This window comes from Acyrthosiphon pisum, chromosome A1 (assembly GCF_005508785.2).
Source record: "Acyrthosiphon pisum isolate AL4f chromosome A1, pea_aphid_22Mar2018_4r6ur, whole genome shotgun sequence".
In the NCBI taxonomy this organism is placed as follows: domain Eukaryota; kingdom Metazoa; phylum Arthropoda; class Insecta; order Hemiptera; family Aphididae; genus Acyrthosiphon; species Acyrthosiphon pisum.
In genome coordinates this window covers 139567900-139635791 of record NC_042494.1, presented here as the reverse complement: position 1 = coordinate 139635791, position 67892 = coordinate 139567900, and the positions used below count along the sequence as shown (strand labels likewise).

The window sequence follows — 67892 nt, the reverse complement described above, 5'->3', positions numbered from 1 at the left end:
TGGTTAGTAACGTCGAGTAACGTTGTAATCGCTAGTAGACACGTCACCTCGCCATCTACCGGGAGTAAATATTTCGTGACACCGAAAAACCGGCCAGTGAGCAATCTATAGTAACTATAATCAATGATATTATTAAAGAAAATATAATAATAACTTCGAAAGATTCGAAAGAAGAACCAACGAAAACCTACGACAACTGTACAATAAAATATAAACTGTAGAGATATCCCCCGTTTAACTAAGCTGCACAATCCTGCTCCCTGTTGTATAGCAAGCTTCCCTCGCACCCTACTATTCGGAGCGTTTCTCCTTTCTAATCCTCGTTGTCTATCTCGGTCACACCAATGCTACTCGCCTTCTCATCAATGGAGTGTGTGTTGAGTTGCCTATCGATTGGAAGTAAGTGCTGTTATACGGTCGTTGTCTAAACTTTAGACTCTAAAGTGTCAGACGTTCATGAAAATCTGGTGGCCTAACACAACGCCTTCAATTTTTTCGGTAGACGCACTTACTACAAGACGTTCACCCTATCGAATGGTCTTTTGAAATTTTCGGTCATCTACTATTACAGTTATTCCTTCTTATTACCGAATTAATTTCTCGGTAAGTATGTTGTATCCAAATAGAGTATTTTAATTACTTTCTACACGTGTAATCTTTTAAAATATTTTATAAGTTTCAAATAAATGTAATTGCATTATTTATTACATTTTGGTTTTCAAATATTTTATGACTTTTGATGAAATATTTTGCAATTGTAATGAAATATATTTTATTAACTTATAATAAATAATAATAATGAAATGTTAAAATACAATATTTATACAACTTTGGTTTAAGTAGGTATATTCAATAAATGTGTAGTTTGTTATTTAAAAAAAAAATGTATGATTTACAATATTATATAAGTATTTTAAATTATGTACAAAATTAATAATAAATGATTATTAAATATTGTCACTATAATTTATTGGAATATTTAATAAATATTTGAAATACATTTGTTTGCTCTGATGGATGTATAAATGTATAATATATTATATGTTTGTTGTAAAACATAAAAGACTTTATAAATTATAAAACCACATGTCTCCCAGAATTTACTAAATTTTACGCCACTGCGAGTTGTACACATATATTTAAAAAAAATTTTATGACGGTCAATTTATTTGATATTATAATATAATATATAGTTAGTTACATTATAATGAGTAAGTATATGATTAATGGTAAGACTCTTAATGTATATTTTAATTTTTTTTATGACAACCTTTTTAAATGCTAAGTAAGTAGGTACCTTGTTAAGTGTGTTTCATAAACTGTCATGAATGTAAAATATTTTTTCAACGTCTATGATGTATATACGTCTTCAATGTTCAATAATATAATAATACACGGCCGAACATATTTTTGTTATACACACGATATGTAATATTATAAGCTAAATTTAAATTGTAATTTTCATCAAAATATTTCATATTACGTAGAAATAATACTTAGCTAAAATGTAATTCAATTATATTATAATAAAATTATTTATTTATAAGAAAAATCGTGTTCCTTATTTTGAAGACAAAAGTGTACATATAAATATTATATATTATATATGTATGTATAATATATAACTAGTTGTGTATAATGTTTCTTTCTACAATCTGCGGGTAATTGTTTTGGTTTTAAATAATTTTATACTTCTTCACAATTTATTATTTTTAATTTCATATTCTACAGGATTATTTAATATCCAAAAACTAACTATTAACTGCAAATATTAGTGTATAAAATGCTTTATATGATTTTTTGAATGTATGTATTTCATAAATACAAAAATAGTAGGTAGGTATACGCTTTTAGCCATTTAGGTTGATAGGTACCTACTAATATTATTGTGTTTACCTAGTTCTTATAAACTAAAAAATAATAATCCATAGAGGTTAATCGTCAATAGTGAGATATTTATTTTTTCTCTGTTAAACTGGGTACTTATGTTATTTTAATTCTAATATAACATTAATTTTTTTAATATTGTTTATATTTTGCATTAAACCTTGGTAAAATCTACACAATTTAGTATAATAAGCGTAAATGATGTTTAATTTTTTTTGTAGATGATGACTTGAGTGGAAATGCCTACCACTGAATAATAGGATACTCTTATAATTTAATAAAATTATTATGTTTAAAATGTTGATTTTTTATTACTTTCATTTAATTAAAATAATATATGCCTATAAATATAAGTGATTCGATGGCAATAATTAGGTATTTTTTAATGTTAGCAGGAACATAAATTATACTTTTTATATATTATACACATTATGATTAAAAGGAATTTAACCTAATCTAGTAAACATGCTTTTAGAAAGTTATTCGATTTATTCTATAATGACATATAGATGTGTTTAATACCTACTCGGTGGCGTGTAAATCTTAGGTACTCAGCCAACAACAATACTCTACGCATATTTAAATATTTATAATTTATAATAGGTAGGTATCTACACTTATTGTATTTTAATTTATTGATATTACCTATTATAAATTATAAGTTATTAAATGTGAATATACTGTAAATATCCATATATTACAATAATATATTGTAAGGTTCAATACAATGCATAATATAATTAAAAATATTGTAATGAGCTATTTATAATTATAGGCTTAAATCTTTTGAGTTATGAGCTATTGTTCATCAAAATCTCTACTGTGTATAATGCACTCTAATTGTCCTATGAAGTCCATAGTACAAATATATGATTACCTATAGGTAGGTATATTAATATTAAGTAGGTACTATAGTATAGTATTATATTCAAAAATAAATAGGTGACTTTATCAGACTCCTTTCATATCCGCTTAAATAATGTGATTGTTTTAAAATCTTTTGATTTTTTATGTAATTTGCAGTTTTAAATTTTAAATTTTAAATTCTAATAAAATCAGATAATTGTGAATATCTATATATACCTATAGCAATAATAGATAATCGTTCTTTTTCTATCTATATTTAAAACAATTCTGATTCAACAATCTTTTTATATGACCGTTTGATGTCTAAATGCGTTTTCTATCTGTGATCGTTTTTTCCAATGATGATTTATCATTACTTGAAAATATTTTATAATAGGTAATACAACAGTGGTTAGCCCCGAACTGAGCGAAGCGAGACGAGTGTCCAACACCCAGTCATTGCATCCGGTCCGTAAATTTTTTCTTATTATTTATAAATTATGATTTATCATCACAATCCGCTGCATGATTATTAGTCGTATACTCGTATATTCACGGTTTTTTTATTTTCAAAAAAAACAACAATGCATCTTTCAGTTTAAAATTTAGTTAAATATACCTATACCTTCAGGTACATTAACATTCCAACTTTATATTTCAATAGCACGGATAATAATACAATATCATAGCTACAACATTAACATTTAATATACGAAATAATAATATCATAAACCTATAGAGTCGCAAATTAAATAAATAAAATATAAACATGGTTACTCATTACAGCAGTCGCACTATAAATTATCATAGCAGGAATACCTGATTATCTGAAGTTCAGCTGCAAGACACACGTTTGTAACTATTTAAGTTAATTATGTGTGTTTATTTACCGCTTGCAGGACCAGTGGAAGTCATTTTTGTGCACGAAATTATAATATAATAGTTATAATAACAGTTATGATTATTATTCCACATTTTTGACATACTTTATTTCTTATATAGTGTACAATAATTCAGTCGTAGCAATTATAATATTGTCATAATAGCGTACTCAGTACTGATTGTAGAAGTCGTCGTGTTTACGCACTATTCAGCGGTATACTTCTGCCTACACTTAAATATCCCAAAACCATGAAGTAACTGGTTTGAAGTTAGGTTCCCGAGAGTCAATAATATAATATTATTTCACTAATTTTTTTAATCTTCGAGACGACTATAACATGATAACATAGGTTGTTAATCGTAATTAGATAGAATTCAAAATAACAAATTTGATACCATTAAAGCGAAGTAGGTACTTATTGAAACTACCCAAAATTAAAAACAATAATAATTAATAAACATAGAAATCTTTTATTAAAAAAAAACAAACCCAGGACGTCAAAACATTAAAATAATAATATAATACTGGTCTGAAGTCCCGATCATCGCGGCCAACACTTGTATGATGCAAGCCTAGGAATAACGAGTCAAAAAGTTAATTTCAACATTTTAACTTAGCTTTTAAAAATTTAATTTTTAACTTAACTAATTTTTATTGATGTAAACTTAATAAATAACGAGTTACTTTTAATAAAATCCAAGTTACGATACTTTATAAATAATTAAATAATAAATACAACTATTATAGATGATACATGTTGCATAAACATTCACTTTTTATTATTTGAAACTATATTACTGACTATTTATATTATAGTTAAAAAAAAAAACTTAACTTAAATTATTAAATTAATTGTAAGTTTCAATATAACTATTGACATAACTAAGTTAAAAAAAAATTCAGATAACTTACTATTAACTATAAACTTTTAAAAATATTTTTTATCAACTTAACTGAACTCAATTAAAAATTATTATTAACTTGCCCAGGCTTGGTATGATGTCATTCACACTCCTACCGCGACACCGTGACAGAAAAGATATTCATCGTAACGGATGAGTTTTATTGCAATATGGTCGAATAAGAATTTATGTTGTGTATGTTATATCAGCACATTTGCTTCATTGGGCTGGCCTACATTAATAAATTATTTAATATTTTGATAAAGTGTATAATTCTTACTAAACTATACATACCTACTATTTGTTTTATGAAATAGTATCGTGTGTATAAATTACTGTCCATATAGCAAGAAGTGAATGCAGGAGTTTGTGGTCTGCACTGTGTAGTATAATACAAAATATCATAATATAATATATTATTATGATTGTGGTTTTCGAGACGGTAAAAAAAAAAAATTCCCATCGACTAGATAGTTTTATAAAAAATATTTAATCGAAACAGCCGTATTGTTAATAATATACCTATAGTATTATATACTTTGCGTATTATCCATCAACCAAATTTGTGTGAAAACGTTTATATTATTGACAATTTACAATTAATAAAACAGTGCATGAAAATATCATTACAGCTAGACGTGGTATCCTGATATACCAATTGCGATGTATAGCTTACAGCGTATGATGACACCAATGACACATCGATCGATGATATACATAATAATATTATACAAGTTGTATAGGTATTACACTATGCATATTATTATAGTGTATATAAAATTGGATGTATGTAGGTACATATATTAACATATGTATGTATAAAATATAATAAAAGCGTCGCACACGTTCCGTTCTAGTGGTTCAAGAAAAATGCCTGTACGATATACCTAATGTAATAATCAGCTATTATAATATTATAGGTAGGTATAGTATGTTATTATTTTGGTCCAAAAAACGCTATATATACGTTATATGTATAGGTACCTACGTCCTACACATATTATAATATGGTATACTGTATTATGGTCAAAGCTGCGATTTCTTATTTTTTCAATACGGTTATTGTTTATCCTCTATACTGACATCTTTTAAACTAACGACCGTTATTGTTTATCATAACACAATACGTGCGTGTAATAGATACATGATATTATCTAACGACACAGCCTACACCAGCTATAATAATAGTTAAATAATGTATTCGTGTTGCAGAGCTAATTCAAAATAGTAGAGCGCACGGTATGTACAGAGTGTGACAGAAAGACCTGGGAAATGAAAACATTTTTGAAGTTTAGAACCAATCAATATTTAATCATTTCATTTTTTTAATAAGTCTTAAAATGTTGATCTACAACAAATAGAGTGTACAATGTTTTTCCAATACTATAAATAAAAAACTAAACTTTATTAATTTATTTTTTGGAAAAATTTAAAATTACTAATTTGTAAATCTAATTTTTGAACAAATTTTTATGGTAAAAACGTATATTAATGTCAAGTAGTTATTTTTTTTTAAATATATGTATCGATATTCTTTTGGAGTAAATTAATTTGAAACGTAATAACTTTATTCGAAATGTTTTTTTTAGGAATTTTCTGACATAAGAATATAATATACTATTCATATAATTTTCGTCATACGTTTAACTAGTATACATCTTTCTTCTTTATTTGTCAGGTCTTTCTGTTACACCTTGTATACACGAACCAGAATGCACCAATTACAATTTTTAACATCGTAAATTTACAATTTTCGTAAAGTTTAGTGACTTATAATAATGGATAGATTCATTCGTGTCTGCTTTACGTTTAGGCGCATAGTGCCTATAAGGTAATAATGTAACAGATTTTTTAATATCTGAATAGAGACTGGTTATATGTGACGTAGATGATGTATGCAAAAATATATTGTTGAAATTCATAATATCCTAATAAAACGTGATTGGGCCGTTTTCACTCTGCTGTCGTCTTGGCAGCTCAAAGAGGCTGCAGTGACGGCGCGAGGCAAGTGATAAAAGTTGACTTAAATTCGGAGGGATTTACCAGCAAAAGGAGACAAAATTCGTGCGAGATATTATGTAGACTTGTGGTAATTATGTCTAATAAAACATGTTTTATATAATTTGTACGTAAAAAATCATACCATTCCTCGTCAGTCAACCATCATCGGCTGTTTCATTCACTATTTTTTCGTAACTAAAGAATATCCCTCACACAATACAGTAAGCACTCTACGACACTTTTTCTCAACCTGTGGTATGCGTACTACTAGTGCTACTCGGAAAGCACGTGGGTAGTACGCTAAGAAAATCTCGTTTTTTAGGTAAAAACTAGCTACGAAATTATCAGTTAGCGTCAATAGTTAGTGTTAATATAGTAACAACAATGTATTGTCGTGGGGGAACAAGATAACAACGAATACATTCATCAATAATAATTGTCGTCACAAAGCCAGGAAAGTAATTTCAAAATAGATTTCGTCAATCAATCAAATAATTATTATCTTGATTGTTTTATTATTTATAAAAACAGTATTGTTTTTCAAATATAAGTGTTGAGTTGGACTCAATACAATAGCTTACATAAATTATTGAAGTTTGATTCAGGAACAAGAATTATTGGCGATCTCGAAATAGGTACTTTATCGGGACACTATATTCAAAACCGGGATGTATGGCAACCATATTTGATAGTGTGTTTACTATAAATTGTTTATTTGTCAGTTATTCGAATAGGTTAGGTTAGGTTACATCGATGAGTGAATTAGTGGACACATTGAATAACACGATGAACTATTATATCAGTCAATAACGAATTATTAGTCAATAACTAAAAAGTGATATATTTAGTTGATATATTATATTATGTTGTGCCTGGAGAAAAACACTTCACTGCAGCTCAGTGCATAGAATGCGATAAGTAAAATCAAAAACGTAATCATAAAATATAATATGTGGATATCAAGTACTACAGTTCCATTTCCAATATAATTGTCAGTAACAATAATTAAAACAATAGTTATTAATCTACGACAACCAATCATAAAATCAGTAAAAAATGTAATCAATAATGAGTTATTTAGCCAAAAGTGTAAATACTATTAAAATAATAATCTATGCCAGAAGTAGGAAAAAAAATGCTTGTGAGTTCTAAACTAATTAATTCTTAAATGTTAAATCACATCTTATTAACTACGGGTATTTTCAATTTTACTCTGCACCCTTTACACTCATTATCTGGGGTGAAGTGTATTTGTCGAGACACGATATTACAACAATAGCGAATATGACACTCGGCGTGAACAAAATAAGTGGGTCAAAAGTCTTCGGTGGCTGTCCAAGATTTCATCCTTCCACACCTTTGTTTTTTTTTAAACGTATGCTTATATACTTATAATTATTATATATATATATATATTATATATCCATTATACATAATATGCGCATACAGTGGTTTTTTTTCCTTTCAATTTATATCGTTACGTGTGGTACCTAGCTATTATATAGCTTCATTTTTTTCTCTCTTCGAAACGTTTAGTTTTTAATTAAAATTTTTTAAAGGGAACGGACGTGGACGGAAAGAATAAAAACGAAAAAAAACTGCGGCCTACGTCTAAAAGGCATATTCGAGCTCGTCCGCCGCCGCTTTCTATGTGACCGGCCAATCGGACACGTACGAAATCGGATACGGCCGATGACAATCGGAAATCTTCATCTCCCGCGCACAACGACTGCTGCAGCACATTCTATTGCACGCGCGGCGGCGGCGGCGGCGGCAAACAAAACGCGTAAAAACACGTCCCCGGACCAGGCGCAGTGTGCGTATCGTACCTCGTCCTGCGCGGTCGTGTGTTCGTGTACAATAATATTCGTTTATATTATTACTATTATTTGTTATTATAGTGTGTCGCCGACGGTGGTCCGGTGAAAAACGGAGCATCTTCGTATTTTAATTTTTTTACCTTAACTCAACTCGACCTATAATATGTGAGGTATTTCGATCACCAGTGTATGTGTGTGTGTGTGTGTGTGTGTGTGTGCGTGTATGTGTGAAACTGTCGTACGCGGACGTATAAAATAATTATATATATATAATATATTATTACATCGAAACATTATAATGGACGACGATACAGCGTTGGTTTTGGGCGTGCAACTATTGGCCCTGTGTTGCATAGCGTGCTCTCTGGTGGGTACCTATACCTATATGTCTATAATATAATGTATAATATTGTATAAAAATACACACAGGCACGTGGAATCATATACCTCACAAGTATAATATTTCGAAATTTGTTGACGATCTAATACATAATAATATTATAAGTGTCACTGCTGTGTCGGGGGGTGGACTTGCTATACTATAGAGTCTACGTCACTTAACGGTCAAAGTACTTAAGTGAATTTATAGTTTCACCCCTATATTATTATTACGTACCAACCTATTTCAGATATCATCTTATAACGCAACGATATTATAATCACAGCTAAACCACCCTTTGGCTTTAAGCAGACACACTTTTTGTTTTGTTTTATTTTATTTCGCTCACAGAAAGTTGGACTATTTTATGAGTACGTTTTGAAATGAAATCGTTTTGAATATTTTCTATTTCAAATGTGGTTTTTAAAAATGTCATAAATGTCTGCTTAGTCAACCATATATAGTCCTGTGCCGCAGTCATCCAGTGGCATAACCAGGATTTTGCTTTCGGAAGGGGTTGTTAATTTGTTATATAGGTGATAATTTGTTGTATAGGGAACTAGAATCCCACCTATACCTACGTTTGATGTGCCGTTTCCATGGCTATATAACATTTTAGACCTTACCAGTAACCATCGAACAAATAACAATTTGCTTGATAAATACGATCACAGTACACTGGAAGCATTTTTAAATTTGCATGATGCCTAGGTAGGGCTGCAGCCCCGACAACACCTTTGGATACACCACTGTTATTGCTCTATAATCCAAAAGTATCTCGCTGACCCCTATTAACTGCAGACTCGGAAGAGCTGAGTAGCAGACAAGATGCATTAATAGTTTTGATCACTGCAACTGTAATATTCGTTGTAATTAATTTTTTTATCCAGTTTCTATGCGAGAAAACGTGATAAATTTAAAACGCTTCATTATAATAATAGTTGCAGGATAATACTACGCAAATTACAAAGATACTGAAAGTAAAGTACCTAAATCCGTTTCGTGTGGGTTGATGCATTGGATTACATTTTGTACGGATGGAAATACGAAATAAACTGATTGGTTTTGTGGTCAACGGAAATAAAATATTTGACGACGCTCGTGGAGTAAACCATGAGAAATGAATTTAAGGAAGATTTCTCATGCGTATTATCGATGATTTTTAGGAAACGGCTATAAGAAAATAAAAATGACTTTATAAAATAATAACGACTTCCATTATATTCCTAGAACTTGGAAGTAAAATAACATAAAAACAATTGTATTTTAAAGTTATATAAATAATCAATAACGTTGTTAAATAATTAAGCTTGTACTTGCATCTCAAAATTAAAAGTCGTGAATCGTGATTTATATGATTACCTATACGATTTTTTAATATCTAATTAAAATGTCACTAACAGCACTATAATAATATAATGATAAAGTATATAAAGGAATAAAGTAATAATATATTATAATATACAAAGTATATTATAAAGAATAATAGACAAATGAAAAATATGTGATGAAAAAAAATGTTCTACTAATATTATACCAACGGTAAAATGTATAAAATATAATATAAATGTATGTGTGTAGTAATAGTTAGTATAGTAACATTACCTAGTAACAACAATTTTTTTCGTATTATTCGTGTACACACGTAAGTACATAACTATACGTGTCTATTAGACTAGGTATATTAAATGGCTAAAATGTAACACACTACACACGTAGGTGTATTGACAAATTCAATTTCAACCCATGAAGTGTATGCATTTCCAATTATGTAATTTGATATCGTCATTCACCAATAGGTACTTCAAAAATAAGTATATTATACTTTTAAGTATAAAGCGTCGTAAATGTCAACAAGTGGTTTTGTGAAATTTTACAAAAAAAATTATAACCCTTTTAAACTTAAAAATTTGAAAGTGATTCATGTTTTAATCGGTTCATTGCATTAGTGCGTAAATATAATAAAATATGTAAAAAGATTTGAATCTACTTTTAAGACGGGACAAAGCTAGAAATGCATCAAAATCATTTTTAAATTGTTGTGTTTTTTTTTAATTAACAACATTACCTATATAATATTAAACCTATAGGTAGTATAATATATTGTTATGACTACAATTTTAAGTAAAACTCATGCTTCATTTATTACACGACATTGTAACATATTATTATTATATTTAATATAATTTATTCAATCTAATTCAGTTTAAGAAATTATTCAGATTATTATTTATTACAACTATATATTATACTTTTAACTTTATACAATATTCTACTATTGTTGGTGGTATTGATTAAATATATATTATAATTACTCACATTACTACAACATAACATAATTGGATTTAATTACTTTATTTTTTAAGGCGTTCAAATATATATTATATATAAATATATATATATATTCAAATGCGTACAATTGTAATTTCAAGTTTTTTTTTTTTTTTTAACATTTATTTGAATATATACAATCTGTAATAATGGTTACAATAGGCATATGGGCTGAATTTACAATGGTTGTGATTACGTGAGGTGAGTAGCAACCCAGCGGTAACACTCGACATGAAATTTAATAATTTCAAGTTAATTGTATAATAATTCAATACCGTTTAAACTTCTAATCACTGATTTGAAAAATCTGTTGTTTCTTAAATGTCTCATCTATTAATTTCATTTAAATATACATAATTGTGTACATAATTAATAATTAAATATAACATATTTCAATTATTATTATCATACGTCTGATATCTTTTATTATTACTATATGTGTGATGTCTTTTTTTGAGGACGAAAACAATTTTTTTAATAACACTTTCAGCCAATCTATAATTTTACATTATATATAACAAACAACAATTAGATTAGGTAATAATATAATAAAAGGTATAATATAGTTTTGTACCACAATGACACAGTAGATAATTGGAACATTTAAATATATGTAAAATGAGTATAGTATTATAATATGTTTTTCCGCTTCGTTTTACTTAAAGAAAAGAGAATAAATACGCATGCGATAAATGTATTGTATTAAATATATAATATAATGATCCACCAAGCGTGCTTACTTTAGTTTTTTTCATTTATGAAGAATTCATTAAAATTCTTAAGGTTTTTTCTACTTACTACTTAAGGAGTGACTTGTGGTGTTACAAACTTATGTTTTTCTAATGAAATACTCCCTTATTTACTGTAAATTATTAGTGGATATATATTTTTTTAAATTATGATTACAATTATATTTATAATTCAAAATATAAGCTACCTAGTAGTTTTTCAGCTATCTGTTAAAATGTTTATTAAAGATTATGATAGTAATAGGTCCTCAAAAACGGTTTTACAAAAATATAAAATTAATGTACTTACCTACTTAATATTTTATCTAGTGTTTATTATACTTGGACGATTTTTACAAATTATAAATGTTGATGAATTAATATTAATTACTAAAATTTTCAATTTACCATATTAATGTCCCCATATCGTTGCCCCCCCACACGAATATGTTCAGTAAGGCCCATTATCTTCCTGAAAAACAAATAAAAATAAAAATAAAATATCTCCCAAACCCATTATCATGGATCCTGCATTATCCTTGGTACACAAAGTTAAATAACTCGAAATCTATACTCGTTTGAATTTTGATTTTGATATGTCAGCATTTAACATTTTCAGAAAAATGATACACTAGTTAATGATTTACAGAAGAAAAATGGGATTTCAATTTGAAATAAAAACATAAGTTTGTATCTCCACGGGACACTCCTTAAGTAGTACAAAAAATTCTGAGTATATGAAAATATGTTCTTGAAGTGGGTATATTTAAAAATTTCAAAAATCAGATTTAGAATACCGGCTTAGCCGATAAAAAAAACTGGGTGAGCAGCTCGGTGAATCAAATTGGTTTCATACGTAGAAAAAATCTACTCCGGATGTTAAAATGGACAAACATTATTATGGCGTGCGTGTAACAATATGTAAAAATTGGTACATAACACATTCGATAATAATCATTAAATAATCGGACTCGATAATATACTTTAATAATTATTTGCACTTGTGCAGTAGTACACTAGTACGCAATGTATAAGTAACAGTAGGTCCAGTCGTATAGATATAATATATGTTAAGAACCACTATATTACATGATATTATATAGGTACGTTTAAATACTATTCTACGTACCAATATTCTTATACACCTATAATACCTACCTATAATATGTATAGATATATACATATTAATATTATGATATTATGTGTGTGTGTTTTGCACATTTCATTCAAGTCGTGACGGACCACTCGGCGTGGAACACGATAGTTGGGATAGGTATCGATAATATATTATATTATATTTATACGAAAACATGCTACCAGCAAATAATAAACGGGTTCTACGAGCTTACGATTTATTTTTTCTTTAATTTTATTCTCGTATGGGTATAATACGTATTATAAACTACTTACAAAGTATAAAATTATAATCAACGTATTCAGTGATAAAAAGTCGACGCGCGGTTCGCCTCTGCGAGTGTATTATTGTAATAATATCGGTAGGTAGGTACTTACCCAACCTATCTAATATATAACGCCATGATGTATTATATAATATACCTGTAAACGCGTGTATACGAGAACGTTTCAAACGCTTTCTATAAGATTCGTCCACAAATTAGGTACCTAACCTATCATCAGCACTGCAGAAGGCCTTTTTAGAATATTATTGTAACGTTGCTTTCGGCCAATGTCGTATTATCGTGTTGATACCGCGAACCGTATTCGAAATATTCAAATACAAACAATAATTACACGCGATTCAGATCGGTGTAAAGATAATATTATATGCGACTGGAAGTTTGGTATTACTATAGTATAAGTTTTTTTTTACGTTTGAACTATCTGAAACCTTTTCTTTATTCGTTTGAACGATTTCGACTACAACCTGATCTCAAATCTACAATATAATTTATATTATTTACCTATTATAGGTAAATAATAACCTATAGGTAACCTATACATACAGTTTGTAACAGAAGGACCTGACAAATAATAAAATAAATTAATATACTAGTTTAACTAAAGTTATGAAATAGTAAAATATAATTTAAGAAATATGTACTGGCTTATGTATTACACCTTGTATATAATAAGATATGCATTACACAATATACTGTACATTGTACCTACATTATATTCTAAGTTTATGGTGTCTTAAATGATTTTTAATCGATTGTTCGAGTTTTGTCAACGTCATCACCAACATCATTTCAATATTGTATTTTATTAATAACCAAATTGTATTAAATAATGCAACACTTTCTAATAAATAGCACATCTTAATCACGAAAAATAGAAAATATCATAAAATGACAGCTTAATAGTTTATTTTTTTTCTACCTGTGTGTGACTAAATAGATACAAATTATATCTAATCGGTTGACATGATTTCAATGATGTAGCGAGTATAATATCTTCTATGACAAAGAATTTAAAAACCTTGGAAAAACACTATTTTTATCATTAATAAAATTAAAAACACGTAATCTCTAATGAATATATTATTATTATGATGATGAGGATTCCATAAACAAGTTTCCTAGTAGATATATTTAATATTTTGATGTTTGATTTCACTATAGTTGACTTTCCAATGACTTAAAGACAACATGGAATGCTAATTGGTATTTGATAGTAAACGTTATTACTATTGTAGTATTGTCACATGAGTACAATTATTATCGTGGCACTATAAAACTATTATTTATTAGTTTATGAGGTAGGTACACGTTGCTAATGATTAATATCTGTTATTGAATTGATGTAACCAATAACATTTATTGTTAATGAGCACGCAAAAAAAATCTATTTTTACTTCTTAAATAAAATAGCTGTTTAAAAGTATTTGAATAATTTATGTTTATTTTAAAGTAAGTGAATAAAATACATCGACATTTTATGACGACATTTTAAAATGAATACTTGATTATTTAAAACATGATTTTTGTTTTAATTTACCATAGATTTATACACTATTATTTATAACTACTACCTATATTAGTATACTAATATTACCAAATCATATGTATAGAATTTCAATGATATATATTTTAAATTACCTAATGAATACTGAAATACATTGATTAGAATTTTAATTTCACAAGTGTTTATATTTACCTATGTTTTAAACGATTTATGTAAAAATGTTATTTTTATTAGCAAATCAATGATTTTATAAATATTTTGCCACCTTGGAACTTGTATTTTTAAATGTTAAACAGAATCTTAATACTATATGTACTTACATTACTTGATAAAATTAAGGTTAAATGTATAGCTATATATAAAAAAATATGTAATGACTGCAGTATTCTTAATTATAAAAAAAAAGTCTTGATAGACAGTGTTAAACAGCAACAAATTAAATATTTATCAGAAATAATATATAATTATTTAATTATTTAATGTTTGATAAAATATTGGTTAATGTAAGTGATTGGCGTTTGCAACATATTTTAATTATTTTAGATACCTACATATTATCTACATGTTAGAATTATAAATTTATTTTGTTCATGCAATATCTTATAAATTCAGAGTTCAGACGCAAGCTTATCTATACACTCTATAGCCTAAACAATATAAATTATCATCATTAATTTCATTATTTATTCTAGAAATATTTGAATAATTTTTGCTTACTTTAAATTCTCGAAATTCTTAAGCTGGAAGGTTTTTTACTCTGTGAAGTATTTTTTTTCCATGCGCGCGCACTCAATATTATTGTTTGATATATTAATGAACGGATTGTGCGATAAAAACATTTTAAACGAGTTATTTCAGAAATGAAATAATACCTGATACGTTATAAACAGCAGGTAACTAATATTTACAGAAATTTGATCTTGTGTTATTAAGAAGTCCATCGTCTCCTCAGTCCTCAATCATTATTTATAGGTTTATAACATTGTGTATATTTTAGTATGATAAATTATTATAATATTAATAATATAATATAGTTTATTATACCATTGTCTACTGAAACTGAAATCATAAATATAGGTAGGTAGGTAGGTACATATAACATAGGTATACTATAATAGTTGTCGATAAAAATATTTTACTATTTTTTGCATAAAATCGTTAAGCGGAATATCCACGACAATTGAATGTATATATTACGGCTGCTACGCGGGCTACTAATAATAATTTAATAATAATTGTATACCAATTACCAAAACAGTTGTGTTATGTTACAATATAACGCATAGCCGCATATGTACTTATGAACAAAAGCGCAGAGTCTAACGGAACGTTTTATTTTCTTTTTGAGAACAAGAGCTTGTCTTTTTTTTAAACTAGAATATTCTAGGTTAAGAAACAATAATAATTGGCTTATTAAGTTTATTTCTATAGGAAGATATTTGACGTGCAAAAACGTGTATATTCACAATTCACGACTAAATTAACTACCTATATATACAACATAACCATGGTTAGGTACAATCATTTTTTTCACAGTTTAATTTGGCTCAACTATATATTTGATCACAATATACGGCTAACTATACATTATACGCGTTTAAAAACCTACAATCGTATAACCGCGTATTATAGGCGTCTAGGTGGAAATTTATAACTATCTAATAATACATTTACTTTATTTTTGTTTATTTTTTACGCTTTCCTACGTTTACATTAAACACTTAATTTTTTGTTATTAAAAATACTTTACAATATGTATATGAATGTACGCATAATCATACAATTAAAATATTAATATAACAGCTAATTTATTTTTAAAATAAAATATCTCTAAAAGGTACTATATTTTGATATATCCAATTGACATGAAATTAAATATGTATTTGGCAATAATTAATAGGGTGTTGCACAGTGTGTTTAACGTCCATTTATCAATGCTTATACTTTAATGTCGGTAAGTAGTTACAAGAAAAAAATAACATTTTATGTCATACAACATAATAATAATATGTGGTTAGCATGTGGTAATGCACACAAATATACATTATATGTTGTGTACCTACTAAAATAATAAAATAAATTGCAAGTGAGCTATAATTAATACGTCATTATAATATTTTTATATACGACATAATATGAAATATTATATTTTTTTTATAGTAAATAGGTACCTATTTAGCACTAGGTAATAATAGAACGAAACGATGATACCTATTGCTTTTGAAATAATTAATATTGAGACAAAATTACATATTAATATTGTCCGCCATCAGTATAAAATGATATTGTGACTTTATTTGTATGAACTATAAATGGGACTGATAAATGGGACTCAAGGAAAACATAATTGATTCGAACGTTGTCTATCGTGTATTATCATATCACATGGAAAACATCAAGTGTTGGCCAGACTTTATACAAGACGTGTAATGAAAGCTTTGCAAATTTAATTTTATACAGTCCTTGGCTGATTATTGAAGTAAATTTCGTAACGATAAGCCAGACTTACGAAGAAATCAGTGGCCAAATAATTAACAGTAGGTATACCACCTAAATGCAGGTAACACAATATTATAACATAAAACGACCGTCGTCGTTAGTGCGCGACGCACATTCACATGTACGTAAGACAATTGAAAATATTATTATAATAACTAATAACCTACCTCAAGCTACAAGATAATTTGTGTATATTAACTAACCACCGTATCTCTCCGCCGACGCTTTACTTATTACGGCTCATTGAACGTTTATTGATTAGAGTCAACAATTAAATAGATAGGTACAAAATAAATAAATATAATTGTTTATGTATATTATACATTTTAATATCGTGCTCGTAAACGAAACGACTGTTTAATCCATTAAAACTATAATTATAATAATATTATGATACATATTAGAATATTAAAAAAAATATATACTGAAATTCGATGGTGGTTTTTGAAAAATATGTAAGACTGTTATAATGCGCGATCTATAATATCATATAAATAGGTAATAAATAACAATAGTATAATACATAGATATAATATTAATAAATGGACTGCGCCTCCCAAACACCCCTCCTATGTCACCGTTAGACCAACATTGAAATAGATCAAAGATATTATACATGTATAATATGTCTATGTAATATTATTATAATTTATAAATATGAAATAAAAGTTTTAATGCGTCGGTTAGAATTTAATAGTTTCTCATTACATAAATACCTATATAATATTGTGTGAATTCAATAATTGTCAACGATCCACCAGTGGCAAATAATTTTATTTTGAACAACTGCAGTCAATTTCAATCTAAAACAATATCGTTTGTATACGCGCGTCGTGTTCTGCGTACGGATTTAACTATTTTGCAGATAGCGACATTTAAAATAAATAAGTACAATAATAATAAGTTATCCGAATAGCATGGCGGAGTGCGGACGTTACACAGTATGGATAGAATATTGGTTTTTTAATCATACAAATATATTCTATTGTGCGTATATTGTACGTCCATAAAATCATTTTTTCAAATCAAAATTTGATAAAACGAGTTTTTTATTTGCATGCGTCACAATATAGGTACGCGCAGTACACCGGTTCGGACGTCCCGCGTGGCCGCGTGTAATTGGGTGAAAGTATAGAGTCGAAGTTGGTCTCGACTGAGGTTTACTGTATAATATTGTACCTACGTGTATATATATATATATTATAATATATACGCAAGTCTCGAATACGGAATTTGTGTATTCGGATAAGTACTCATCTGCATGACCTAAAGCAGACCAATAATTGTATTCACACGCACTTGCGTGAAGTATAGAATTCCTAACGCGTAGTATATAGCGGAAGAACTTAAATGCCACCCGTTGTATGGTCTCATATTTAATTATATAATATAAAAGCACGGTTATATTAATTGCTGGAAGTTGTCTGATGAGTTCATAACCAATAATTATCGTTAAACATTTCTTTTCCGCCGAAATATTATTGGGTACTACGGTAGTATATGCTACTATAATACTCCTTGTACTATCGGTTAACAGGACTTTTTTTGATTTTTTTTGGCCGATATTATTATTGGTATCCGATGTAATCAACATATTTTAATATACAATGCAGGTGACTGGTAGTCTACCTATTACAGTCTACTATAGGATATAATATATCTCGACAAGGAGTACAAAAATTAAAGTGGACCATAAAAGTAATACAAGCCCGGAATATAATATATTGATTAAGGTTAATGTGCGTATTATAAGAGCTATATATAAATTTACGCCATTTATGATTAATTAGTTATTATTTTATATAGATAAAAATAAATCAATACACCTAATGCAATTACCCATCATTATTAAATGGTTAAATAATATTAGATTGTTGAAGGCGGTGAGGGGTGTTTCAAAAAAAAAAAATAATAATAACTGGAGTAGGTATATTTGGGAAATTGTATAGAATTGTAAATTATATGCCTAGGTGATTTGATGCGTAATATTTACCTACACCATTAGAATTATAACATAATCAACGATGATACAGTGATAAGAAATACCTACATTACTCTCAAAACTGAGTCAAAATTTACCTTTAGTATTATTACGGAGTGCGCCAAATGTTGTTTTGCCAAATGCGTAAGGATGGCTATAACTTAGTATCTTCCTCCGCGGTGTACCACCTTTATCGCGGTAACCACTAACCCACAAGCACCGAAAATAGCGCACAACGCTAACGTACTCTTGTAGCTTATATAAATATATTGATATTATGTCACTGACGTGGTCCTTATTATTATTTTTTCAGGTGCTATACTTGTTGCGGAAAATGAGCAGGAAAACTGTGGACGCGGTTCCGGCGCTCCGATCAGTGCTGGTCACATCGTGTGAGACGTCCGCTGGACTGCAGCTTTGCGACCGGCTGGCGGCCGCTGGTTTCCGGGTGTTTGCCGGCCACAAACCGGACATCCGGTCGGACGTGGCCGAGTCTTCCGATCGCACGTCGCCATCCGGCCCGTCATCAGGGGCCTGTGCCCTGCTCCGGTCGCGCGTCAAGCAGCGTGAATCGGCCGCGGCGGACGTGGAACGGGCACCCGGAGGTATTGTGTTCGTGTCGTTGGATGTGACCCGCGAGGATTCGCTGCACGAAGCAGTGGTCACCATCAAAAGGCATCTGCCCGCCGGCGAAGACGGTCAGTAAATCTCTATATTTGATATATACCCACTGATCTAAATTTTAAACTTTGGTTGAAAACGAATAAGTGATAAATTATCACTGATAATATTGTGTTTGTACAGAGACTAGATAGACACCGAGAGTATCAACTTAATAATTATTAAGGTCGACTAAAGGTTGTGTGAGTTCCTACTGGTAATATAATATTAACTTGATACCTAGTGACAACGTAGTACGTACCTAGGTAAAATAAAAATGGATGACCTACCTACTATAGTATAAAATTCTATAAATTCCCCAGTATAAAGTATAAACCTATAACTACCTTTTAATGTATCGGGTCAGTTATTTTTTAAAAGTAACATAGAGTGGAAACTATAATACTCATAAGTCTTTGTACTGAAAATAGCAATTAAATTTACATTAATAGAATAATGAACCTAAATCTGTTTATAAAATGTAAATCACAACATTCCAAGGAAAACATGTTATAAAAATGTAATTAGGTACTATTAATGTTACATATAGGTGATATACGACGTTTTTCTACAACTATTTTATTATTATTTTGTAGTTTTTAGAATGTTCCTTATTCGTTTTTATTTCATATATAATTTTGTATTAATTGTATTATAGGTTTTTCACAAGATCAATGACTTGTAGTTTTGTTAATTTCTATTTACCATCTAGATAATACAAAATAACTTTTTTTGAATATTGGTCATCTTCCAAATAGTACCTATATTTTTAAAACTCAAATACACAATAATTAATTTAAGTATTATTGTCCTAAATGTATAATTAATAAATCCAACGTAGTTATGTTATTTAATGATTAACGTGATTAAAAAAATATGCTAGAAGTTGAAATTGTGTTACGAAATAATAATATTGTGTTGACACGAAGTTAGTTCATTAATAATAGTGGTTATGGGACGGATCAGTGACCATCACTGCATGCACATACGCTACATATTTTATAACATATACATATTATACTATCACACCACTCGTTATATCATTAATATTTTATAGAGTAAAAGTATATCGTCTTGTACGACGAATCAACGTAATTCTGAAGCAATATGCGCTAGGCGAACGTTATGGTTTCTGTTTAGAACAGAATCTGTTATCTGGATATCTGATATCCAACCGGAAATGTAGCACGAATGTGTTACCCTTGTCGTCCCACCTGATTATAAGATATAATAGGTACATATTTCATAGTTTATACTTATACCCATGATACAGATACCTATAAGAGTACTACCTGACATGGCTCGATGTACCTAGTTGCTGTAATGCTATGTATAATAATATATAGGTATATAATTAATATTATACTCATAAAAGCGTTTAACCGAAATAATTTGTCGAATTAGTACAATAGAGATTTTCGTGTTCGGAATTCACTTGGCTTTTGAATAATAATTGATAAATGGCCATGAAACAAAAATACCTTGCAAACTATATTATGCCTACACACATGACAACACTGTGTTTAGCTGAACCGATTTTCAATTTTTAACATGACACCTTCCTACAACATTACAGTAGTAAAAAAGTGACGTATTTAATTCATAATAATAATATACCGTTGTGCAGGTGAAGTCGTAATAAGTAGATAAGCTAAGGCATATTATTTTACTCAGTCCAAGGTCTCTGGTATACGAATACATCGGCACAGTATCGTATTAAAAGCCTATAATTTATAACAATAATATAGCCTTCATTTAATACACAAAACAACCTACATTTAATTTATATTATATAATTTTTAAATTTTTTTTCTTTATCAAACGGATTTCCGTTTAAAATTGCATCATTTATACATACCTACTGTAAAATACTGAACCTTTTGAATTCGTCTGGAAAAAATATTGTCACTAAAAATACAAATCACGAAGTCACGATATTATGATTTAAAATAATATCTATATTTGAATAAACAATATTGTTTTTATATAATTTATTCATTTCCTATCATTATTGTATTTGAATTGAGATTCTTAAAGTTATTCAAAAAACTGAAACGACAAACTATTATAATATTAATGTGATAATGTACATGATAAAACAATTTAAAACAGTACGATTAATATCTTTCTTAACAAAAGTGTTATCAAACTAAAGGGCTATTTAAATTATTTCATTAACCTACAGTTTTCAATGTTCCTAGTTACTTCCCAACATAGCAAAGATACTATATCCTTGATATACTTATCACAAATTTATTTTTAGATAGGTATCTATAGAATATCTGAGGTTGAACTGTATTATTTTTCTTATATCCTGAGTAGATATATAGGACATATATGTAATTGGTACGCCTAATGTGTCTACCAAAATGTTAGATATCCAGAATATATAATTTAATTAAAATATATTTGTCGAATAACATAACATAACATAATATGATTCACAATATTATAAAATAAATATTTATGAACATCTCAAAAATATAGTAGAAATATTAATTTAGATTTCATATAGATATAATTATATAAAATAATGGCATAGGTACCAATTCAACGAGTGTATTTAGGTTTTAAAATTTACTAAAATAAAAAATAAATTGATCTATATAAATTTCTAAAATCCAATCGACATATTATCATACATATTTCGAACATTATTTTAATTTTAACTATGTAGATAGGCACCTATTTATATACATTGTAATTATTGTAATTTAAAAAAATATCTGTAATTAATCATATTTTTATATTTAAAATATAAATACCGATGACTAGTTAAATGCTAATAATACGACTATATTATGTAATAATAGTTATGAAATGGAAAAGAAAGTATTCTTACTATAATGCAGACTATTTAGATTTAAATGATAGATACTCATTGCTCATTAGTATTATCCTTATTATTATTCTTATTATTAGTCTAAACTAAACAAACTACATATTTCAAATCCATTCAAACCCGAAGATGTTTACAAAAATTAATTTAATTGCTTGAAAGTGAATTTTGTATTTTAATTATACATTCCGAAACAATTATTATATTAGGTATGTATTATGTGGTACCTATGTAATTATTGCAATTTTGATTCTTATAATATAGTATATTCATTATTAATAGGTATATTATAATATATTATTATATTAAAATTATATTATGTATCAATAATTACCAATAAGCTTAACATTGTATATTTAATTTACATAGTTTTGGATTTTTATGCTTGATAATAAATTACTAATTGATATCTCGTTGATTATATAATAGCATTTAAAATATTCCATTTAGAACTAAAGAATAAATCGTTTTAAGTGCATAGGTATGCCTAGAATTTAATGAATTTCTCATTAACTATTTAACAACATTCAAAAGTATCCAAATTAATTTCAAATTCAAATTTTTAATAGTAATTTATATTTAAGAATTTCAAAGGATTAATTTTTTTGTAGGTCTTTAGTTTTAAAATTAGATACGTATATAACTGGATTTATGTATAAGTACATTAATTATAATAATGTTTAAGTTATGAATGTACTGTATTGTACGTACCTACTTAATTCATAATTATTTAGAAAAAAAACCGATCTAAAATAAAAGTATACGCATACAGATATATAATTTAATTTTTACGCATCTTAAATTTCATATTATTAATCATAATTAAATGCGATGTTTCACAGTCGGTACTTGTCGGCTGTACCTAATTTGATAAAAATAAAAAATAAAACCTAAGCAAAATCGCAGATTTCCTAGATGGGTATAGACGATTATAGTAACTAGTGACTACCAACCATAACCTACATTGACTAAAACAAACCAGACTATAATATTATTCGTATCCGTAAAGTGAGAGTAGAGACTATCTTCATAATTTTTGTCATCGATAGAAAAATAGTGCCGAACGCATCTTAAATTTTAAACACTCCGCGCTCGTCTTCTATCGGATACGCGCTGTCCTTGTAAATAGGTAGGTTAGGTTAGGTACCTAGGTAAGTGTCTTATATTTTTTATTGACGAAATCAACGTATAGAATACCAATATAATCGGATTTTAAACACTATTAAAGTTTTAATTTAGATAGCGAAAATTAGCGAAACAGTTCAGGTCTACGTATACATACTACTATATTTAGATAGTAACACTGAATCACACGAAATATGCACTTCAATATAAATTACAATATTACTGTTGACCGTAATATTTACATCCTACTAATATTATAAACGCGAAAGTTTGTAAGTATGTTTGTTACTCTTTCACGTAAAAACTACTGAATGGACTTTAATAAAACTTTACTAATAAAGATATACTGTGTGCATTTTTTAATTTTAATTTTAAAAAATGTGTAAACACCCATACATTTTTTAGTAAAAATTAGTCGCTGGCTGAAAATAAATAACATTCAAACAATTATTATAATTATTTAGTTTAGCAAAAAAAAAAAAACAATTAATCAATCATGGAAGCGTTTTCTATTTAGGAAATTAGAATTGTTTGCAAGTATAAAATTTTAAAGTATAAACATAATAATAACCACCGTACTGTATTTTATATTTTAATATATATGAAAATGAATGTTTGTGTGTAGATTAGATCTCTGGGAGAAAGACAGGCTTATTTAAAAATGGACAAAGTTTGAGTCATATAGAGTTGGTACATTTAACGAGCAACGAAGTGCACGGGATCAGTTAGTATTTAACAACATAAACAGTAGAATATGTAAAAATCAGTATAATCTTATACGCAATGAATACTATGCACCAATAGGTATAATAAAATTTTTAACTATTTAATGGGAACAATCGTTTTTTTGAAAGAGATATTTTTGTATTGAAATCGTAGTGTTTTTGTTCGTATTAAAAATACAATTCTATACCTATAGGCTATAAGTATGGATTATAATTATGTATACAAAATCGAAGAGCATATTATTTTCACGTGTAGGTGCCTACATAAAAAGGTACATTGAATGATTTGTCATGAGTAAAAAATAATATTTAAAATAATACGTAGTAGCATTGGACTTGCTAGGTATTTAATAATAACTACCACGCCGTAAACATTTGATTGTCGTTGTTTTAATTTTTCTCTGAATAAATATTTATCGAAAACAATAATATCACGGTAAAACGTGCGATAATTTAAAATGTAAATATAAATATTTGACATGAAAGTCGAAGAATAACAAGAAAAATTTCAGCAGTTAAGCAGTTTAATAATAAAAATATGTAATCTCTCACGGAGATCAACGACAGTTAAAATAATTTTGCCATATGAATCAACACAGACTTTCTCGATTTTAATATTGTATTATATTTATATAGAGGTGAAAATTATATTCACGCGCACATTCTCTACGTAGGCGGCGTAATCGATTGTGAGACGAACGTTGTTTAAGGAGTATTAGTGGTAATAACCAAAAACATGTCCAATAAAATTCATCAGTTTTAAATTTAAATTGCTTATATATTATGTATACAATTGAGTTTTTATAATAAAATAATGCAGTAGGTAGGTAGTGTTAATAAGCGATGTGTAAAATAAAAAATCAAGTCTCGTGCAATATGTTATAATATTTACATTTAACATACATGCTATTGTGTTTTTGAGCCAGGTACAGCTAAACGATTTTTGCGAAGCCGATTTCGTAACGCTTTGTTTATAGCTATAGAAAAGCAAATTAACAATAAAACAAAAATATTGGGATTTGATTTCTAACAAAATATATCTATAGTCTGCCCTACCTTACCTAACCTAACCTAACGAGCCGCGGGATGAACAAAGTTTTCTGCGCATCCCCATGCGACACTATGCCATTAGGGAACCGGGTTCATTGGCAGGGTGACGCGAAAGGGGATGCGCAGAATCTGCGCGTTCTCTCGCTGGACAGAGTACAGTAGCATGCTCTATACCCAAAATATTTTGCTTGTATTCTAATAATAATAATATGTCTGTTGACATTAATGTAGGCACAAGTAGATATAAAAATAATACTACATTTCTTTGATTTTAAAATAGAGTTAAGATATTTTAATCAACCCCGTACACATTTAACAAACATAACATAAACTGAGATCACATCACGATGTAGGTATTCTATAATAATCTTAAAATAAATTAAGTATTGGAAAATTGTGAAAACTACGGTTACTGATATGGTGTATAAATGTAATGATTGCTTGTAAATCATTTATTATCAAATAAAGGTATGCCTATGCGTATAATATGTTCAGTGTTTGGCAAGTTCCTTAAAAAAAGAATTCGTTCCTTTGTCGTTCCCTTGGAAAATGAACGAGTTCCTTTTTTAGTTCCAAATAAAATAAAAATTCTTACTTAATCATTAATGTTTTTTTTTTTCATATGCATACTTTTTTAGTTTTTAATTCTAATATAATATACAAGTACGTTCATATTTTATAATTATATTTTGAGGTTTTCTTTAAAACTAAATTGTTGGCCAACATATTATATCGATTGTATAACGTCGATAGTCGATAACGATCACTAATTAGCGAAATACATTAAACACTTTAAAAAAAAATATATCTTAATTGAAATTAAGATATAAATTAAATTAACAGATATATTTATCTGTATAAATTATTGGAACTAGAAAGGAACGAACAATTTTGTTATTTTTCCTTGAAAAAAAGAACTAGTTCATTTTCTCGTTCTTTTTTTTATAAAAAGGAATTCGTTCATCGTGCCGTTCCTTAAAAAGGAATTCGTTCCAGGAATCCGTTCCTTTTGGAACTCGTTCCTTCCAAACACTGAATATGTTGTATTGATACAGATATAGTATATTTATTTACCAGCAGACATAATATATATTATATTGGTCATGTTAAATTTGTATGACAAATAAAAACGTATACATTTACAACCATCGAAATTTTATTTATTTTTTAACAATACAAATAATTTATAGGCACCTGCTATATGAATTAGTTGTGGAATTTATCACTTATCAAAATTTCAGATATTATACGAAAAAAAAAAAATAGGTATATCTAATCTGTATATGTTATAATATCAAATTCAATGATATATCAAACACACAATCTTATTGTTAAATATAAAAGGTACATATTATGTTATTTTCTGGTATTAAATATTGATATGTTACGTTCTAGAACGTAATAAGACGGGATAAGTATATAATATATTTTGTTTATACTGATTTACCTGGATAAAAATCATCCCAATGATTGAATATAATTTTCGTTCAAATTATGACAAATATAATAATAATTTTGACAAAATATTTATGATGACGTCTTAATGTATAATATTGTAATGACTTAAAAATTTACTTTAACGTAGTTTATATATCATAAAAGAAATTATCTTAGATAAATAAAATAATAATAAATCACTTAAGTACATAATCATACGAGTCACAGAGCGACAGTGCTCGTCTCATTACATTTTTGTTTGTTGTTACTGGACACTAACTTTCCATTGATGCAGACACACATACTTAAATTTTACAATTATTTCACACACAAAAAATCTTAGTAGTTCAACTCGTGTAAAAATTATTTAAAAATAGAATGTTAAAATTAAATTCAACACATGGACATGGCATATGGTGGAATAAATTAGTAGACTACAATTAATAATTAAACCATACTTTATTGGCAAATTTCCATTGAATACCGTTCTGATAGAGTAATTTTACTCATAAGGCATAAATTATTCAAAATGAGTATAATGCAATAAATTATTGTTTTGATGAGCATACACAAAAGTAAAATATCATAATATATTAATATGACACACGATTCGTTCTGATTATTCGAAATCAACAGTATTAACAAATGTTAAACTCATAAAGTTTACACAATCTGTGAACACTATGTGCATTATTAAATGCAAGTGTAATGTGTAAAATATGATAACGTAAACTTGGCACCCCAAAACATGTTTCATTGTGGGGGTTGTAAAACTATGTTGCAAATTTTATTTTGGTGTTACAAATTGTTGCAATTAATTTGCAAAAATATGGTACTAGTTTGGGGACGATGGACGCATGTAAACTCCGCCACAAGAACCTTTTTTTAGTGTAAACTCCGCCAGTGACAAAAATCGGGTAAAATTAAGTTCATTCAAACTCCGCCAGTGAAAAAAAATGAAGTAACAGTATACACTATACAATTAATATAATAAGCAGATTATTATTAAACAAAAAATCACAATTTTATAGAAATTATTATCCTTATTAATTAAGTATATGTATACCAAAGTATATAAAAAACTTAAAAATAAAAATAATAAATGTTCGAACAAATCATACAAATTGCAATGGCCAGTATGATGTTAAAAAATAATGATAGACAATTGTGATAACAAATAATCAAAAAATAATATGTAGGTATATTTTATTATTATTACATAATATGTTATGATAGGTACTTATAATATTTTGAACTGTAAACTAAAATTATGAGATACAATTAATAGGTATTCAAACCATTAAGTCAAATATAAATCAACTATTATAACTATTTAGTATTATTGCTTTTTCTAACACAATAATTTCATTTTCATTTTGAATTTTTGAGTTTACTTATTAGAGAAATATCATTTAGTTTTATATAAGGAAGGCCTAATTAATACTGGCGGAGCTTACAATCGCCCGGGGACGATACGACAAAGTCGGGGTGCCAACTTCACGCACGTGTAATATCATTCCTACTGGAAATTATGCATGGTCTACCATTAGGGTTTAAAAAATGATTTTTGTAGAATATTTTTATTTAAATATTTTAAAATCAAAATTATGTTAACAACGACTGAAAATAATATCTAACTCTTTAGTCCGTATTGTACGTTAATGATTATAATAATATCTATTTTTATAGTAGGTAGTTTGTCATTTGAAATCGACTCGTGACTCTAGGGAGGTACTATTGCTAACCAACTGTTCCAAAAAAAAAAACAAATACAATCAATATGTAATTAAAATATTATATTTGATTGGTTTTGTTTACACATATAAATATCTATATACCTATCTAATATCTCTATATCTCACTCAAAAAATTTGAATTTGATTTTTAAAATATTATCCTTGAAAAATATCTAAATCTGTACACAATTTACTCATTTCCAGTTTAACTTAATACGTACTGTTTACAAATTATAATATACGTAGGTTTGTGGTATGCATAGTATAATGTGTGTAGGTACCCATAATATATCACAGGTCTAAATGATCAAAGGAAGTAATTTCAAGTGGGGATCTTTAACGCTACTTACCTGTGTGCATTAACCTATATTGACGTTCTTGAGCATTAAAATTTAATTATACTATTGAGTAAACGTTTATATCTATGTAATATAAACGAGTTCGTTTTGCTCTTAGCAGAAGCAACTGGTTTATAATATGACTATATGACTAGGAATCTAGTGCGTTTGGCTAACGGGCAAATATGCGATATGTTTGTATTATACTATATGTAGGGCACAATACGTGCCCTGGGGTTAGCTTGGAAAATTGTTGGGAAATAATTTTTTTTCTACCGATAAACAATAATAATTAACCATAATAATATTTTACTATTTAATTATGATATTATAATATGTAAGTAGGTATGTGAGTTTGCGCAGAAGTGGAAAAACAAAATAATAAAAGAGACATCTCCGCCCTACTCCCACCATAACACCTAGGTACATAATATATTGCAACGAATTGCTGAAATGTTCCCGATTTTCATCTTTTTCGTCTCGCATATTATTCGTCAGGCTATTTTGTGCAGTACTAGATATAATATTGTTATACTTTTAACAGTCGATGTCATTTGTCACAGTTTGACACATTAACTTCTAAATTTTTTTTTCTAAATAATACCCGCTCGCGCACACACACACACACACACACACACACGCACACACAATATACATACATATATACTATAAACATATATCGTACGCGTATATGGATTATGACAGAAAATATCTAAATAGCAAAGTGACACGGAAAAAAAAATTACACGATCGAAATGCAATAATATATATTATACTTTCTCTTTGACAACCGCCGCGCCATGTGCTGGTATGTTGGGTACTGTTAGGCTACTCGGTCATTCACATCGCGGTGACCGGCCCGGTTGGAAGAAGTAATACAACAATGATCGTAGGTATTCATTCATATACTATATTATATATATATATATGTGAGTTTGTATATCTTTATATCTGTAGGTACACACTGTACGAGTATAATAAAATATTAATTTCTGATACGTCCACGACCGTAGGTATATTATGATGTATACAAGATTATTGAAATAAATTATAATTACAGAATAGAATAGGGGAAAAAAAATAATGTTACGCTGTGCTCTATTTGTTACGATAATTACTAATTAGTATAATACTTATTATTCCCTCCGTGCGTTCTCTTTGGAAGGTAATACAAAAAAAAAAAACATGTTTGTTTGTTGTGTGCATATTGCGTTTCGATCGAGCTTGCACACCGCGCGCTTGTATTATCACATAAGATTAATGATTGTGTGTATGTGTGTTGTGAGAGATCGGTCGTGTGCGATTATACACGGCACACGGCAGATGATTGTTGTAAATGCTGCAGCAGTACCTATCATGCAGTATGCACACAAGCACACGTTCCTATATTATATTAATTATTATAAGCCCTATCGGTACCCAGGTATACGATATAATGATAATAATAAAAACAGCAACATATTGACAACACGAGTGCGTTTAATATATTATTATAATACACCTATACATATAGGTACCATACTACAACGCGGCGTCTACCATGTGGTAATTATATTATGCTATCCGAAAAAAAAAAGACAATAAATAATTGTTTACGGCCGATGAATTTAACAATAATTAGGTAAACCTAGGTACAACAATAGACAAAATAACACGGTGTATGCAGTTAACGCGCATATTTTTTTTCTTAGTCACAATATCTCCGAATCTCGTGTATAAATATTCCGTTTGTCTATATTATAGTATTTAAACGAACGCTTTGTCGCGGTCGTTTGAGAGCACTAATAAGTATAATAACTATTATAGGCATTGGCTGATTAATCGAATTCGGTTGACCGGCCAAGCAAAGTGTATCAAATCAATCGGTATAGGTACCTATACATAAATAGGTAGGCACATAATAATCGTCTAGACCTGTGCGATTACTTCCTACATAGGTAGTATATAATATTCTGCGTGTCAATAATAATAACACGCTGTTTACAGCGGTCTCTGTAATTGATCTAACTGTTTTTTATTTTATTTTTTTTTGTTTTAATCCAAAAATCGATTAGTTTTTCACAAGACCATAATCTTGTTTCTGTCTAACCGCTATAATATACATATAGGAATACTACAATACATGTTTACTCGTCTGTTTCCATAAACCATATTATATGGATGCGTGCCCATGCAATATTTTTTACGTTTATTTGGATAAACTATAGGTAGCTATTATTGTTATTCAAATTACGGTACATTTAACACGTAGAAATAGTGAAAAAATAAACAGCTATACGCCTATACGTTATAAATTAGTGATATAGAGCACTGACTAGGAAAGCGATTTTTAAATTTGATTATTTGCATTTAACCTGCACATTATAGTTGTCTTTAATGTCTTATAAATCTCGTGTAGACGTATTGTACCTATTATAATGGGTACCTACCTACCTATAATGGGCACCTACCTACCTAGATAATAATATATACGGTTTAAACGACTATTTTTTTCTCTCCCAAGATATTTTGGTGATCTTTTAATGTACAAATATGATTAAGCAAACAATAACAATATTATTACTCATACAATAGGATAAGACACACCCTCGACATAGTTTATATGTATATTGCCTATTCAACACTCCTTAAAAAAAGTCGTATTAGCTGGAATTGATAATTACTTTCGAACCGAAAAAATGCACCTAACATATAAACAATCGTAAATCGTAAATACCAATTAGATAATATATTTTAAAAATTCAGAAAGGTTAATCAACCGAATAATTATATTTTTTATAGAGTTTCCTTTTAAAATTCAGTAACAAAACGTCACCATGAAAAATGTAGCATTGGACCGGTCAGTTTATATGATATTAGAAATAAATACTATACACTTTTTAACGACATTGTGAAACACTGAGACCTATCTGCACCAATCAGTATTCAGTACTCAGTAGGTAACTCACATTAATATAATATTATAATAACAAATTGATTATTGAACAACGTAATTCTAAATTCGTATACAATCTCTCAAATCAGTTTTTTCATGAACACAACTACCTATATAATATAGGTACTAATTAGCAATCGCATATATTATATAAACTACTGATAGAGGTTAAAAAAAATCTAATGTTACTGACACACAGTTTACCTTGGTTATATTATAATATACATGTAGTAGTTCTGTATTCAAGAAACCAGAATTTAATTCATTTTCAAATTATTTTGATTTCGTGGGGTATTTAAAATCTATTTATACATCGGTAATAAATACTAACTATAGTAGGTACCTATATAGGTATATATATATATATATTATATTATGTTACATACGCTTATGTATATAGATGGAAAGTATAATATAATATATATATTGATTGCACTTCAATCGGTATTATTATGATAATAGTCCGGATAGGATAACGAAAATTATTATACAACAATAGCAATAAGTATTTATTTGCAATATCCAATAGTATACACTGTCAGACTTATTCTTATGGCTAGTCTCTATAGTTCCTTCTTGTGTTCTTATAACATTACAATAATATATATATATATATATTATAATATGAGAAATGAGAATAGGATTTTGAACAATGATAGCCCAGAGTATTTTTTTTTTTTATCTACTGTGTATTATTTCACCGTACATTTTATACAGTTGATATATATTATTTTCGTAGAACGAAAATATAGAATGGTCCACGTCTTTTGGCGAATATTTCAGGTTTTCTCGTCTTGACAATTTCTGAATGAGAAGTAATTATTGCGCGTTTGTTGTCGAACGCTCTATAGATGGAGTTACAACAGTGTTTCTTACAATAATTTTACGGTCAAATCGTAATTGTTTGGAGATGATGGAGAATAAAACGACCAGGTAGGTAACCTAGGTATACTGACCGGCGTCTACCGCGTGATTCGTGCCACGCACTGCCACCGTTGAACGAACCCTGCACAGGAAGTTGTAACTTAATTTTCTAAACCTTTATCGCGATAATAGTCATTGTAAAGCATCGCGGTCACGACGTGAGGTATAATATTATATTATATATAAGTCTTGAAAACATATCTCCGTACATCATAAAATAATAATATATAATATAAAATATGACGTGTGAAGTATATTGTGCACATTGCACGTATATACCTGATGTTTATTAGGTAGGTACCTGTGTGTGTCGTGTATGTACAGCGTAGGTATACGAGCTATGAAGCCATCGTAGAAGTTGATTAATTCAAGACGGCTGGTAGGTACAATGTACATGGATCTTATAATGCAATATTGCTTACGCAAAAACATTAAAAAAGAATTACTTCTCCTCCCTCATCTCACACACACACACACACACACACACACACACACACACACACACACACACACACACACACACACACACACACACACACACACACACACATACGTATTGCATATGAATATCTGATGTTTATTAGCTGTGTGTATCGTGTATGGACAACGTTTAGAACTATGAAGCCATCGTAGAACTTGAATAATTCAAGACGGCTGGTATATGGGACTATGGAACTTATAGTATAATATCGTTATTACGTTAAGACATTAAAAGCAAATTACTTCTTCTCTCTCGTCACACACACACACACACACACACACACTCAAGTACTTACGTACTATTTTATAAGGATTATTTTCTGTTGGCCAGATGCCTGTGCAGTCTACGGTCTATGTATACATAGCAATATATTATTATAATGATGCCATACCCTACTCTTCGGCGGTGCTTATGCTAGTATAATAGTACATAATACATATAGTGTATTATCGTGTGTATATAATATAATCCTGCAGCATTATACGCCATGAACAGCTATATAGTGTATATATGATGTCAGTCACGCGGAGGAATGCGTATGCCCGAGATAGATTTAAGCAAACTAGGCGTACCTCGCTGCAGCAGTCCTTGTGAACAAGTTATACATTAATATTAATTATTATTATTATCATTCTAAGCCCGGCAACCTTGCCGGCTATCGTATTTTTAACGGTGACTATCCCGCCCGATTGCTTGTATACGCGTGATTGTGACAGCTATTAACATTCTACTCTCGACGACCCTTAGGTACACACACACACATAATAATATAACAACATAATAATATATAATATTATACAACTGTACAACTGTACTGCAAGGATTATAATAATACTTTATAATAATATATTATATACGTTCAGGACAATAGTAAAAGTCATATTATGAGATAAACTCATTATATACGCGTACCTACCGTACAATAATAATATTATTATGATTTTTGATGCATTGATACTGTAAGACGCGTATGCATTAGTAATCGTTGCAGTGTTTGAAATAAAGAAAATTTTATGTTCACAATAATAATTATAACCATATTAATTTCTCAAATTCGAGTGAAATGATCTCTTACAAAATTTAAAGTTAAGAACATTATCTAGGGCGTTTTATTATATTTTAATTTTAAAGCGAGTTATGAGTATTTTAAAACCGTAAGTATTGTGCATCTTAAAAAAACTCATAACTCACTTTAAAATTAAAATATAATAAAACGCCTATGAGATGCCCTAGATAATGTTTTAACTTTAAACTTTATAAGAGGTAATTTCACTCGAATTTGAGAAACTAATATGGTTATAATCATTATTGTGAACGTAAAATTTTCTATGTCTCACATGGGTCAGAGAGATATAACAAATAGATACTACGCTGACATCCTCTTAACAATCATACAAACTAATTAAACACAGATATTGTGTTAGATCTATATGTTATTAAACACGTATAACACCGCGATGATTGACATTCTCTACGGATTTTAAATTAAATCTTAATTATAATAACACGGTTTCAATAATTTGTTTGTAGGTACAATGGTACATATTATTATCATTGGTAGTAGAAATACACTTTCCACTTTCCGGACTAAAAATAACAAAACTGACCATTCTGACCGGGAATTATTTTTTTCAATGTTTCTCCAAGACGTTAATAATATTATAAGCTTTAACAGTTGTTTGAGGAAAAAAAAACATTCTAAGTGCTTTTTGTATGCGTGTATCTCTTTTGATAGTCACTGCACAAATGAACAAAATAGTGTCACAAGAATATTAAACTTCTCCAAAATGCATATATTTTTTCAAAATAATTGATTTCCATAAGAAAATTTGTCTATCATTATCAATAAGTAGGTACAGCACAAATGAATATGTTATTTGTGTCTTGTGTGTTGAAATAAATTGATACACATGGCACTCAAAGTCTTAAATATGTAGTCATATCGGATCAAGATGGTACTTTATAGAGGTCATTTTTCGATTGTATCAATAGTTTTTTAATGCCATGAGAAAAACCACCGAAAAATTACGAAATTTTAATTTCTAATGCTTTGTTTTCCACCATAGAAACGAATAAAAAACTATAATATTATAATGTTAATTCAACTTACCTACATGATATAATAAATAATAACAATATAAAATATCCAGACTGACAAACCGTCTCCGCTCAGAATCGTTTTTCTCATACAATGATATTATATCATTGAATTCAAGTTTAATACAATCCATTATACATCGACCCACTTGTAACCTACTGTACAGCAGAGCGACACCCGCTTTTTATATACGTAGATATTAGATATTTACTTAATTTAAAACTGTTGTCTCCTACTCAAGCTTGCTTTTGGAGACCAATTATTTTATCTTTAGGCAGCCATATACCTATTGTATGATATTTTGAGAAATAATTATAATAATTATTATGTATAATGGATAGTTACATCAATTAATTCATGTTCATAAATAAATTATTGTTTTTTTTTTCAATATTAAATAAATAATAGAACTTATTATGAGATTACATTAAATTGCTCGTATCCTTGAATTCTTAAGTCTCCTACTTTTACTAACACCCGCAACTAATGATTTTTGTAATCGATACTTTTTGATGGTCATTTCTAATTATTATTAATGCCGGTTAATTATTTATCATTGTAATTTTATTTTAAATGTAAAAACCTACTACAAGTTTTTTCACAGAAATCATTTTAAGAATAATATTAAATATGATATGAACTACCTATATTAAGTAAAAATATCAATATTATGTGATTTTTAAAAGAGCACGCAAAAAAAAAATTCGTAATCAGAACTACTGAAAACGATTTTGTCGAAATTCAATCTAAAAAAAAAAAATATTATTTAAGGTGATATTGAGATATTTTGTGTAGAATAACGACGTGACATCACTTGGCCGAGATCGGCATAATCGTCTATCTTACTAGTTGCTCACATCACACAATGATTTACAAACTAAACATTTTTTTTCGATGGTTTGATTTATGTAGATATATTATGTGTTTGTTATTTATGTAGACATATGTGATTGTTTGTGCTAAAGACCATACAAGTATCAGAATTTCAATATAATAATTGATTTAAAAATACTATAAGAGATAATTATGTTCGTTGCATGCATACACTGTAGTTACTAGTTACAATGGGACAACGCCATTTATTTTGATATACATTTAAAATATTTCATAAAAAATTAAACACTCAAGAAAAATACTGGTTCCACTAACGTTTTTGGTACCCAAAAACACACTGCACTCGTACAACAAAAATTAGAAAATATACTTTAAAGGTAGGTAAATTATTGTGTGGAGCAAGTAACATTTACATGTATAAGATAGGCAATTACGGCGAGCCTGGTTAAATGACGTCACGCATCTTTTTTCCAATTCCTAAACTATAATTTCTTAATTCGTTGAACAATATGTGAGTAGAAACGTTAAACATATATCATTATTTATATAGTTAAACATTCTTTCAAATTAAAAAACAATTATTTTTGTTTTTGGTGCTCATTTAATTGAATTAAAAACTTTTAACATATTATATTAGATTGGTACACCGTACACATAATTTTAAACCTAATTATTATTATTATTTGTAATAAAAAAAAGCACGTAGTGGATACAATATTATATAATGAATTATAAGTTATAACCAAATAATATAATAATATTATGTTAATACTATTATAACTTAAATGGATTTGAATTAATCTTGAATAGTGGATATAATCTAAAATTTTACATATATAATACAAAATATTATGTTAACAATAATATTCTATAACAACACTGTTATGGCGTGAAGTTTATAAATTAAAGTTCATTATTTTCTTACAATTTATTGACAGGTTTTTATTTTGTTTTTAGGTTTATGGGCTGTCATAAATACCGCAGACGTATGCCTGAAGGGAAGAATCGAAATGCAAGAGAGCGCTCAATGGGAGACGTTATTTAAGACTAATGTTTTTGGAACACTCAAGGCAGCCAGAACATTTTATCCTTTACTAGTGAGCCAAAAAGGTAAACAAATATAATTCAAACAAAAATTATTTTATTTGTGGTATACACGATGCAACGTATTTTTATTTTTATTTTTTTACACCATCCATAAAGAAATTGTACACAGAAAAATATCTAGTGGCATGCCAGTGGTGTACACACGTGGGGGGAGGTGGGGGGCGTTTTGTACTAAATGTACTAATTAGTGCAATAAAATTACAAAACCAATTATTATTTTATAAATATTAATCGCTTGACAATTTAATGAATATGACGTATTCATATTTCATACTCATTATCATTAATTATAAATAGTAAATATTACGCATTATATTCTTATATTTAATGTTACATTATTTTTCTTCAATGTTTTAGCGGGCTTTTATTGTACCATAATAATATATTCTAGTTATAAATCTTTTTAGAATTTTTCTAAATATTTGATTACTGTTTACATTCCATTTTTTTTCGAGAATCACTCAAGAGACTATTCTTGTAAATGTATTGATAGGTACTTATATTTAATTATTTTTCCATCGGCTCTCCACACATAACCAATTCATTCTACCATTTAATTCCCTACGAACTAGAGGATATTTTAGGTTTCCATAAAACCTCTTTAACTCCAATATTAATAGTATTACATGTCCTCTCTTATTATGATAGATGTATTTTCTGTGCAATATATAGATCCAAATAGGTTCCTTTAAAGTACACCAAGTTTCTGTTCTACATATCTATTCATTTTAAAGACGGATCTTAGTGGCTATTTTAAAGGGGCAAAGTGTAGGCAATTTATAACCTCCCTGTCACTGCCAGTGATCTTTTTATTCTTTTTTATTTATTTAAACCCATGGCTGGAATGGCCATTGGTGATATTATATAGGATGTACAAATAATAATAAAATAAAAATAAACTTAATTACTAGTTGGAAGTACATTAGGGAAGGTGGGTAAGGTGATATCAGGTTGAAAAGATTGGATATTTGTGTAAGTAGTAATTGATTATTAGTGTAAGTGTGGTTCGATATGCAAGTGGACGTGATGACTATGTCCTATAGCACACGTACGCGCATGCGCTAGTCATCAAAGGCCCAGAAAATATTTTTAAACTTACGCAACAATAATGGGTAATGCCAATAAGTTGATAAAAAATAAATATGCTTCTAGTAGTACAATTTTAATTTTGAAAAATAATTTGAGGAACTTTTTCTCTGTGTTTTGTAGCAAATAGATTTTTGGCAATTTAGATGGTTTATGTAGTATGGATGCAAATTAATTTGCTTAATTTCTCAAATCATACACTTTGAAAGGCCAACGAAACAAAAACAATGAACAAGTTTTTCTTACAAACATAGAAGTTTAAATTATTTTTCAAAGCTGGAATTGTACTATTATAAGGATGTTTATTTTCTCGAGGTTATTGGTCTAAATTCGTGAAAAACTCAATCGCTTAGAATCCCTTAACCCCTTCATTATGAAAACATCTAAAGTATTTTTTATTAAATAACTTTGCTGTACGTCGTGCTTGATTGGCCGTACTCTAGTGTAGAATATTATATAGCTAATCAACAAACGTTTCAAATACCTCACAAATGCATACAATATCGAAACGTTTTAAACCATTACGTTTTTTCAGGTCGTTTTATTAACTTCGGCACATCCAACGGACATCCTCGCCGGCAAGGGATGACTGCTTTCGACTCAGCGCGCCATGCCGTGGTCGGTGCTAGCACCTCGTTAAGAGAAGACCTGAAGGATTTGGGCGTACACATAATCATCATAAACACAAATCACATTCTGCCGGAGCACATGTTCGAACCGGTGCGGACTTCTGGCAGGGCAAACGAACAAACGCTCAATGACATTTTTCTGAAAACTACTCTACCCGAGTATGCCATTCACACACTATTGGACGCACTGCTCGAGTCCAATCCCAAGCCCGTGTACGCTTTTGAAAAACCGTCGATGTTCAATTGCAATAGCTTTTCAAAAAAAATTCTGAAGTCCGAACGTTACGTCAGATATGAAAATATTTAGTTAAACGCCTTTGTTCCGCAGTTCCAAAATAGTGTACAAATTCTAACAGACAATGAAATTGGAACTAATCAAAGTTACATTATTATTATATTTTATTATCATAGCATTAAATATCTACACATACAATATTATTTAAATGTTATCCAAAGAACATTATTAAATGGTCAGTTTAGTTTTATATAATATGTTTTAAAATACTTTTAGTGTTGTATTATTGTTGTAAAATATACCTATGTTCAAATTAATTTGATTGATCACTCTGCCAATGTGCCGTAAAACTTGTACTTACATAATATTATAGTAATTATCGTTGTTATACAATGAGTATGATATTGTATAAAAATTGAAAAGAATTATTCAAACATATTTAATTCTTATCAGCTACCTATATACCTATGTGTTAATGTATATTTTTAAAAGAATCAATCGGTAAATAAAATGATATACTTTCTATTATACTTACATATTTAACCATCTTAATAAGTATACTTTAAGTCAATATTAATTATAGAGCCATGTTGTTTCAAAAACGGGATACCGTTTTCTCCTGTAGTTCATATTATTAAAAAAAATACATAGGTAATACTATTTTTAGCAATAGTTGTAAAAATATTGAAAGAATATAGTGGTCATATATCAACATATAATCAATGCTTCTAAATGTGACGATTACAACATTGTTCCTGTTATTTCATATTATGAAATGTATAGATATTTATTTGTCCCCCGAAAGTTCACACCAGAACTATGATGCTCGAATACGATAGTCAAAAGTAAGTACCTACCAATGAATTATGATTACTATCTACTAAGTAATTTGATTTTCAAAAAAATTTCGTTTAAAATCCTAGCATTCATTCAACATTATTTTCATAAAATAATATAAATTATATATCTATATCTATACTATTATAATATGAAGTGGAAAGGTTTGTTTGTTTGTAACAAATTAAATCAAAATCTACTTGACCAATTTAAAAAAACTCTTTCACCAATAGAAAGCTACATTCATGGAAAGTGTTATGGGCTAATTTAAAAAGGGAATTGATCACCCCCGGGAGGTGCTCAAACAAGAATTTTGAGATTTACGGTAGAAATTTTTGGTTATAATGGTTGCTATGAGTTACAGGAATTTACAATAATATTTATTTGTTATTATTATTTTTTAATTTGAATATTAAATATTATATTATATTATATTACGGTAGTGCGACGACAGTCGAAATATGGATGTCAAAAATACAACAGTGGCGCAGAAAAATATAACCTAAATAATAAAAAATGTATAGATTCAGATTAAAATAATAATAGCGTATTATATATTGGTTGCTATTAGTTAATCGGGAATGTTTGTTAATTTGTATTATTATTTTTAGTCAGTAAATATATGATATATATATTAAAATATATTATATAAATGAATGTTCGTGTGTAGATTAATCCTCTGGGATATACCCTATAGCTAATTCATACACTTATACGTACAAACAGCACGGGGTCCGCGATCTACCGCAGGTAGATTGCCAACCTGATAATATACTGCTACGAATCAGAATTTTTATTCTTGGCAACGGAAAAGTTAAGAAAAGTTTTGAACACCATACACCGAACGTTAAATAATGAATTGAACAAAGCTTGAGTCATATAGAGTTGGTACCTATATTTAACGGGCAACAAAGTGCATGAGATCAGCTATTTTTAATAAAAATATATTTATCAATTATACCACTAGAAACATTTCAATAAGTTTTAATTAACCGTTTTTTTTTATATTTATTTGCCGATCACATTAAACAATATAATTTGAATAAAAATTATAAATATCATCGCCCGAATGCAAAATATTCAACCAATTTTCACGGGCGAAGCTGTGACGGGCCGTCTGGTAATACATATATATATTTTAGTTTACAATTCAGACTTGATTGAATGGTTTGGCTATTGTTATCGATTCATGTCATTTATGCCTGTTAAATTAAGTAGGCATCTAATTAATGTAGTTTTTGTATAAATAATATATTATATACAAATACCTAAATCAAGGTTTTGACGTTTCAGTTAGGTATATTTTATTATATTATAGGTATTATGGATATATTATGGTGTTTATGTATCGAGGTACCTATATAGGTATCTGATATTAGTACGCAAGTTCAGATATAGGTTCAGAAACGCATAATGATTTGCAAAAAAATATATACAGATACATACAATTTTGTAATATAATGATTGAAATTTTCATTTTTATAATAGTATGTATTATTATAATCATAATCAAGTTCATATACATAATATAAAATAGTATAATATAATATTGTATTACACAATTTACTTTATATTTATCTTGAAATTATTGAACAAAATATTTAAAACTGTTAAGATATTATATTAAGACTAAACATGTTGTACATAAAATCACTAGTTTCTTCTGAATCGTTAATATGTTTCTTACAGAAGTAATCAACCGGTGTACTGACATATTCTTCTGTAAAATAAATTGGTATCACATTTTTTGAGTGCGCTCGTTAGATTTCCTTTCCACAAACGCATATATATTCTATAATATAACTTCATTTGTATACTTATATAAAGGTTAATTTTTAGCCCACCGACGGATTGATTATTATTTTACAAATTTTCTTTTATGAACTAAAAATATTTTTTAAAACATCCCAATTTTGATCAATCTTACAGAGATAGCAAAATGTTATCAACATACCTACATTTAAAAACCAACAAAAATTTAAACGCTTAACACAAAGACAACTGAACAAAACTATTTAATTTATTTTTTACTTATTATTAATTTTTTTGAAAACTTCTAAGTAATCTAAAACAAAACATTTTTATCGATAATCAGTTTTAATATACACTAATTATAAATACCGTCATTGATAAAGTCTTTCAGTTCTTCTGCAAAATATGTAAAAATATACTGCGTTATTGTGACAGTATCCTATTGTTTTTGGTATAGCTAATATCGTATAAGAACACGACTCTGTTGGTTAAAATGTTAAATATTTAATAGATTCAACAAATTGTTCTTCAGGTAAAAAATATTAATTGCATCTAAACATTTGTTTGAATAATATGCACAGCACTTATCTTACTTATTTTCCTTTTTTAGTAATAACGTATCAATATAAATGTTATTAAAAAAAACTATGAAAAATAATATATAATTATGATTCTATATATTTCAACAACAAACTAAACATCAATCTATTTTTTTAACATTGCGAGGTTTCATTTTTCCCCTCACGATCGGCCACATATTATTATTTTTTCTTGAAAACTTTGTACTTAATTTATACATATTGTGATTTATGAGTAATATCATTACAATATGTTACATAAAATAATTTCATTCGCTGCATACAAAACCATTTTATGGATAGCGATTGAATGACGCTGAAGTTCAATTGTTAACCTACCGTGCATGAAGTGTCTAGTGAGTAGATCTTTGTATTGAAATAAACAATATGTTTAATTTAAGTGTTTCATTTAATTATTTGTATTAAAAAAAGTTATAAACTCATAACTATCTACAGTTATTAGATTCTGCGCGGGGCGAGGAAGCTAGTGGTTTTACAATGGTGCTTATTTTTTTTATTTTTATATCATGTATACAAAATATCTACCAGAAGAAGTGCTTCGATTTCAAAATATAGTACCTTATATTTTAGCAAATTGGATCAAGATGGTACTTTAGAGAAGTTATTTTTTCTCTAGATTTTCTCAATAGTTATTTAATGCCGCAGGAAAAACCACCGACATATTACGAAAAACCGCTAAAAATGGGATTTTAATTTCTAACGCTTTGTTTATCACCATAGAAACGAATAAATAATTATAATACCTATTATAATATAAATTCAACTTAAAGGATATAATAATTAATAACAATATCTAGACTGACAAACCGTCTCCACTCAGAATCATTTTTCTTATACAATGATATTATGTCATTTAACTCAAGTTTAATACAATCCTTTATACATTGACCCACTTGCAACCAACTCTACAGCAGAGCGACATCCACTTACCCACTTTTTTTTTTTTATTTGTAACTATACTTCAGACTCCAATGCATTTATTAATTTTATATTGATGTGTGTGTTTTTTATTTTTTGTTTGTGTACACGATTAGTAGCCGAAATAATATTTTAATTTTTAATTTTAGTATTTTTTCCAATGGGTGCATTCGGGAGATAAAAAAATTCCCAATAATGTCCAATAGCGCAGGGAAACACAAAAAAAAAAAAAAAAAATAATTAGAAAAAACTGGAATTCTTACGCAAAATAAGTTTTCAACAAAATTTTGGATTTGTGTGTAACTATTGAAACATAATATATTGTAAATACATAAAATGTCCACTAGATGTTTATAATATTAACATTTTCAAAATATTTTGTTTCATATTGAGCTATTTATTACTATAGGCATATGAAATGTTCGATTATTATTAGTTACTTAAAAATATAATATTGCCAATTCTTATGTTATATGTAAAAGTGCAATAAATAAATATAGTATGGTGAAAGAATTCCGTTGAGAAATAAAATATTGGGAGAAAAAATAAAATAGTAAGTATAAATTCCTCTTCCTCACCACTCCGAAATCGTCATGTAAATATTATTAGGTAATTAAATGTATATTGTCTTTGTTTTTTCTCGTATTTGTGATATTCGATGTAAAATGTAAAATGTCTTTGTATATATTATGTGTAATGTGTATTATCACATTTGGTTTTGTTCTCTGTTCTCTGTCGTTCGTTTTGTTCAGCAACACTTCTTTCTCTTTAATTTGTCATAAAAACGGTTGACGCCATTACGGCAGAATCAAGCCATTTTTGGATTTGTTCAACATAAATAGTGTTTTGTTTGTTGCCATTCAGGTACAATTAATATACGTTACATAATTACTCAACAAGTTGTGTCTGTGTTCATTCTTAAATACCTTTTTCAAGTTCAACCTTACACATGTCGAAAAAAATCAGTAAGTATACAAACATCTGTTATTGGTTTCATTGAGAACCGCTTGTCACCCTGTTACGCCCGCTGAATGCTGACAACCGGAGACGCTACTAAGCTACTTATCGCCCGAGATCGGGACTGGTGCCAGAGAACAAGCATAAGTCCGCCAGCAACCCTGTGTGCGTTGTGTGCGTGGCCGCCCAGGTCGCCGAGTTGAGTTGCTCACCGGATCGGACATTCACCTGCCGTAATTTTAAGTAGTTTTTAAGTAGGATACCTAAGAATTGCCTGAGTTCTGGGAGCCTCGTCGGTCATTGCACCAGACCGGATCGACCACGAGGACTTCCCTAACAAATAATTAGCCTGGACTTCTAGTATTCCCATGTATAACCTGCTTCCTTTCCACTGTGACATACCTGCGATTTCCAGTGTGGTGGCCGTCCACGTCGATATCGTGCCGCCCTCTGACGTGAAGTTGCCTACCCACTCAGTTCCAAGGACGCCTCAGATCCGACGTGTATGTAATTGTCTACTGTGTACAATTTCAGGCACTATACCCCTAACAGTCACCGAGTGGAGTTTTTCGGTCCACTGTCCTCACCCGAAATAATAATTATTTTTATTTTTACTATTCCAGATTTCGTTCAAATACTTAAATCAATCTTTTTCAAAAAAGGGTATTCGTGCAGTACTGGTATAAATATTGATGAGCCCTATGTGCTACGTATCATTAATACACTAATTATTAGGTATACATACTTCCTTCATAAAAATGTTTGTATGCTTCGGCAAAATCTATAAAAATATACAACACTGTAACAGTTTCCTATTATTTTTGGTACAAGTAAATCCTAACAAAAACAGATTGTTCTTCAACTAAGATTTTAATTTAATTTTAACGTTTATTTGAAAGACTTATCTTACTTATTTTGTTGTACGGTAATATGTACGTATGATATTTTAGTAATCACGTATCAGTATAATTGTAATTAGAAAACTATGGAAAATAATTGTTTTTATATATTTCAACAACAAACTAAATATCATTATTTTTGTTTCTAACGTTGACAGGTAACTATTTAACAGAGTTACTACTAAATTAGCTTCAATCTAAAATTTCAAGAGTAAACTCTAGTAGAAAATTGAGTCTAGTTGGTGCTTGGGTAAGTAGAAATAAAATTATAGATAATTAGAAATATTTAAGCAACATAAGTTTACATCAAAGGTTGATGTAGTAACATATTCTTGACATACTATATTAATATACACGATATATTTATCTTGAATTAGGTACTGTTTAGAAATCCACTATCTCTTTTAATTATTTTTTGATGTATATAGTTGAAATATTTGTTTTGTAAGTCAAATCAATAAAAAAATATCAAAATACATAATATTCGTATTTCCTTTTCAATCATTAAAAGTTAAAATTTTGAAGAAATCCATCACAAAAATGTACAAATTATTTTATAGTTAAAAGTTCAATAGTTCATTTGTTTAATATCAAAGGTTTGAGAATTTAATACAAAATTCTAGAAATTAGTTTGGAGGTTGTTTCCGCTCATAAAAGATTTTATATCTGGCCATTGATCCGTTTAAGTTATATAATCAACTAAACACATCCAAATCATTTACTGCTTAATCATTCAATGACTGGTGGAAAATGCAACTCAATAGTTATACACAAAATCAAATTTAAATATATACATACTGATCCCAGCTTGTACTAAAAAAAAAACCAATAATAATAATAATAATAGTATAATAATAAGCATTTGTAAATAATATGATACTATGAATCTACAATAAAATTTGAGATAGGTACATAATAATACAAGTATAGAAAAGCTTTTAAAATTTGAAATGTTCAGCTATATAGACCAATTTTAAATCGATAGAAATATTATATGATGAAATATTGATTATAATTAAATATATTTTAAAATGTGAGCTGATTGGTTTTTATAGTTTAAGAACCTTGCATAGTCAAAATTATATAGACGGTGTATAGGTCTATCTGAACAATGATAGTCAAAACCAATAGCCCACACTCAATAATGGGTGACGGCTTGTCAACTTAACATATTCATAGCTATAATAGTACTTGGTAAGTAAGAAAAAGTTTGATGATGATGTTCATCACATAAGTTATGACTTATGAAATAAAAATCATATACATTTAATTACGAAATTAAACAAATTAAAATAGTTAAAATAATAATACAATATTCACGTACTTATGACATCTAGAAATAAAATAATGTACATATTATACTATTTAATAAATAATATTATAACTTATGATTCGAATTCTAAGAATTATAGGATTGACTTTATTATTGTCTTATAAAATATACCATAAGCATGAATTTTAAAACGATTTACTAATAAGAGTTAAGCGTTTGCGAGAACTCAAATAGTAATGGTATGGAACTACGAGTAGGTAGGCCGTCATTTTTAAAGTTGCCACTTGTCGTTTTCTGGAGTTGAATACAACACGTAAATTTGTAAAGATTGGAATACTATTATACCAAACACCGAAATTATCGTATACATTTAACGCATTCAAACTGTACATGAAAACAATATATAAAATTACAAATATTTTTGGAAATATAGACTAATGACTGTATAGAATTGTTTTCCGTAGGTAGGACAATCATTTATCATCATTGCGATTTGCGTTCCAAAACGTTTAAAATACTTATTATGAAAGTAATAGTTTAGTGAACAGTTCATAAATAGAAGAAATATCGTTAGATAACTTCCTTAAAAGACTTTCAAATGTATTTACCCGGGCTTATAACTATGTGATAACGTTAAGCTCCACTAGCGATGTAGTGAAACAATTTATAACTGCATACTTAATTTTAATTATGTCTTATTCCAACATGTTAAACACATCAGTTTGGTAGATTATTAATTTATAGCGATATTCAAACATCAAGTTAAAATTATGTAAATAGAAAAAATACCGTTAGAACATAGAAAACTTTATAAGATTAAGACTATAAGACAATCATATCTTACAAAATAAAAGTAATTACGTACCTTCTGAAGCTGAATTAAATAAAAAAACCTGTAGTTATCTTATAATATAAAATTCCAAGAAGTTACTCCTTTGTCCACAAGTTAACTATAAAATATTTTAAAATTGTTTGAATGGGAGAAGATGGATTCACCTACTTAAAAACTATAAACAAGTTTTGAAATTTTAAAATTAATGGCAACCACTTTTTTTTTTTTAAGAATCCTTAGATTTTAATGTAGAATTTAAGATACACTTAAAAAATGTACATTAATTACTTAACTTATATTTAATATGATATGAACATTGGAGTCTTAAACTATAATATACTCATGTGAGATTAATCTAATATAATATACGAGTAGTATAAAATAAATCAAAAACAACTTACAAACATCATCTGGAAATAAAATTACCGTTGGTAATTGGTACGTATAATTATAAAATAGCTATAATATGTTATTACTAAAGTGACAAATCTAGTGATTTGATTGAAAAGTTCTCAATAAATTTAAATTATAAGTTCCAGTCATTGACCAATTTTGAAATTGAATAACTTTGTAAATATAAAAAACAAATCCAAATTTTATATATTTGTATATAATATTTTAAAGTATACCATGAAATTATTTATAGTATATTCTTTAATGTATAATATGAAATAAAATAAAATATTTTAGGCCCCATACACTATATGATCAAATACGGAGAAAATATTGAAAATTTAAAACTTGTTTAAGGAACATAGGAGTTTCATAAAAAAGTGTTACAAATTTGAAAAATTTATTTTTTATGATTTCCAATTGATTAAAAATATTTTTTTTGTGTAAATTTACCGAGAAATTTTCAAAAAAATAAATAAAAAAATTAAATAAATTAAAACTCAAAAAATGTTTCATACAGTAAGCTGGAAAAAAAATTACAAAATATTTATTAATAAAATTATAATTTAGGTAGGTATCTATAAATATTATATCTTAGGCCTAAGAAGAAAGAAGTACTGTCAATTATTAACATAATTGTTGGTATTTAGGTACTTATTTTCAATCTAATAAATTATCAATAGTCAATAATCTTCATATAATGATAAATGATAATAAACTGATATAACAATAATAATATTAAATATACATAAAATATATCTACCTATTATACCTATACTAAAATATATTATAGAATGATAATGCCAAATATGCACAATATGGATGTTTAAGTCATCTGAGCATAAAGCATTTTGTATGTTTGGAATTAAAAGATGCTATAATAGCATTACCTATTGAAAGGTGTTATTTAGGACAGAAATTTAAAAGTTCTTACTATTTCTTTTTTTTTTGTAAACTATGACTTAAAATGATGATCAAATTCTCTAGTTTATTTGATCACGTAGATAGTACCTATTTGCCCCTGTCTGATTTTAAAAGCAGCCCGATGGGCCGGTTGTCCGGTTGTTTCTGTTTAACCATTATTATATTTTACTGGCACAAAAAAATACCAATTTTTATAATATTTTCAGAAAATATTATACTGTCTACTAAGAAATTATTGTTGTAATGATACATTTTTCATTAATAATTGATAGTTGGAATATATTTAAATTTAGACGCAGAGACGAGCATCTATGTAAGTGTACGTGACGTTTGTGTGTGTGTCTTGTGAATGAAAAGGAACATAATATTATTGTATAATGTATATACACAACAATAAAAATCATTAATATCATTATTCTCGTATAGTTTTATTTCTAAAATAACCTATTTAATTTAAAAATTCCGACCCAGGTCAGGTACTTAATTTATTAAAATATAGGTTTCGGTTCCGGTTCTTAATATTTTATGGGTTCCGGTTCCAGAACTGATTGTTCTGTTATGAGTGAGCAATATTCTGGTGTTCAAGGAAGAATACGCTCGAAAGTTCCTCATGTCATTTATGTCCACTGCTATATAATTCTCACAGTTTAAATATATATTTAGTTCAAATACTACAAAATATACTTTGTTTATATAATTTTTTCAATAAAATTCAAAACTTGTAATAGGTTTTTAATGAATAGGTAGACAAGGTAAGAAATATTTGTTACAACTCAAAAATATAAATTAATACAATATTATGTAATCCATTTGAAACGGTGGTTGGGAGAAGCGAGCGGTTTTTTATTTACCCATTCGGGCCAGTCAAAACCTTTGCCTCTTCTATTCAAAACTGAAATGACGCCACTGCCATTATAATTATATTTAGCACCTTTTAGTTCCAAGCACATGCATTTCGTTAGTATACATTTAAAATTTCACAAAAATAAAATGATCAAACTTAGTCTAACTAATTCAGTCAATAACTTAATATTTACGTACATAGCACTTGCGCTAAAATTAATAATTATACAATTATTGTTAATAATATAAGTTATATTAGATAAGTTATAAAATATGTAATAAAATATGATAGCTTAAGGTTCATTATGAATCATCATGATTTAAAAATATTCAGTAGAAAATTATATTTGTAATTTTGCAATTTATTGTTTTTGATTGAACTATTATATGATTTTATTTCTATATAATGGATACATTTACAGTTACTGAACCAACGGTTACATTTATAAATATTTTTAGGGCTTTAATTTAATAGTTAATATATTGCATCGTTTTCTAATAAAAATTTATCATGATTAATGATTTAATATCATTAATCATGATAGTCGTGAATGAAACAAAACAATTTTAATTTTTAAAGTTTATTACAGTTAATTTAATTATCAAATAAATATGTCGTTGTGATTGGCAAGAACAATTTTTCAGTCGTCATTAATATATTTAAAAAAAAACAACCAATAAGTCACTCTGCTTGTAAACTTAAAGCGTAATTCATCATTGAGTAATTTTGAACTAAATTTAATACCAATAGAAAATTGATTGTGGACGGAAACTATGTAATCAGACTATAATAACTACCTATATTATTTTTCAAGGACGTTTTATTTTGTTCATTTATTTTCAATTAGTATTTCTATAAGTTATTTGTGATGTATTTTCAATTCTGGATCTATTTGGTACTCATAGGAAGTAAAACAAAAACATTCTCAGTACTTTTCAAAATATTCAGGATAATCAAAAAATAAGGAAAACCCAGAACACCAGTTTACGACAAAATCAAAAACATTTGCTTGTTATACCTTGTTCAAAAATAAACTCCATAAGACTTGACATTTTCAAAAAATATTTTAATTTTCGATTACTAGATTTTATGTAAATTACTTTATCATTTACGTTATGACAAAAAATATGTTGTCTCTTTTTGTACTATTTATAGATATTCTAAATATTTTTTCGATGCAACTATAAAAATAATGTTTGTAACTAAAAAAAATTTAATATGTAGTTACTGTTTTAAATAATACCAAAAATAGTGTTGATTCATAATTATTTTTTATTACCGTTTAAAGTTGAAATATGTATGAAGTCTATCAAACATTTGAAAATTAAATTATAGCTCCAGTAATTGAAGTTTTTCCAGTATTTAAAATGAAAACCCAATGCAAAATAATATAATTGCACACCTATTACATATTATTAAAAAATAATAAATTATACGTACAGCTGGCATTTTTTACTGTAAATGATAATGTTTAATTAATTATAATAGAGTAAAATAGATTATACTATGATAGGCATGTATCATGGTTAAAGATTATATCTTGTTTTTTTTTTTTTTTTTTTTTTGGGGGGGGGGGGAGGGTAGTTTATCAGATTTTTATAAAATGTTATTCTAAAAATTAATAGTTTATTTAGGTATTATATTATGAAATATGAAACAGTAAATCGAAGGAATAAAAAAAATTGTCAAAAAGAAATATGGACGAGTACCTACAATTGCAATTGTAGGTGCTTTGGAACAATAGAACGAATAGTATACTCAAGTATAGGCGTATAGCCCCTATTAATACAAGATAGAAAGATAATTACATTGTTCTAAAGGGACCTATAGCCACTAGTTATATGGAATAATGAAAATGTATTTTATTTAGAAAGATATTCACATAATATGTTATACAATTGTAATATTATTATATAACAAAAATGTGAAGCTGTGAACGACATACGTCATTGGTTTCTTTGATTATCGAAGTGTTGATATTTCTAGTGAATATTTTATGCATTTCAGTCATTTTGAGGTAAGCGATAACAATTCCATCATATTCCAAAAGTAATCTCTACAATAACTAATGACCATAGTTTCGAGGCTTAAGATAAATAAATAATAATAAAAAAATACTATTTTTATTTATTTAAATTATTTATATATAATTTTGGGTAATTAAAACGTCAATATTTAATAGTTTACTTATTATTTTAATATAAGTTCTGTGATGATTTATTTAGAAATGCACATAAAAAAAATTATTCAAAGGAATATGATTCAACGTAAACTCATATTATATTTAAAGAAAAACAATGTTCAATAAAAACCACGATTCAAATATCTGTAATCTAATAAAAGCAATCACCAACACTATAGGTACTGTGATACAGTTTAGTCTCTGTTGAGTTAAAACACATTTTAAATTGTTATTGCATAACATTTGATGCTTTAATGATCTATACTGTGTTTAAAAATAAATAAGAACCTAAACCAGATTCAACCACTGAGTGTTCTAACTTTACCCATCTTAATACAAGATAGCGGTGTTATATCCACACTTTAAACTATGGGTACAAGAATAGTTTTTAAACAGGCATCACTTCAAATAGGACATTCGTTCACTAACATTTTTTATTTGTCAGCTTATCATTCCAGGAGAAGGGAAAGTAAAAATAAGACAAAAAACATAAAGTAATATACTTACTAATTTCGGCTGCAAAATTATATATAATAATATACCAAAGTTACTGATCAAACAATTAGATTATACAATATGAAATGTATAGTGGTGTTAAATGTGATGGACCCCTCTGGTTTTCCCTACCGCTAATTTAAGATGGGCAAGTAAATGTAAATAATCAAGTGTGGCAAGTTAGTTAATTAAATTAAATTCCCTTTAGTTTAAAGTTTAAAGTTAACAAAAAAGAAGTGTACCAGACAAGTTTAAAGTTAAGATGGAGAATAAAATAAACTTAACTCAGTTAAACATTTTTTTCCAAGCTACAATATTTTTAAGTCATAAATTGCTCTAGTATTTTTATCTACACAAATATTTACCAATACGTTTAACACCGTGTACAAAATTAGATTATTATAATATATAATTAGAAAATAAATGACCAAAATCGAAAAAGAGTCAACGAATTGTCTAGCTGAATTCACACAAAAAGAAAATGAATTTAACTACACGAAAATGATAATTAACTATACAAAGTTAAGTTACAACAGTAAACATTTTAACTGAATAAGTTAATAAGTTAAAAACAAAAATTAAGTAACTTAACTTTAACTTTTTAACCAATCAATGCCCACCTTTGTGGAGTTAGTGAATATGTGTACGCACTCTGATATTTGGATATTAAAAATATCGACTGCCTGTATTATATTAGGTAATATTTGTATGTTGATTAACAGTATATATTTAAAAATACCCATATTATTTCTTGTGCTTCATATTTTAAGGGTATTTAGTTTTTCATTTATGGAATTCACTTTGGGGCTTCTTTTTATATGGAAACATAAAATAAATAACAGCAATTGAAAATTTCATTTTGAACTTGAAATATTTGGAAAACAACTTCTAATACTTAAATTAAGTGTTAACGAAGAACATGTACTCTAATTTTTCCGATCTTATATTTATCTAAAAATAGACATTCAAGATAATAGACAAAATAATTAATATTGTACCTTATATTATTATCTTGAAATCTCACACAGAAAAAAAAATAACAAAAATGTACGTACTAAGATAATCTATAAAACATTATAATAATAGTTAATTATTTATTAATAATAACTATATAAAGCTTAATTCAACATTTTCAATAGATATTATGATAACACAGTAATTGATATAATATACTAGAGCTACGTATCATTTAGAATTATACTATATTACACAAATATTCAATACAATAAACAAAAAAAATAATACGTACTGGATAATATATCTAATTAAAAATACAAGTTGGATTATGCATGGATAATTTTTATGTTAGTTGTTTTAAAATATATTAAACAAGCAAAAAAAATCATAGAAGTGGCTTGGTGTAATGTGGTGGTTGAAATTAGTCACGCAATGTGATCTGAGAGTAAGCACCGGTCGTCGATACGTCATTCCTGGAAAGATGCTTAAAAGGCAAAAACCTTGGCACACGTACACCAGTTTCCAACCAACCGTACTAACCTCTACAATTTACAAGTTAGTATAATAATCTTAACATAGTATAAAACAAAGTAACTTTTTCTTTCTATATGCTTGGATCTTTAAAACTACGCAACGGATATTGATGGGATTTTATTATATTTATAGAGTGATTCAAGAGGAAGGTTTGTATGTATATAACATACATAATATATTAGAGAAACACTGTCCCTTTTTTGTATGTACGTATACATATCTCGAAAAGAACTCTACTTATTTTAATACGGTTTTCATTAATTAATCGGTCGAGTCATTTTGTATCATTAAGTTTTAATGTATAAAAGCTAAAAGTTCAATAAAAGTTATTTCACAGTAGTCATCCAGTGTTTGTTCCGCGCAGACGTCAGTTACGTTACAACACTCCATTGATGCATTCCGAAAAATACACCATGGGCAACCGCAGAGGCGGTGCCAACAAAATTAATCGGACTCCTCCAATAACCGAACCGAAGAAACCTCGAAACGGGACCTATTCACCGCCACCTCTACCGGTTACCACTAAACAGCGACAGCGTGCTGAACCACCATCGCCCAATCCATCAGACTCCGAATCACTCTCGGGCGATTCATTTGTTTCTTCTAACTCAAACTCACAACCTACCAGCGAGCACTCGGACATCGCTTCTCCTCCATCACCAAAACCAGGTAAGAATACTATCAATTTTAATAACATCACCCAATCCGACAATCCGAAAATTCCGTTGCCACCACCAATCATTATACCTGCGTCCATGTGGCGCATCGCTGCCTCAAACATTTTTCAAAACCCAGAAGTCGACTCGGTTGGTATAAGCGCTAAATCGTCGGCCGATAGTAAAATTAACTTGAAAACTTCTAACGTCACACAATTCCGTCAAATCCAAAAAACACTTCTGACAAATAATATCGGTTTTCATACTCATACCCTTGCCACTGACCGCCAGCTTAAAGTCGTACTCAAAGGCATACCCACAGAAATTTCCGACGACGACCTCAAGAATGAACTGATTGCCCATAACTTCGAAATGCAAACGACCCGACGATTCGGTACGGCTGACAAGCCCATGCCTATTTGTCTTGCCATGCTCACTGGCACTAAAGCGAAGGATATCTTCGAACTCACCGAACTTTTCTACCTTAAAATAATAGTTGAGCAATACAGGAAAACTGGTCCATCCCAATGCCATACCTGCCAACGTTTCGGCCACGGGTCCCACAACTGCGGTAACCAACCACGCTGCGTAAAATGCGCTGACTGCCACCGCACTAGCGACTGCCAAAAAACCCGCGACCAAACTCCTACATGCGTAAACTGCAACGGGCCCCACATAGCGAACTACCGTGGATGTCCGTCTTATATTCAAACCACAAACTCACTTTCCAAAAGCCAACCAAACCAAACGAAACCCTTGCCAGTACAGATCACTCAGAACCAGATTCCTCAACGACCTCATCTCGAGCAAACAGTCACTGTTAGTTCTCATGTGAAACATCCCGATTACGCAACAGCAACAAAAAATAAGCCAGCAATCAACACTGACTCAATTATCAGATCCCTTCTGACCAAACTCCTTTCAGACATCTCAACGGCGGACGACCCAAAGTCAATAATATGCTCAACTTTAACCTCATTCCTAAATATTCTAACAAATAGCCATGAATAACCTCAGAATTCTTCACTGGAATTCAGACGGTATAAGAAACAAAATCAACGAACTTCAGGCCTTTGCATCAAAACTCAAAATTGACATTATTCTTTTAAGTGAAACACACCTCAAACCTTCTATCAAATTACACATTCCAAATTTTCACACGTACAGAACGAATCTACCAACTGTCAGAGGTTCTCTTGCTCACGGGGGCACTGCTGTGCTGGTACACCGCCGTATGGCTCATCTACCTACCACCCTTCGCACCAATCTTCAATCTACCTCAATAACAATCAAAGTTCATGACATTGAAATCCTCGTAACTGCAGTCTACAAACATCCAAACCAAACGCTCGATACGTCTGATCTAGACACCCTTACCCAAAGCTCTGTCTGGTCAATCTCTGCGGTGACTTAAATGCCAAGCATCCACTGTGGAACAGCCGCACTACCAACACTTCGGGCTCAATATTATACAACCACGTGCTCCAAAATAACTATGCAGTCATTGCCCCTACATCTCCGACCTACCACCCGTACAGTCAATCCTACCGGCCTGATGTATTTGATATCGCCCTTACAAAAGTCCCTTTACCAGTCACGGTAACCAACCTAAATTATCTCTCATCAGATCACAACCCGGTACTTCTCGAAGTACTTGGAACTCCAATAGCCTCCAACCCACCATCAGCTAAATGCCTCATCAACTGGCGCAAATACACCGACCTCCATGCAAACAAACCAGTGGACGTAAATCCTAGCACTGCCAATACTTCAGAAATCGACATTGCCATCGACGATTTCACATCCTCAACTCCACTTAAATTCCAAAATCAAGTTTATCAGAACTATGCTGTCTACCCATAAACAAGATGAATGGGACATGTTTCTCGATACCCTAAATCACAATGACGGCTCGGTTTACAAACTTAATAAAAGTTTACTACACAAAAGCCCAGCCACTCACCCACTAGCTGGTCCGAACGGTCTAGTATTTCAGGCAACTGAAAAGGCTGAACTTATGGCAGACTCTCTAGCGCTTCAATTCACACCCAACCCTGGGCAGCTTCTTCCTGAAGTCACAGAATATACCCAACATAACCTCACCGAATCTCCAAGCCACAACACGTTTTCATCCCCAGGCCTAATTTCATCGCTGTTATCAAAACTACCATAAAACAAAGCTCCAGGTGTAGATAAGATTACCAACACCGCGCTACGACTCCTGCCGAAAAATATGATCCTGACCCTAACTAAAATCTCAAACGGCTGCCTCAAGCTGTGCTACTTCCCAACAGCATGGAAGAGAGCCATAGTGGTCTCCATCCCCAAACCAGGCAAAGACCCTCTCAAACCGAATAGCTATAGACCAATCGCTCTACTATCGTCCATCTCCAAAATCTACGAAAAAGTTGTCCTCTATGAACTGCAAAAACACCTGACAGACAAAATCAGACCGGAACAATCTGCCTTCCGGCGTGAGCACTCCACAACCCAACAACTGGTAAAATTAACAGATCACATCTGCAACAACTTCAACAGCAATATCCATACAGCCTCAGTTTTTCTCGACGTTGAGAAAGCGTTCGACCGGGTCTGGCATGATGGTCTCATATATAACATGTCAACTTTAAACATCCCACCATGGCTCATTAAGACAATCTCATCATTCCTATCCAACCGCTCTTTCTGTGTCCGCATTGAAGACTGACTCTCCTCCGAGCTGTCCTCGCAGTTGTTCCCCAAGGATCTTGCCTAGCACCAACACTGTACCTCATTTACACAAATGACATACCTGTCCTCGCGAGGGCTTCCGTCGCTCTTTTTGCTGACGACACAATGTTCTACACCTCCAATCACAGCCCAAACATTGCTCGTATACAACTAGAGAGACAACTACGCGCGGCATCTGATTGGTTTGAAAAATGGCGCTTTCGAATAAACGCTACCAAAACCATCGCAATCCTGTTCGGCCGTAAACGAACCAAACACCTACCTCATCTATCTATCAAGAACACTCCTATACTCTGGTCCACACATGTCAAATATCAAGGAGTCACCATTGGCCGCACTTTAAACTTTTCCCAGCACATTCAAAATATAACCCAAAAGGCAACAAAAACTCGTGGCATGCTATTCCCGATCTTAAACAAACGAAGCCCTATCCCAACGAGAAATCGGATAAACATACTCAAAATGTACATAAATCCAATACTTACGTATGCAGGCGCTGCCTGGGCTCCATTCATCACCAAGTCACAATGGAAGAAGATCGAAGCCGTACAGACAATTGGTTTGAGAACGATACTGGGCACTCCAAACTACGTAACAAACAGAGTCACTCTTTCCACCACCAATCTAAAACAAATCAAGTCACAAATCCACTCCCAAGCCACCTCATTCTTTTACAAAACCTCTCTTTCAAGATTTAGGCATATAAGTCAGCTTGGGCGTGAAGAATAGCCCACACCCTCTCGAACCTTCAAGAATCCAAAAACACGTCCCATAAATTGGGTTTCAGAAAACCCACCCTCTTAATCACTTTAAATACAAAATCATACCTAAACCTCCACTACTAGTAAAGGCACAAAGTCTGGTATAGAGAAGACCCTTGGTCGTCCACTAAGCAAAGCAAAGCAAAGTTATTTCAATAGATTATTACTTGAAAATTGGGGGTTGTATACAGCTTGATTTTTCAGCTCATATAGTCTGTAGATAGGTTAACTGGTTAGGTAGCTCACACATGAATTTTTTTAGCATACGAAAAAATAAATCTTTTTTTGCCAATCTAAATGGTTGCAATTCGTTACTTATTATATTTATACTGTAATTAGAAGAAATATGATATATACATTTTGTACAAATATATGTATTAAAAATACAAATCTTTGGCCCGGACAACGTCGGCGGGAAAGCTAGTTATATACCTAATAATTATTAATTATTATTTATTAATATAACAGTTCTTATCATGTATAAAATCACTCAATTTAGAATATTTCTGTATTGTAAACATAAACAAAATTTCTTTTAATAAACTACCTAGATATGAAACATAATGCTAAACTATTTCTTGTCCATATGCCAATCAATAATATCTAGTTCGACATATTGGAACGAATTTTTCATGAGATATGTATAATTTTGTAGTGGAATGAACTGACATTAACTTTGTTTGACATTTATAACTACCTAATTATAAGGATTTTTTGTTTTTTATACCCCTCATATCAATTTTTTTTACCTATTTCCTTCAATAAGACTTATTATAAATCTCATAAATACTTACTCATATTCTTTTCTATAAAAACAAAAATATAGCTTACAATAAATGGGTTTTTTTCAAGTATAGACCTACCTATCATTATTTATTAGCGTTTTTTTTTTGTACATATTATGAATTTTTTCTGTATTGAAAATGTATAGATGGTGTTCCATTATTGTCTTGCGATTGAACTAAGTTTTTACCATGGTTGTCGATTTTGCAATCATCACTATTTTCTGCTGTTTAAAATCTTCAGTAAGTACCTATTTATGGTTTTAGGAAGCTCCCCAGATAATAACTACTGTAAAAACGTGTTTACATTATAACGTATTGTACAAATGAGACCAAGCGTGGAAAGCAGGTTATTACCATAATAATCTATACAATCATATTTTACGTCCTTATAATCCTATTTATTTGAGATATCTATTATAACGTACAACGTTAAAATCTCAATTCGTGACTTACGTACATAGTTATACTATGTTTGAACTATAGATATTTATCAAATATAGAATGTGATGATATTTGGATCTGCTGTATAGTAGATGTCCTGTGTTCCTATTTTCAATGAATACCTATATTGCCATATCACTGTAATAGATGTGGTAAATTTAAATTGAATGTTTCATCATTGTTTACGATGAAAAATGATTCTGAGCGGAGATGGTCCTTATTTCTAAGAATATATCTGTATATAGAAAAGACAATAAATGTTTGCGAATGACTGTCTGTGTCATTTGATTGACATTCCTAACCCGTTCATCCAATTGCGATGAAATTTAGTACAGAGATAGATTAGACCTTGGGAAAGAATATAGGCTACATTTTTCGTGAACAGGGTAAATAAGAGATCCAACTAGGAAATATTCTCAAACAGGGCTTTTGAGATTATTGTTAATATTATTATTTTTGTTTATAAATGGTTGCTATTTGTTTTGATATTAATAATAATTATTATTAATGTGATAAACCTGTGTATTTTAGAACATAATGTATTCAGTATGAACTACGGATTCAGCGCACCGATTTTTTGATAGTTCAGAGTTTAATTATACACTCACGTAAGCACCACGCGGGGTCCGTGGTCTATCTCAAGTAGATTGCCTAGCTGAGAATATACTACTCGCATAATCACAAAAACCTAGCAATAGCATTTGCCGTGTCAGGTAGTTAGTGTTATACATATATGACACTAACGCGCTCTGGCTGATTGTGTCGAATAAGCAAAAAATGCTAGGTTATGTTTTTATTAAATTATATTTTGTTTTTGTTACGTCCACATAGTACTAAAATGTTTGTAAAAAGAAACATGTTTTCGCTCTTTTGTATTTTACTGTAATGAATTAGTGTTTATGTAAAATGTTTCATTTACTCTTGTTTATGTGTTTCTAACCACGGTGGTCAGCAATATAACAGTGGTGACGAAGATAAAAAGTATGAGCTGCAAAAATTGACACGGCGTTAAGTACACAAGATTAAAACGGATAAAATTAGCAGCACGGCGTGGCGTCGTTAATCATTCATCCATTAATTTGCAAATTCGTTTTTCTGCAAAAATGACCGGCAGTACCAAGCAAAGTGAGATTGGTTCCACACTTGATGGAGTCCACGTGTATGGTACAATTGGCGTTTTGTCAGAATTCAAAACCGACGGGAAACGGACAGTATACCAGGAACGCATGGAACAATATTTCTTAGCAAATATGATTCCAGAAGAAAGGAAAGTACCATTTTTAATTACTTGCTTGGGAGAACAGACATATATCATGTTGAAAGGGGAAGAGTACGCACGAACAATTATGCAACATTTTATGCAGACAGTTCGTATCGAAAATTTCTATCTACTTACCGAAAACGTGATGAATTTTAAACCCTACGTAAAAATTACCAAGAGCCAGTGAACGACTGGTATATGAAAATTAAAAATGCAGCTACACAATGTCAATTTGGAACGAACTTAATTGCAGTCCTCAAAGACGAGTTTTTAATAGGCTTTGAGATGGCATGGTCACTGCGGACCGGCGTCCGAAATAAGAACGCGTAGATTTTTGGTATTACGTCTTATCCTTTATTTATTGACCAATATATTCATGTATAAATGGAGGGTAGCGAGATTCACGGGTGCTAAGGCCGGCCTGAATAGACGGTCCGTCGTGGTGAGATCTCGGCGCGACCAGCGAAAGCCTGGTCCTATATACAATGATGGGAAAATGTTGGGGATATCGGCGTGTTACAGTTACCGTACGGACGAGGTCGATATATCGTTGCGCGTGACTCGCTGGAAGCGACTACAGCATATATCGTACCCGTGGTTTGACACAACTCAATCAAGTGGTCAGAGGGGGGATGGAGAGGTTCGTTGGAGTCGGTGTTGGCGGTTGGTCTTCACCGGCGGCACTCGCTGAGTTTTGGGTTATTTGCTTTGCTTTGTAGGGGTGGCTAAGCCGTTAACTATTCCAGGCTTTTGCCTCTACTAGTGGATGGAAGTTTAGAAGAAGATTTAATAAAGTCGTTGTTCTAAAGTAGGGTTTGATTCTTTGTTTAGTGGTTGGAGGGAGGTGAGTTTTACCTAGGAGTCGGATGTGGGCATGGACGGAGAAGGAGTTTTTGTAGAACATCGATTTTGATTGAGAATGAATGAATTTTTGATAGACTTGAAATTTGCAGATTTTAGAAGGACCGAGTTTCTAACGATAGTGGGCACACCCGTTATCGTACGAATACCTATGTTTGGGACAGATTCGATGCGTTTCCAATGTGAGGGACCGATAAAGGGTGCCCAAGAGGAGCCAGCATAAGAAAGAATTGGAGAGACGTAGAGTTTTAGAATGTTGAGTTTCGAAGTTGTTGTGCTAGAACGGTTAAGTATGGGGTAAAGTATTCCGCAAACGCGAGTTGCCTTTTTAGTGATGTCTTGGACGTGTTTACCGAAGGCGAGTTTGCGCCCGATTGTAACGCCGAGGTATTTGGCATGATTGGACCAGTTTACTGTATGATTGTCGAGTAATAATGGTGGGATGGAAGAAGTATTAGAACGTCCAAAAAGGATAACTACAGTTTTGGTCGGGTTTATTTTGATTCTCCAGCGATGAAACCATGTGGTAGCTAGGTTGAGTTGGTGTTGTAATTGTATGGCTGCTCGTTTCGGGTTTTTGTCGAAAGTAAAGAACATTGTTTCGTCAGTGAATAGATAGATATGTGCTTTAGGAGTTGCTGGTATGTCATTTATGTAAGTCAAGTAGAGAGTAGGTGAGAGGTAGGATCCTTGAGGGAAGCCTGTGAGTATGTGTCTGGTGGACGAGAACGAGTCTTCGACTTTTGTGATGAAGGTGCGGTCAGTGATAAAGGATTCGATGATTTTAACGATTTCAGTCGGGATATTGTGTTGGTATAGATTGTAGAGGAGACCTACGTGTCAGACTCGGTCGAAGGCTTTCTCCATGTCAAGAAAGATGGACGCGGTGTTTACGTTGTTGTTAAAGTTCTGGCTAAGTTGGTGAGTGAGTTTGGTCAGTTGTAGGGTGGTAGAGTGTTAAGATCTGAAGGCAAATTGTTCTGGGTGAATTTTGTCACGGAGATTGTTTTGCAGGTGAGTGAGGATGATTCGTTCGTAAATTTTGGATAGGGAGGAAAGTAGAGAGTTTGACCTTCTTTACTCAGTATAATTTCTTCGACCAGACACTCAACACAATACAAAGAATAGAAGAACAGAAGGACTGACGGAGCGAACATTTACAGGACGCAGCATAAAGAGAACACCGGCGGAAAAGTCACCGACGAAGAATCATTGTACAAACCCGTGAGCAATCCGTTCGGGCATTGCCACACTTACGTTTGTACGAGATTGCGACGGCTTAGAGCAGCTGAGACTACCGAAGCAGACCCACGACGAACCTGATTCCTCATACGAGACCGTGAGCAACCCGTACGGGCATCGCCACACTTTCCTGTACAAGTCGACGCAGTGACCAGCTCGCAAGGTGTGCGTCGATATTGACGACCGGCTCCCAGAATACATTTCCTCGCACACACCTGCGAACGTAACCCGTACGGGCATCGCCGCACTCAGGGTGTACGAGTCGACGGACCGAAGCACATTCACCGATCAAGGCAACGGACGGTCCGACCGGACAGCGAGCCGTTCTCTACGGATAGCCGGGTGCCGTGCCACCCGAGAGACCATCAGGAGTTGCCACCTTCGCACGGGTAACAATACGTGAAGTATTTCCCATAGCCCGCAGACCTATCCGGCGATCCCCGATTCATTCCAAAGAGGAGAACGCGAGAACGTTGGACAAATGGACCAGCCAATCCAGGACCAGCGGTACTGCCACTAGACGTATCACTAGGCGCGTCTAAAACCCACTGTCCCCCCGGCCACTTTTGAGTTCTGGGGGATTGCTATTGCTATTGCTTGTACGGACGTCTAATAAGCCTGTGACACATTTCAGGCGTTGGCCTATGATGTGTGGGAGAATGTATTTGATAATATGAGTTAGGTAGTATTTTGGTTAGGCGTTAGTCCAATCAAATGGGCGATTTTTAAGCACCTTCGTGAAATGTTGAGTACCGCGGCCTAGGTCATGTATATACGGATATTTTGAAAATTGGTTTTTGTAAAATAGTATTTTTGTGTTGCGGAGAATGCACTCACGAATTGTGGGAAGGCCTGATGTGTTGCGTAAGGTTGTATTTGAAACATAGTAAGGTGCAGCAAGAATTGTTCTGAGAGCAATATTTTGAACGGCCTCAACTTTTGCGCAGTTAGACTTTGACAAAGTTGGGCCCCAAGCTGAACCTGCGTACGCAAGGATTGACCGTACATACATTGAGTATATTTGTAATTTAGTTTTAACAGGAATTGGACTTTTCCTACCTAGAACTGGGTATAGTATACCACGGACTTTAGTAGCTTTTCGGATGGCAGACTTAATGTGAAGGCTAAAAGTCAAGTTTTTGTCGTAGATCATGCTGAAGTATTTTGCACTGTTAGTCCATTTTATTTAGTGGTTGTTCAATTTTAGTTTCCTAAGGTTTGCCGTTTGTTGTTTGTTGAAGAGAACCGCTATTGTTTTTTCCAGATCAATCTGTAGGCGCCATTTTTCGAACCATTCAATTGCCATGTTCAGTTGATTTTGCAGTTGAATTATTGCACGGTTGTGGTTCTGGTCATTAGTGAAGAACAAAGTATCATCTGCAAAAAGTGCTAGGTTTGCTTTTGGAGTTAGTGGAATGTAATTTGTGTAGATCAGGTAAAGTGTCGGCGAGAGGCACGATCCTTGTGGAACTCCAGCAGTAATTGGTCGAATGCTGGAAAGGGAGTTTTCTTGGCGAACTCTAAAAGTTCTCTTATCGAAGAAGGAATCAATTATTTTCGTTAAGTTTGTATGAGTACCCATTTGGTGGATTTTATGGAGGAGTCCTTTGTGCAACACGCGGTCAAAGGCCTTTTCTACATCTAAAAAGACCGCCGCAGTTTTTTCCCCATTGTTTAGGTTGATAGTGAACTTGTCCGAAAAAGTTACCAACTGGAGCGTGGTCGAGTGTTCGTTTCTGAACGCGAATTGTTCCTTCCAATTGAACCCTTAAGTTAATGGAGGATGGTTTTTCTAATATTTTAGACAGAGAAGAAAGTAATGAAATGGGTCTGTAATTTGTTGGTAAGCTGTGGTTTTTTCCTGGTTTTGGTATTGTAAGTATTGTAGCGTTTTTCCAGACTGTTGGAAAATACCCAATTCTTAGACAGCCGTCTATTATCCGTGTTAAAAATATTATCGCACTTTTTGGCATGAATTTCAGGGCAGAATTAGTGATAGCATCTTCCCCGGGGGCTTTCCTTTTCGGGAGATTTTTGATTATTTTTTCTATTGAACCGGGAGACTAGAAAAGTGTTTTTGTATTTGGCGATTCTCTTATGGCTTGGACACTGTCGTTCACTTCTGTAAGGTCCAAGCCAGGGTTTGGTGAAAATTGGTTTTGGTAGGAGTCCGCAAAGATTTCGGTTTTTTCCGTCGCACAATATACCGGTCCATTAGGCCCAGTGAAGGGGTGTATGGTGGGGGTTTTGTTTAAGAGATTCCTGTTTAGTTTATATATAGAATTGTCATCCGGGTCGAGAGAATTGATAAATCTATCCCACTCGTCTTGTCGGTGAGTTTTTAGCATATTTCTAATGAAATTAATTTTGTTATTTATCTGTGTTTTTATTGTTGGATCACGGTTGCGTTGCAATTCTCTCCTGAGTCGGTTCTTAGTTTTTATTTCAGATCCAATTTCAGGGGGTAAATTCCTCGGGAGATTGTTTCGATTATGTCTGGTAAATGTATTTTAAGTTCTGGGGTCCTGGTGTCGTTCGGTATATATACTGTCTTCCATACCTAATTGTAAACTGTGCGCAATCGCCGTGTGCCGTTGTGTTTATGTTCAGTACGGAAAGTGATCTTGTTCACCCCGCTTTGGAGCTGTGTGTACGGGGTTAGGGTCATTGGCTTCGTGACAGCTTCCCCTACGTTTATACTTTGGGTTTATGTGTCTGTGACAACTTGGGGCCCTGTAATGTGGGTTCCAAGTTGTCCTGGTCGTTTGCGCGATAATACTGCAATCTGATTGGTTGGTCCTGAAAAGGACCGTTTTATGTCGTGCGCTGGCGTACTGATACAGCTTTAACGATGGTATTATTAAGGATCCCGTTTGCGAAGAAGACATTAAAAAGGATTAAATTAACTGATTGAGCTCGATTTGAAAAGAACTGGCAACTGTTACAACAGCTCAAACACCATCTGTCATACACAAAATTGAAAAGAAGTTCCAAAAAACCAGCAGCTTCAAACCAAAAGTGAGAACTAGTCACGGAGACGCAGCGAAAAAGAATCGACCATGGACCTCAAATAAATCAAGTTCAAGCAAGACAAATTCAAACGCAACATGTTTACATTGTGGGAAAAAGGGTCATGGTTTTTCTGTATGGAATTATAAAAATTATAAATGTAATTCATGTTCTAAAATAGGTCATTTAGCAAGCGTATGCAAAATCAACGTTGAAGTATAAAATATAGATGTTAAGGTAGATAACTCATTTAAAGAATTTGAGCTATTTAATGTAAATAATATTCACAATAGCTCAGTATCTACAGAAATAATTAATGTAAAAGTTAATGGCATTAAAATTTAAATGGAATTGGACTCGGGGGCAACAAGTTCTTTTTTTACTAATACTGTTTTTAATGAATAAACCTTTGATGGTTTAGAGATTTCTAGTTAATCAATTTTATATATCTTATTATAGGTGTAATAAACTGTCTTATATAGGCGATTCAAAATACAGTAATCTGTAAGCTGATACTGAACTATTGTAAGTTATATTATATAAATTAATTAAAAACCTAATTAACAAAGAAAAAAAAAATGAAAATACGTACTTAGGTTTTCTAAAAAATAAAGATAATTTATTAATGATAATATTATTATGTTATGCAACTATCTCATTATAATAATATATGTATAAGAAGCAGATGAATTTTATTTACTAACTTAATTATTTTCATACAATTTGCATAAAAATAAGGAATGCAATTTAAATTAATATTATTCTAACTCTCCGCTGCTTTTATTATGCCGTATGGAAACCGGTCAGCGAGACAGCGACCAAAAACTTGTTTGTTCCATACGCTCGAGTTGAGCAGACCACGCGTCGTGTCACTTCCGGCCATTTGCTGCCGTTGCGACCACCTCGTGGCGCATTTATATATTATATTATTTCGTTACGTCGGTTCATCAGTTGTCGTCTGATTCCGTCGTGCCACCGTCAAATCGCATATTTTCACTCGACATCGTCCGGTGCCGCCGTCAATAGCCGTCAATCACCTTCGCCGCCGTCCACCTCGTGATCGTCGTACCGGCTGCTGCCGTCATCGAAGACGCCGATATCGTAATTCCCGACCGAGGCGCTTGTGCCGGACCGGTACTATCATTTATTATAATTTATATCATTATTGTTGATTAGTGCTTGTCTTCACCAGCCATTATATATATTGAATTCTAGTGTTACAATACACACATCATTATTATTATTACAACATTGTCAATTTTTATTTCTACTTTGTTCACCTTATCCACCCATACTCATGAACACTATTTTTATTATTTATTAGTCGTCCGGCCAAATGCCAGAGAATAGCCGGTGACGCAACAAATATAATTAATTGTATGATATTTAAATGTTTCCATTTTATAGCTATAATTTCAAAGTATTTTCTTTAAATTACATAAATTTAATTATTTTCATTGGAAAAGTTAAGGGGGGGGGGGGGTGGTCACAACACACATACGTATTTTTAAATAAATACCTTTATATTTTACTTTTGTTAAGTCAGAATTTTCAGTATCTGAAATTTAATTATACTAGAATTATTTTAGAAATAATACAACTCATTATTGTTCAACGTAACTTTTGTAAAGTAGACGTTATTACTAAATAATTAATATGATCTTGATTACGACAGTTATGAGCTAAAAGTGATGTTAGAAAGATTAGTGAGATGTAGGGTAAGCTCTCTAAACATCATATAAAAAAAAAAAATAAACAAACTTAGATATATGAATTAATTACTTTGTGTGAGAAATGATCCTCCGGTATGAGTCAAAATTAAAAATAGGTACTGATGAAATAATAAACACGATTCACGAATGATTTATGAGAATTGTATGGACAAGGGCGTCCTGGAAGTGCTGAATAGTTCTTGGGAGGAGGGCAACAACATACGTACGTAATTTTAAACAAATATCTTTGTTTTCCACTTTTGTTATGTCAGCTTTTTCTTCAACTGCAATTTAATAATACTAGTATCATTATAGAACAATTATACTACACATCATTATTTAATTTCACTTTTTTAACGTACAAATTATTATTAATTATTATTATTATTATTGTTATGATATGAATTATGACAGTAATGAGCTAAAAGTGAGGTTAGACTGTTGGAGAGTTTAGTGACATGGCTGAGATGGGAGATAAGCTCTCAAATGCATCATATAAAAGTCTTGAAATTTAAAACAAACTTAGATTTATGAATTATTTATTTTGTGTGAGAAATTCTCCCCCGGTTAGGAACTAAAATTCAAAATACTGATAATATTACAAACACAATTTACGA

General features: G+C 30.3%; 2 protein-coding genes across 2 annotated transcripts; both read left to right on the top strand.

Moving 5' to 3' along the window:
• The first annotated feature begins 8304 nt into the window (after positions 1-8304).
• LOC100569832 (D-beta-hydroxybutyrate dehydrogenase, mitochondrial) lies at positions 8305-40140 on the top strand. The gene is made up of 4 exons (XM_003241160.4): positions 8305-8706; positions 19496-19880; positions 37322-37474; positions 39093-40140. The coding sequence occupies exons 1-4, from the start codon at positions 8638-8640 to the stop codon at positions 39491-39493; spliced, it is 1008 nt and encodes a 335-aa protein (XP_003241208.1). The 5' UTR covers positions 8305-8637; the 3' UTR covers positions 39494-40140.
• An 18376-nt stretch (positions 40141-58516) lies between these two features.
• LOC115033691 lies at positions 58517-60787 on the top strand. Its single transcript, XM_029486879.1, has one exon. It carries the CDS (start codon positions 60294-60296, stop codon positions 60636-60638), a length of 345 nt encoding a protein of 114 aa, XP_029342739.1. The 5' UTR covers positions 58517-60293; the 3' UTR covers positions 60639-60787.
• The last annotated feature ends 7105 nt before the right edge of the window (positions 60788-67892 follow it).

Bases quoted from the DNA above. Each gene is read 5' to 3' on its own strand.
- LOC115033691 (XM_029486879.1), top strand. From the start codon at position 60,294: ATGACCGGCAGTACCAAGCAAAGTGAGATTGGTTCCACACTTGATGGA.
- LOC100569832 (XM_003241160.4), top strand. From the start codon at position 8,638: ATGGACGACGATACAGCGTTGGTTTTGGGCGTGCAACTATTGGCCCTG. The intron at 19,881-37,321 runs GTCAGTAAATCT...TTTTGTTTTTAG, and splicing joins TCTGCCCGCCGGCGAAGACG to GTTTATGGGCTGTCATAAAT. The intron at 37,475-39,092 runs GTAAACAAATAT...ACGTTTTTTCAG, and splicing joins TTTACTAGTGAGCCAAAAAG to GTCGTTTTATTAACTTCGGC.